This window comes from Labrus mixtus, chromosome 12 (assembly GCF_963584025.1).
Source record: "Labrus mixtus chromosome 12, fLabMix1.1, whole genome shotgun sequence".
Taxonomy (NCBI): Eukaryota; Metazoa; Chordata; class Actinopteri; order Labriformes; family Labridae; genus Labrus; species Labrus mixtus.
This window is the reverse complement of record NC_083623.1, coordinates 9,909,887-9,968,500: the sequence shown is the minus strand read 5'-3', so window position 1 is coordinate 9,968,500 and position 58,614 is coordinate 9,909,887. Positions and strand designations below refer to the sequence as shown.

Here is a 58,614-nt window from a genome sequence, read left to right as displayed (position 1 = left end):
AAAGGGCCAGAAGAAGAAGAAAAGGATTATCTGGCACAAACTTCCCCAACTGACAAGGTGCATGAAGAGTGAACGGCTTAGAAGAGGTCAAAATGCTCCCGCAACACTTGTAGTAAGAAGATCAACTTTATTAGCAATTTAGACCTAAGGTCTTCTTACTACAGACAAGTGTTCATCTTTGACTCAAAAGATAGTAAATACTTTGTTTACTGTAAGTTGGAGATGTTAACTTGGGCTCCAGCACCTGCTCAAAGAACATTCATTTATTACCTAAGGTCTAAATTGCTAATAAAGTTGATCTTCTTACTACAAGTGTTGCTGGAGCATTTCGACCAATTTTAAAGGGCCACAAATTATTTTGCAGTCACACACAAAGTACGTTTTTGTAAACAATCTGTGGTCATAAATTAGAGTCATAGACGCTTTTATTTGGACAAATCGCTAACCATAATAAATACAGCCACCAACAGTTAGGTGACTAAGTTGCTAATACGTTTGGGGCTTACCATTTAAAAAAATTAAAAAATTTAACCATGTTGGCTGATAAATTCTGAACATTTTTGTTCCTCCAAAAATATTAACAATGTCATTTATTTATTTCATTTACGAATCAAAGCCATGTTAGAATAAACAAAATACTTGTCATTTGTGATTTCTGTAGGTGCACCACAGGGCTCCTTCTCTGTCATTCGACTGTAACATCAGAGTTGTGTCAAGAAGCAAAAAGCAGAGGAAAGATTCATTCTTAGAAGTAAAAAAAAACGTTTATTTAAAACACACTGTGAATTGACAGACACAATATTCAGTGGTGGTCCTGGAATTAAATAAAACGTGATGTGCTCAGCATAGGGTAGTTCAGAAAAAGGACTTAAAATCGGATTGATTGCTTGTTACAATTTGGCGGGAGGATAAAAAAATCATTGGAACCCTGAAGCCAGCATTCAGCGGCACGTCCATGGCAGTTATACTTGCCCTAAAAGTGAATATTGACCTGCGGGCTTGGTGTCTTTTGAGGTCTAGAACAGAGGTGCAGACTGTCTGGGGTCATCTGGTAACACGCTGATGGAGTCCTCTGCCTTTCCACACAACATGCAGAGCATCGTGTACTCCTGGACAACACAAAACAGACTTCAGAAACACACCAAAGGACGGACAGCTAAGCATGACTATTGTATGTGTGACAACAAGTTTAGCCCTTTCAAGATTTTTACAGTGTGAAGAGATACCTTACCTGATATTCATCAACAACGCTGAAAGTGTATTCGTGCCTGGCAATGACATGGTCACAGTTTTTACAAACATCTGAAAGGACAAATGAGTGGATTAGTTTTTACGCATGCTGTGGGTGTTTCTTTTTCACCCTCTGGCAAGAAATCAAATGCGCTTTATTGCCAAAACCATGTCCAACATCTTACAGGAACAGACTGTAAACAACTCCTTCTTCTTAGAAGGATATCACAAGATTTAGCGCCTATCTGGAGGTAGCAATACTGACATTTCCCACGGATGTTGGCCAACAAAGCCATGCTGCTAGTTAACCTCCTTTAGGTACTGAATAGGGTTAAAGGTGTACAATGGAGTTTTGGTGGAGACATGTGAAAGTAGGAGAAATGTACAGATTCTGTGGTAAATGTTCATAACTCTATACACAAACCCTCAGGGGAAAATGTGGTCCCTGTAACACTGTTTGAAGGTAGAATGAAACGCAAGAAGTTATGGTGGGCTTTTTTCTTTGAGTAAAGTTTGTGTATTCAGTTCAGAAATAATTATAGCATAGAATTGTTGACCCACCCCTGATCTAGAAATATTCACAACTAAGAACACCAGGCACTTAACCCGGCTGGTGGTCTACTCTACTGTGATCACAAATAAAAGAAACTAACGATCATATGTGACTATCTCCTCTCCATCTTCATCCTCAGTGGTTTTGTTGCTGATCAGCACGAAGTCCCTCTGATGGCATTTGACACAACCCAGGTAGTTCATCAGGTAAGAGCCATTCTCTAGGCAGGTGTTCCCCTTGAGTAGGGAGAAATCACATGTATACATATTTATATATTCACATGCTTAAAACAACACTTTTAGCAAGCTTCTGCAATTTCCGTGCATGCTAGTTGACTTATGGGCGTTTGTGCGTCATAACAAGTTTAGAGGGGTCTCACGGCGGACTCAACTTACCCGATCGGGGTATTCTTTCTGAACACAGCCGTTGCACATTTTATTAAAAATGATTATTTATAAGTCACTTAGCACTACCAGACTGTAAACAACACTAACGAAGGTTTTTTTTTTTGTTGTTGTTGCTAAAACTTCACTTCCGCGCTGAACGGCGGTCCCTGCGTCCCATTAGATCTATAAAACACACTCACAACCAGAAATCGTTTGGAAATGCTCAAATCGCACCTATCCGGTTTTTTGTAGATCGAGGAAACCGCCCACCCCCCCGAGACTTCCGGTGTCATTTTACGCAGCGATTGGCTCACGTAAGCCTTGACGCAAATGACGAGGACAAACATGGCGGCTGAATAGCAGTTGAGCCTTGTTGCCATGTGAAAAAAATCTGGTAAATATAAAATATTTACAATTAACGTAAACTATTCGTGTTCGTGTTGATTCGCTGATAACTTACCTTAATGCAGCGAACTTTAAAAGAGGCTTCAGTACGTTGCAAGGTGAAAGACCATTTGTTTGGTACCGTTCAGAGGACGCTGCTGTCTGACTTTGTAATCACGTTGTTTTCTTGTTACAAGCTTCATCTCGGTGTTGTTGTGTCATATAATTCTTCCTTGTGTCTCAGCATTCACATCTATTTCTGTACAATGGAAATGTCTGTGTCTAGAAGATGCAGCCTTCGTTCAGGACATGATATGATGGTGTTGTGTTATTTGTTTTAAATGCAAAGTGTTTATAAACAATAAGGTGGTCACATTTGCAATACTCTGATACTTTACGATTCCACGTGTAAACGATAAAAGTATACCATTTTAAAGATTAACAATATGTATTGAAGCATTGAAAATACTGCAGGTCTTCAGTCTTAATTGTAAAGCTCCTGCACTCATGTGTAATGGAGACAGTCTGCATCAGACAGTGGTAATTAAAAAAAAAAGAAGTTTCCCAATATTGGGTCGCTAGGACTTCTACTTCTGGTGCTGTGGTAACAAGACCGGCATTGATATTGTTTTATTTTTAATAGTATCATATCCAAGTTTAATTTCTGGTATTGTGACATCCCTAATGAACACTTCATTTGTACTTCTTTCATTTGTCCAGAAATGGAAAAAAAAACAATTCCACTTATAGCAGTGGGGAGAACTCCAACCAACAACAAACGATACAAAGCCAAATCTAACTACTGTATTCTGTGTCGCAGCTTATATCAGAAACATGTAAGTGGCTCTAACGTTACTGAAACACTTGATGAGTTGTATAACTTTGCAATGTTGGCTAACGTTGGATTGTCAACATTCAGCTGTCACAATGATTCTGATTATATGTCTTAACTGCAGGAAGCTCATGAGCATATGCATAGTATGCTGCATCACAGAGAGCTGGAGACAGCGATGGGCAAGTGAGTAATAACTACTTGTTTGGTTGTTTTGATTGGTGCAAAAGTGTTCCAGTTTTTTTGCATACGTACTGCATTTGATAAGAAGATTGGTGTGAGGCATAGTAAGACTTTTTACGTTTGCGTGCACACTAATTGTGTTTAAGCACAAATTCTCTTTCATTTAGGAATAGTGTTTAATTCTTAACACGCATACATCCAAAAGTCATGGGTACTATTTTCTTTACCACTTAACAGGAGTTGCTAGGACTCAAAGCAGGGATACTGGCGTTTGCTCATATGTGACAAAATTTTTGTTTTTTTGTTATGTTCTTCCATAAACAGGGATACATTTCATGACTGTCAGGCGTGCAAGGTATCCGAATTGAGTTTCGATGAGTATGCAAAGCACATATCTACCTCTCAACACAATGCCAAGTTGAAGACCTTGAATTCAAAAAATGTGAGCCCCACTCCTCTGTGGAACACTTTGGGCCCCGCCATACTTCAACAAATCAAGGAGAGAAACAAGTTGCTGAAGTTTCAGGAGTAAGAGTTTTCACTTACTTAGCCCAAAGATTATTATATTAATAAACATATAACATTAGCAATGTTAGATCATGCAATTTATTATTTCCATGATTAAATATGTTGTTTTTTTAATCTCTGGCTTTTAATGTCTTCTTTTTACCACAGGAAGAAAGAAATAAAAAAGAAAAGAAAGAGACAGAAGCAGGAAGCTGGTAGGAAACATGTAGAAATGATGAAGGGAGCCACTGGAAAAAACAAAGGGGTGTCCAAAGTAGCAAAGGCGGAAAAATCCAAACAAGTGAAAAACGCAAGGATACTGAAACAGATGCAGAAAACCCACCAGGGAGGAAGCAACAAGGCATTTTTAAAAAATATAGAGAATAAAGTGTCCAGTCTGCAGAGACCTCCTCACCAGAGACCTCCTCACCAAAAAGAGGCAACCTTGCAGAATCAAAGTGAGAGATCGTCATCTTTGTCAGGAGGTCAAACTTTGCATCAAAATAATGTCCGAGACCAGTTCACCCAATCAATTCAGCAGATGAGCTATGATGTCAACAATCCAAGCAGCAAAGTTAAAATGGAGATCACCCAATCAGATAGACTTTTAAACGGACTAAAAAATACCCAAGGAGGGACTAGTAGTATGCCAGGACAAAAAACATGGCCAGCTAACAGCCAGTGTGGGTATAACTACAAGCAGCTTAGTAGTACATCAGATTGCGACTTCACAAGTGATAACCTCCCTAAGAATGGAGGGCTCATCTTTGATCACTATGAGAGTGATGGATCTAGTCAGGCAGGGCAAGAAGGCTCAAATTCAGCAAAACCTGCTTCAGAAAACAACACGGCTACCATACGGGATGTTGACGTCAGTGCGATGCTGCGGCACATCAGGAGAGCGCTGGGAGTACGGGAGCCGTGTAGGGCAGATCGTGAAGCTCGGAGGCAGAACAGTGAGGCAGACAACCGGCTGGCTGATCTTAGCACTATGCATCAAATTGGTGCTGAAAAGGAGCAGCCAGGTGGTAGATCCAACTCCTCCCAGGTCAACTCCCCTGCCCCACCATCCGGTTCTGGAATTCATACTTACAATACAGCTCAAGCTAAGTCAAAGCAGGAGACACTCGGAGTGACACAAAGAGTGACTCAGCCAGTTGAGAAGAGCTCCGTGGTTGAAGGTGGCTCAAATGGAGCTTTAAGCGGTGGGCCGAGAGAGTCTCAGGTGGCCCTCAAAAGCCAGGCTTTGGTCAACCAACATTCAGGCCAGACCGCTACTTCTGAAACAAACGTAAATATCGCCCCCAAGGTCCGAGTTGCCCGTAAAACAACAAGCAATTTGACGAACTTATCAGACCAGAGTAAGCAGAGCTGGACGGAGATGTATAAAGAGATGAAATGGAAGAAGCTCGAGAGGGTGAAAGGGATGCCTAGGTAAGACTCCTCAAGTAACCTCTTCTTGTGCTTTTTAACATTTGTTTTCCCCACACATAGCCAAGAGTCAATCTGTTGTCATAGATTATACTTTGTTCTCCATTTCGACCCCAATAGGCTACTGCCTAAAATGAGGTGTTGGTCAGTACTCCGGTCAATGCATCATTCTGATACCTGTGTGTCAGACTGTATGTAGGCTAGTTATATTTTTGAAACTTCGCAGCGCTCGTCGATTTCACTTCTCCTTCACCGACCAATCAAAATAAAGAAGGGGCGGGGTTTCAGATATCAACTTTGTCAACAACGATGGCGGAGGAAAAACTACTTCTGGCTTGGGTTTTTTTTTTCGAGAGTACAATTCCTGGGTCTAGACCTGCTGTCTAGGAGGTTTTTAGTTTCCTTTATTTTTCGGAATAAATTCCTGGGATAAAAGCACATATTAAGTCTGCGGAGCAATTTTTATACATACTTTGTTGTCACCACCAAAGGAAGTGGATGTGCCGCGAGACTACTTTCGTAGCCTAGCAACAGCAAGCGCCGATGAGGAGCGCTCTGAATTTGAAGTCGTGTTCCGCTGCGGAGCAAACTAATGTTAAGTAGACAAGACAGGCTCTAATTAAAGTACCAAATAATACTGGTGTCAGGTAAAAGATTGTGTGACAGTAACAAACAACAACTGTGACGCTAGCAGAGAATATAAAGTAAGTCAAATATAGCAAAGTCTTGATAATCTTTCTACAAATTATGTATTTTTTGTTGTTGTACTTGTATCAAAGGGGTACCCGCTATTGGCTGATACTTAAGTTCAGGTATCATATTTATTATTAAAAGGTAAAAAAAAAAGTCACTAATACAAATGTTATCTGTTGTTTTACTGCTGTTCTGTAACAGGTTTGGGATTGAGGTGGTGAATCAGACAGACCGAGAACGCAAGACACAAGCAGAAGACAACGACTTCCCTCTGTCAGAAGGCTTCCACTGGGAATCATTCCCAGACAGTCCTTCAGCTGCACACTGGACTGGACTACCTCCTCCTCCACCCCAGGACAATGTAGCTAATAACTGTCATATAGCAACGCAGTCAAATTTACAAATGCAGGAGCCTCTGGAGCAGCCTGCTGCAGGACAGGACGACAATCAGACGGCTGAAGCTGTCCATGTGAAGGAGGAACCAAACCTAGAAAGAGAAGATGTAGAAAAGAGAAGCAACAGTGTTACTAACAAGAGGAAGCCCAACGTTGTAGTGGTGAGTAATACAGTATCGTTAAGTGTAGGACAAAGCTGAAAGACACAACTTTTTGATACATTCTAACCCTTTTATTATTGTTTATCGTTACAGCATGATGGTGCTTCTGATGAGCAGCCCAGCAGAAAAAGGAAGAAATCAAAGCCCCACAAGGGTAATTCTTATATTTTAGGCTGTGTATTTTAAATAGTAATCTTTATATTATTGCAAGTTTCAAATTATGTTGTTATACATAATACGTAAAACTTATTTGAACATGTGTGAATATTGCGTAATATTACTTAAAGTCTGCTAGTAGGCAAGGGTACAACATTTTTGAAGAGTTATTTTATTAAATTTCCTCAAGTGATGTCACTTGAGTCAGCATCAATGTGAGATGAGGACAAGTTTAAAAATAAATAATTAATAATTTTTATACTTTATTGATCCCGTGAGGGGAAATTCGTTTTTACACCCTGTCTAGTAAACATGCTACAGAAACATAGGCCAAAATACACCCACATGCACAAACTGGATCCTATGGACATGCACTAATGGAGAGGTCTCAGAGTGAGGGGGCTGCCCACAGTGGGCGCTCCTGAGCTGGGGGGGGGGCTCAGAGGCACCTCGGCAGTGCTCAGGAAGTGGACTGGCACCTCTCCAGCTACCGGACCAATTTCCGGACTTGGTCTGTGCCGGGACTTGAACCGGCGACCTTCCGATTCCCAACCCAAGTCCCTACAGACTGAGCTACTGCCGCCCTAACCCTAAATACATAATCTGGTGGTGTAGGTTTACCAGACCACTGTAGCCTGCTCCCCATACTACGTTAAATGCAACTGGCACTACACATCACCTGACTGTAATCTAGTTAAACTGTGGCTGATGTTGGCAGCAAGATTCAAAGGGGTAATATGATGCCAAGAACAAAAAGTAGGATTTCTCTGGCTCTTTTTCATCTGTTTTAAACCTGGAAAAAAAAAGGTCTGGCAATTTTATAGCAGTGCAGTAACATGTGTCAGCTATTCTCCTTATATGCTGAGATTCTACATAGTATTGCCATTTAGAAATGACATTCACCAAACCCTCCTGTGGAGATGTTGGCAATCATTTCAGATTATTATTCACTCATTCTGTTCATGTGTGTTTCCCTCTCACGTGTAGACCAGGACCAGATGGACCAGCTGTTGGCTGTGTCTCTGAGGGAGGAGGAGCTGAGCCACTCGTTACAGGATCTGGACAATTCTCTGGTTCAGGCCCGCAACGCCCTGCAAGCCGCCTACACGGAGGTCCAAAGACTGCTGCTGTTTAGACAGCAGGTACACTCGCTAATGATGAAGCTGTCACAGAAATATGTCGTGTTTCCTGAGCCTTCTTTCGATTTACATAATTCATTCTTCTTCCTGCTGTTATAGTGTACTGCAGAGATCAACAGTCTGAGGGCCAAGCGCATCGAGATCCTGCAGGGGATGCAAGGTAGTGGAGTGGATGTGCTTTATGTGTGCGATAGCTTCACAGGCAATAGATAATCTAATCTTAATCTCTTTTCAGGAGTATACTCAGGAGCATCTAATGCAGCAGAGATAGCCACCACCTCCTCAGCAGGGGCTGTTACTGTCATGCAGCCAAGACCCTCTCCCCTTCCTACCTCTGCTGCTTTCCACACCGCCTCCAACCAGCAACCGCTCCCCACAAACCCAACCTCCACCGTCAGCCAGCCTCATCCAACCCCTCTTGACAGGCAGTTAAAGCAAGAAATGTGCGAAGGACCTACGGTCTCCTGTAACCCTGATAAACCTCAGGTTCCTGTAAACCAACCTGTGCACCTGTTTCCGCCTAATCTCCTTCCTTCACTGCTGCTCACATCACCACACTTAGCCGCTCCTACAGCTGCTTTTAACCCCCTCCCACATCTCAGAGCGGAGAGTTCCACATCAGTCAATACTTCTCCTGAATCATCTTCCAGACTGCAGGGACAGACGGTAAAGGAGGGGTTAAATGACCGCATACAGATGGTGAATTTAGTCGAAGATGAGGAACAGGAAGTCGATCCAGAGGAAGAATATCTACCAACAAAAGAAAATGCATCATCGGCATCTCTGGTTGACAACAAAGGGAATGAGAGTGACGACTCTGTGGAGATGATGGAGCCCTCAGACATGGTGGTCATCGATATCGATGAGTCAGACAACGAGGAGGCCGTCTCAAATGTTCCTGTCCACAAAGATCCTCCTCAGAAGTCTGTCAGTGTGGAGTTCAGCTCTGCAGGCTCACAGACCAATCAGAAAAATAATGCAGAGAGGTGAGGTCACTTTTAAAATATACTACTGGTCAGAATTGTAAATAATAGATCGTTTCTCTGACCGACTTTTCTTTCTTGACCACTCAGAAAAGTTCAGCCTGCAGTTAAACACACAGGTGATCCTCCAGGTGAGTCATGTGTCTCCTGCTATCAATAAATGGAAGTGTCACAGGACTTATTTATATATGGGAAGTAAAAAATAAGATAGATCTTTAAAACTTACTGTTTCTTTCAGAGTCGGTTGAGCTGTGCGATGATGAGAAACTATACTTGGGAACTTTCATGAACCACACCGGCTCCGTCCATGGCCTCCAAATTCACGATGGGCGGCTGTACACATGTTCAGGGGACAACACAGCCCGGGCCTACAGTCTGATGGTATGTTAATCACAGTCCAACATGATATCCACATTTTGCCCCTGTTGTAATCGTAATCTTTCCTGAGACGTAAGGCCATCATAGTAAAACAAAAGCAACCCCACTATATCAAGCAGAACACTTTTTCAACTCCCACTCCAGAAAACAATCACTATATAAACAGGGAGGTTTGTTACGATTTTCTTTTTTGCATTTTTTTGATGCAAGAATTGTGTAAGGGGACCCTCCTTCAAAAACAATGACTCTGTTTCAAGGATTGTCAGTTTGTTGTGCATGAAATTAATACCTTTGACATAATAAGCTATTCATAAAAAATGTTCTTCTGTGTTTCCAGAGCAAGGAGTGCCAAGTGGTATTTGAAGGTCACACAAACAAAGTCAACTGTCTAGTCGTGGCGTCCCTCCCGAACTTGCCTGTACGCCTCTACACCGGATCCAGTGACCAGACGATCCGCTGTTACAGCACAAAGGTAAAAAAAAAAAAAAAAAAAAAGCTTCTGCTGTATCCACATTTTCTCCTTTGATTTATATGTGATATTCAAACCCGTATTGGCCTAAGGATCATTTTTCTGTCCAAGGACTCCTTGTACCTGCTGTTGTTATAAATCGTCCTGTCAGATTTTAAGCAAAAATTTTCATTTTGTTTGTTTAGTAGTCTAAAATATCAGCATCCTTTTGTGTGTTTTACATTTTTCTGCATTATTTGATTGTGTTGAATATTTCTTTCTCCTCTAGACTAATAGGTGTCTGGAGCAGATCACACTATCAGACAGAGTGTTGTGTCTGCACATTGCCTGGAACATTCTGTTCGCTGGACTCGCCAATGGATCAGTGGCCAGCTATGACTTAAAGGTGATTGAAATTATCATTTGAGAGCTAGATATTTGACATTTGATGTAACTTGAGAAAGCCAACCATCATAACTGGGTTTCATCAGGTTATGTCAAGTGCCCTGTTTGACCTGTAATTGGAACACAAAGCTCACTTTTAATTTATGTCTGTCCGAGTCATTTTCTGACATCAGCTGAAAATCTTCATAGATCATTTTTTCATTTTTTCATTTTACCTTTATTTATTCTCAAGAAATCATTGAGGGCAAGCCCTCATTTACAATGACGTTGAGAGTACAATTAAAACGAATAAGAGACAAAAAAGACGAAAAACAACGAAGACAAAATACATAGATTATAAGACCAGAAGAATAAGCAGTAAGCAGGTAACTACAGTTAATAACATTTACACTCATGAGTACAGTGAGCTGTGATCAAGTTTTTAAATTGACCCATAGTAACCATTGTATTGAGTTTGAATGTGTTTTGTATTGTGTTCCAGGTGTGTGCAGCACAATAGGTGAAGGATGTTTTCCCAAAGTTCGTTTTTACATGTGGAACCATTAACATCAGCCAGTCACTTGATCGAGTCTGATACTGATTATCATCAACTCTCCCTCTGTCATTAGACTCTAAAGCAGTTGGATGTGTTTGAGTGTCACGGCCCACGCGGCGTGAGCTGCCTCGGTACAGCACAGGAAGGCGCCCGCCGAGTGCTGCTGGTCGGTTCCTATGACAGCACCATCAGCGTACGAGACGCCAAGAGCGGCCTGCTGCTGCGCTCGCTGGACGGTCACACCAAAACTGTGCTCTGTATGAAGGTGAGGAGATACCGTATGTCAATCTCTGAACACTTCAGGTGTTGGATTTTTGGAAGAAAAAAAAATGCTGTCCAAAAAAGCAGACTTAATATTGATAGATTTTACTTGTGTTATGTTTATGAAAATGTGAAAAGTCAAAACTGAGCCCTTTAACTTAATGCATGTTATAATAATAAGTTAGTTTGTCCAGTTATTCCTCTCCACATGGCCATGTAATTATATTTAAAATGAGTCACTCAATATGATTTACTAGGAGAAAAATGTTTATACCATTGCTGTTTTCAAACTTCTTCAAAATGACTAAATCATTTAAAAGAAACACTCTCTAGCCTGTAAATAGTTAGAGAAATGTTGTCATTTTCAGTGACACTTGGTTTAAAAGCTCAGGCTGTCCTTTTCTTTTAGATGAAATGAACATCATTGTGGAGATGATGGCTTGTATATCACATGTAAAATATTGGACTTTCTCTGTTGTTTTCAGGTGGTGAATGATCTGGTCTTCAGCGGCTCCAGTGACACTTCAGTCCACGCCTACAACATCCATGTAAGTGTGAAAAATTCACAGGAGTTTAAATGATCTCTGACCATCAATCGCTGCCTAATTGAAGACATTTGCAACTTGATCTCTGTTTTGTTATTTACTGAGGTGCAAAAACGTATGAATATTATAAACCAAAATGATCTAAACTTTAAAGCTATTTGACCTTGTAAGTTTTATAAGTTCATCACTGTTTCTGTTCGACTTTTATCTTTGACTTCCGTCTGTATTCATAGACGGGCGAGTTGGTTCGTATCTATAAGGGTCACGGGCACGCTGTCACGTCAATCGTCATCTTGGGGAAAGTGATGGTGACAGCCTCTCTGGATAAACTGGTTCGAGTTTATGAGCTACAGGTAAAATATTTCAGTCTGAACTCTTCCAGTAATATGTGCTTCCAATATAAGAGGACACAACACAATAACAACACTGTTTTCTTAGATTCAAAGGGTCAAATATTTGGTTTTCTTTTTCATTCACTTTATATCATTCACTTTTTGGATAGAAAAAAGCTCAGGTACAATCCAGTGTAAAATAACTTTAACTAGGTGTTCAGATATTAGGTATTCAAGTAAAGCCACTTTTGAAAAGATCTTAAACTTGACTCCTTTAAAACTCCTTCAATGTCGTTTCTTTCAGTCTCATGACCGCTTGCAGGTGTACGGAGGTCACAGCGACATGGTGATGTGCATGGCCGTGCACAAGAGCGTGGTATGTGGACTCAAACAGGCCCAGACATTTGTTTCCATCTGTACATGACAGTGGTTCACTTTGTAACAGGATACTCGTTCACTTATCTTTACACCGTTGTTGCTTCCACTCAGATCTATACGGGCTGCTATGATGGCAGTGTTCAAGCTGTGAAGCTCAACTTAATGAAGAACTACCGCTGCTGGGTAAGGACTCAAACTGAGTGAAACCCAAAAAAATAAAATGTATAGTTTTTAAGTCAGATGATACGATATCAGCTGGATAGACTTGCAAGGAAATATTGACTTTCTACTTCTCAAAGATTGTAAAATATTTGTACTATTTTCTCTTTGTTTTGTGTATTTACATTATGTCTCTGTTTAGTGGCAGAATTGCTCTCTGATCTTTGGCCTGGCAGAGCATCTTGTGCAACACCTAGTCCGAGATCACAGCAACCCAAATCTGCAGACTGTGAAATGTCGCTGGAGGAGCTGCAGCGCTTTCTTTTCCACACAGCAGTCGGTCAGACAGGTAATTAACCAAAGCCATCTCATTTTCATCACCGATATATTCCTATCCCATATTTTATATGATCTTATTTGAGTGAGGATCCCAGAGTGCCTGCACATAGAGTTCTTAACCACATCAGTGCAGGCTGAATGTTACATTAAGATCAGTCTCTCACGGTTGTCTGTATTTTCTCCTGCAGGAGTTGCCTGAACACATGAAGAGCCACGTGGAGAAGGACAGCCGAGTGCAGCCCTGACAGCCACAATGTGGCAGATGAGATCAGGGGTTTTTCAAACATTTACAACACATCAGATCTTTTTTTTTTCTCGTTGGTTCTAAGGTTCTTTTCAGGATAGTGTGTTTTATCTAACACTAATTCTCAGCAGGGAGTAGGAGCATTTTGTCTTGTTTCTCCTCTGTGACCTCGGTGGCAGCGAGTGAAGACAGACCACATGTTGTTGAGCCCTGAAGCGGTTGCTCGGCGAGGTCGAGATGTTGAGTCTTTTAACAGCTCTTATTAACTATCAGTTGAAGTTATCAGTAACTAAACTCTATTTTAAGAGTGACATGAATCCTTACTGTGCGTTTGGATCTATTGGTCAGCATGTTTATACTTCTCACTGTCAATATATGGCATGGCTTTAAACACCACACAGGATGATAAACAGTTTTTACATACACCTCAGTGTATTTTTATGTTGAGAAAGTTCAACTTTGAACTACTTTGAAAATCCTACATATTACACGGTGTGTCTGGATTTGAAGAGGAGGTCATAAACAGTATTCCACCTCTTTCACAGGGATCTAGATCAATTACAGCGGAAAAATCACCTGCCCATTCTTTATCCTCGGATAAGCGCCTACAAACAAAGTGCATCTTGTCAGTTTTGGCATTCACTGTGTTGTGCTTTGCTGGTCGCAGATAATGTCGCTATGGGCTTCAAGGTGAGATTCAGAGTGAAATACAGAGGTCTGATAAGCCTCACTTTTTTCATTTCACTCATGGAACATGTTTGCACATGTGCAGTAAATATGCTACTTTATTCTCCCTCATCCTTTAAAGAGACTGATGTGTCGTATTTTGGTAGATAACTTTTACAGGTGATGTACATCCTCAAAACAGGCAGCAATCGGATTTTATACCTTATCCTAAGACATCAGCTGTTATTGGTCATTTGAGGAATGATAAGGGCCTTCTCTCTTTGCAATCAGAGGGTGTTTCAAGATGTCGGTAGGATTTTTAACCCTTCTTAAGGTTTTCTGAAACTTTAAAGTCAGAAATGGATGACAGGTCGATTGACTAAATAAACAGATTTTACTTGATTGTAATTTGCATTGATAAAAAAGGGTGAAATTTGGGAAAAAAATCTGAATTTTAAACGTACAAGCTAATTTTTAGCAACCTGCACCTTCTTTAAAAGTTGCACAATTTGTAAGTCTGCTTTCGATCTCCGCTATCAATTCCAGATTTGAGGTGTTTCATCATGCACTGACATGACTCGTTCGTTTGCTTGATATCACAGCGTAGAGTTAATTTATCCTTAAATCTTCGTGACCCAGACTATGGTCTCCTGTCAGACATGAGAACCTTATTCCTACATCTTTCAACATATCAGCCGTTTATTTATCATAACTTCAACCTTCTCCCGAGCATTGCTGGTGGCAATGCCCTTATTGCTTATATGTTTAGACATTCATCCATCTTTTCCTGCAGTGAAAGAAAGTCGTTTAGAATCTGTTAAAACATCAACTTGAAGAATGAGGCCTTATTTTTTGTAAGTCATATTGTACAGTGTATGTTTGAATGTGTTTCATACCTACTGAACGTGTACAGCAATAAAAAAAAAACAAATATACTTTTCAGTTTGCACCTCTGCTTTATTTGAAAACATACAGCTTGTTTAGTTTTTATCTAAAGAATTGTCTGCCATAATGTTCACTCACACTCTCTAGCTTTGTAGTAGTGAACACATATTACATCACTGACGTCAGCCGCCTTAAAAAAAAGCTAAAAACCAAACTGTCTTTAAATCTCAACCATCAAAGCCTGAGTGATGACAGAAATGTAAACATCACATAAAACTGCATAAAACATGAAATCTGTAATTGGTGCTTCAAGACTTGGATTTCGTTGTCGTCGTAAAATCAGTGCAAAAATTCTTGAAAAGAAAAAAGTTAAGCAGCCGTCCAGAAGTTGAGTCGGTAGCGTGAGCACCAACTTTCTGCAGCTCCATCAGTGTTCAAGAGGGCGGCTCAAGAATACATGGTCAGCTGAAGCCACTGGAGGGAGAGAAAAACAACAACAATATAAGACACTTTACATTCAAATTAATTGAAATGTTTCTTTTACAAATTCAAATTTTTGCAAAACTACCTGTTAAAGGGGGGATGTTTTACTGTTTTTACAGTTTTGTGATCATTTTCTATATATAGAAATTAGGTTGTGTAAATATTAGAAACACCTACCGTTATTATTACAAATAACCTTTTAGAAGTCATTAAATAAAAATGAGAAAGGTTGCAAATGCTTGAAATGAATCACACTTCTCCGTTTTGAGCTAACATGATTCAGGTCAAAGAGAGAAGTTTCTGATTCCAGTTTTGTAAACATAAATATTTTCTTGTTATCATCTCTCCTCTGTGACGGTGAACTACAACATTTCTGTTGCAGATTAAAATAAAATAAGAGGATGTTTTTTGTGTGTGTCACAGATCAAATTTTATTTTTATAGACTCTTCTTAAATTCTTCCCTCAGGGATTCTTGAATTCTTAAATTATACACAGATTGGGGGGCACCAGCCGGAGTAGTGGTTAGGTCGCACTTGGGCTGGAGGCTTTAGTTATTTCCTACTCTATCCCCTAAACTTGTAATTATAATCCTTCATATATATATTTAAAAATGGCATAAGAAAAATATCATCTTGCGAAATAAGCCAAAACTTGCTCACCTCAAGAACATTGAGTTTGATTATTCCATCTCCGTCTTTGTCAAAGGCATTGAAAGCTCCTGCAAAAGAAACGACATATCAACCTTAAGTTACTCAGCTGGATGAGACTACAATTAGTGGGAGGTAAAAACTACATTTGTCACTGCAAAGATTCATACAAGGTGGAGAATATTCTGTATTGTTATCAGGTAAAAAATACTTAAAACATCAGGTAATCACTTAGCCTGTAGCTCCTACATGTATTAAATGTATCAGTTTCCTAAACATTAGTGAGATGAATGCCTGCACCGGTACTGTCTGTTTTGATCTGTACTTACTGAACATTCCCTCTAGCCTCACAAAACAGCAGATGTAACTGTCAAAATCAATGTTGAGGTGCTCGTCTGCATAGCGCATAGCTATGATGTCGTATAACTGGTTGTTAAGGTGAAACCCTGTAAGAGGAGAAATAAAAACAGAGATCAGGTTGATGGTTGAACTTGCAGGTTTAAAAAAACAAGCGGCCGGACGATACATGGTGTGATTTCTAGAAAGGGTTCGGACAAAGCTGGAGGAAAAAACAGTAAACATTTTTAAGAAGAAGATATCATTTTTTAATCCCGTGATGAAACATGCCTTGCTCAAGAGCACATGGGCAGTGCTAAAACAGTGAACTGGCACCTCTCCTGCTAACAGACCAATTGTCAGACTTGGTCTGCTCCAGGACTTGAACCGGCAACCTTCCAGTTTCCAACCCAAGTCCATTTAAACTGAGGTTCTACTTATTATACTATTAGATGCTATTGTGAGCTGCAAAATGTGCATGCTACTAAGAATAATTAGAATTTGAATTATAATGATTATCAATGGGAAGTGATTCAATCGATAATCAGAAATGCATATAAAAACATCTTTTAGTATTTCATCATATCAGTATTCGTCCATCCGCTGCTCACCTGCTTCATTAACAGCATTCCTCATCTCAAAACTACTGATGGAGCAGGACTTATTTTTATCATAACGTTTGAAGATCAGCTGCAAACACACAGAGAGTGACAGTCACACGAAAACTTGTAGATTCATTTAACAAGAGCAGAAAATGTTTCAGGATTGTTATCGCTGTCTTACCTGCCATGCTTTGATCTTTTTCCACAAGTGTTTGAACTCCTGCAGGTTCAGCTTTCCCGTCCCATCAGTCTGAGAAAAGGGGTCAGTTATGGAAAATCCAACACAGCCAGTGTAAAGCTGCAGCTGATTAGTAAGTTCCTTTTTTTTTATCAGCCATTTGTTTTAGTAGCAGTTGAATATAGGTACAAATTTAAGACACTTTGACTTGACTTAACATGGGATATATTTAATTTTTTCCTCTACTTTACTTATTGGTCAATTTAATTTACAAGTTATTTTACACATTTGTATTTTTGTTTTAGATACTCAATAATAAATAGTTTCTTAAATCATGAAGCTTGTACAATATAGTGATTTTTTAAAAATTAATTAAACTATATTGCCCAAATGATTCAATTAATTTTCAAAAAATGTGTGCTCAAACAGGCCATTTTGAGATTTTCCCTTCTTGACATCACAAAGGGCAGTAACCCCGCCCCTAGATTCATGATGCTCCCACAGTTAGGTGTTTGCTCTGAGTCTGCCTTCACACTGTTAATAATAGAATGGAGCAAAAAAGTCACATCTCCTTCCAGAGAGGGGGCGTGGTCATACACAGCTCATTTGCATTTAAAGCTACAGACACAGAAACAGCCTGTTCTGATCAGGGCAGAAATAGAGGGGTTTATAGGCATGATCAAATACAGGATCAGAGTGGATTTCTGGCAAGAAGCTTCACTGACATGTGTTGGGGAGCTCTGAGACTTATTTACACTTGTTTAAAATGAGAATAATATGTGACCTTTAAACTCTTCATGTCCTCTTTATCTAACAATAAAACTATAATAACCATCAGATGAAAGGATACATCCATCAGGGCGATCATACTGCGACATGTTTCAAGGCTGAAACCCTCACTCTTTATTTCATTATCTGTAGAAGAGGACACCTCTGCATGAATGATCAGCAAATGACAAACACTGTATACTGATAACTTCATGTTTCCAGTCTGCTCACGTTTGGAGAGTACGTTCTTCATGACTGTCTTGAGTTCATTGGCACAGATCTGCATGTCCTAAAGGAGGGAGCAACAATTTGAAGCAGATTAGCTTAAATGTTACACTCATACTCCCATAAAATCTTGTTATCTTAGTTTTCTCTCTCAAACTTTCCTCTGTGTTTACTCACCTCACCAGCAATCTTTTGGTAAATGGCCCTGAACTGTTTTTCCTCCTCCGTCTCCTCCTCAGGCTCAAGAAGTTTTCGCTGAGCAGCAGATAAAAAAGAAGGCCGTTGTTTGACATGATTAGGACAGTCTGTACCAAAAACAAAATCTGTTCAACAGCTACATGTTTTAAAACCTTCACGGTGTTAAGGAGAATCTTCCTATGTTTGGACATTTGATAGTTTTGACAGTGTAAAGGCCACGTTAGCTTGGCTGGTTAGCTTTAGCTTTCATTATTTGCAAAACTCAAATATCTGGTGTCTTTTTTTCCCGCTCCATTATCATTACTTTCTTTTACTGCCCTATTCCGGCAAATGTAAAAACGTGCAAACTGAAACAATAGAGAATCAAAATACATTTTTCAACACAGGAAACAAGTTTGAAGTTGTCAAAGTAGCTTTAGCTAATGATAGCTAAGATTCAATCAAAATAATTCAGAGTTGTGGGGCTTCTTAGAGTGTGCGACTGTTATAATCAAGCTCTAAAACCTCAATATTATGTCCCTTGAGGGATTTTCCTTTTGTTCTTTGACAATGAATGTCTTTAATTAGCTGAAAAAAATGTGGGCTTTTACCGTTCTCTTGATTTATTGATATTTATATGTCAAAAAAAAGAAAAATATTCTGTAGGCCTATGAGGTAAAGCATATGGCAAAAAGAACTTCTGACAAATCTTCTGGTTTCATAAATCCTACATCAAAATCTTCTCAGCTTTTGAAGTAGCTCAAGAACAGATTATTGATTTGCACAAATGAGAGTTTTTAGCTTCCTTTCCATTGTGTTACAGTACAATCATAAAACAGAACTCAGGCAGCAAAAAAACAACAACAGCTTTTGCCTGTTCTGAAGATTAGACAAAAAACTAAAATCAGGGATTGATTAGCCCCAGACGCATTTCATTATAGAACCCGAGGAGGGCAGCACATTAGAAATGAACCTGCTGGCCTGTATACTCTGAAGCCCTTCACGGAAACAGGTGCAGCAGAGACACTTGAGATCAGTTGGCTTCAAACACAGTTGCTTTATGCCCTGCAATGTAAGTTGGCAGGGTCGACTGCACTCCAGAGCCGTCAGCCTCAATTTGTTGAGTCATGCAACAGTCACTATGAGCTCTTTTTCTGCATGGTTTCGATGTTTTTATTTTTGCAGTCTATGATTATCACTGTGCTCCTGCAACAAAATTACCTTTGGTTTCTTCTTCTTTTCCCCCTGAATGCCGTCATGCTCAATTTCTTTGTTGGCTCGTGCTCTGTCTGACACAAATACAATAGGCTGGCATGTGGGTAATGGCAGTGAGAGCAGGGTTATAGAAGAGAAACAGAACAGAAAAGAGAGTTAATTTAAAGTTATGTCAAAGTGAATTCATCCTTGTGAAAAAAAATAGAGCTAATTTAAGCACACCCGTTATGAATCATTCGTTAGATGGGGAGAAGCAGCTGAGAAAGCAAAGTTAATTTAAAGTGGTATTGGCACATGCATGAATGCATTACCTTATCCTTCTTTGTCTTGTCTTGCTGGTGGTCAATAAGACAAGGAGGACAGAAGGATGAAATGAAATGAGATGAAAAAAGGAGGGAAGCATTCCATTTTCAAGTCTGTTAGTTAAAGTTGTGGGGGAAATCATGAACACAGAATGAATTGGGAAGACAGACAGAAGAACAAGGCCTATTTAATATGACGGTTACATATTTGTGATTTACAATATGGGAAATTCAAACTGATACCGCAGGGCGAACGTGTGATGCAGAGCACATAGGTTATAAGCCTCTTTGAGACTAAGTTTGAAGAGAGCGATTCATTGTTGTATAATAAGGTCTAATGGTCATTTGTATTTAAGGCCTTTGTGAAAGTGAAACATCCTGAGCAGCGTCATGGCAACAAGAAAAAAAACTATTGCCAAATCCTGGCTATAGAAAAAAAAAACACAGCATCTTGTCCTTAACATAAAACGATGGTTAAAAACAAGTAAAACATGACCCAAAAATGTTTTCATCTTAAATATTCTTGCTATATTTCCCTTTTTTGTTCTGAAGAGTGGCGGGCAACAACATTTGATTTCCAGCATAATATACATAGACTGTATAAAACATGGACTTAGTCCCAGCGATGTAACCCATTGGTTTCTGAAGAAGCTTTTTGAAGCCCAACTATGGTGGTCCCCATATTGGAAATGCTCAAACCAACTTTAATCAGTCAATAAACCGACAAAGAAGTGAAGTGGAGACTTGGCAAAAGTCTACAACCAACACCTGTCAGTCAAATCATACATGTCCTTATGCAAATTAATGCATGACTCTTAGCCTATCAATAAAACGAACGAGTTGTAAAAAATTATCCCGCTGTACAGCTTTTTATCCAAATAGAAATGCTATCTAGACCAAAACTTTTTTGTACCAGGCTGTGAACATGTTTATTTCTGCCATACAAATGGACATTTTAATATCGGATCTGAAGGGGTTTCCTTGATTTTTGAAACAGACAGTTTTTGGCACCATCAATGTGCACTTAAAATGGATTTACGCCACATAGGTTATAGTCCTCTATGCAGTGGCCATGGGCTCAAATCTGACCTCAGCCCTTTGCTGCATGTCGTCCCCCACTCTCTCCTCCCAGCATTTCCTGTCTCTCTTCAGCTGTCCTATCCCATAAAGGCAAAAAAAAATGCCCAAAAATGCCTTTTGAAAAAGTGATTTAAAGCTTGTAAAAAGACAATTGTATAGATTTCAGTATTAAGCATATTCTTAATTTCACCTCTGCAATATTAGTAAGAATTATAAAGAAGCATTTTAACCCCACAACTTCTTCAGTTACATCGCAAACCTGAATTTGGTCTGATCCAATCATGTCTCCCTCTCTCTCCCTGTGAGGAGAAACAGACATATTAGGATTCATACTAATCCCTGTGGGATTCATAATATTTCAGAATTAATCTGTCAACAGTCACCCCCTAAATAACATCAGCTGCTCCACCATACTGTAGCCCCTCTGTCAATGATCCTTACTCAGACGTGCTATGCTTCTCAGAGAAGACCCGGAGGATGAACTCTCCCTCTTGATGCTGCTGAAAGGTTGTCGGGATGATGACATACTCCCCTGGAGGCAGACGGAAACGCTCCGTAACCTCCCGGAGATTAATGTAGGTTTTGCATTTAGCTTTGGAGGCTGTGTACAGAAAGAAGTCCTTCTGTAGGTGTTGATTCTGTCCACACATCTGTGAATAGACAGAAATCAGAAGAAGTGTGGAAATCAGTTGGTGGTATGACAGCGAGCGCTTTATATGGAGAAATGAATAAGTACTTGTAGAGTTGTGTCAACCGGCTCATGTCATTCCATAAGCTAACCAGCCTATTCCTCAACAGGTGTAACTTTTACCTTAATACTTTAACTCATTAGAGGCAGGAGCCTAAACATGTTAGAGCTGCTGCGTTTCCCTGAAGGTAAATAAAGTCTCTGAAACGATTAATTGTTAATGGATCATTAGATGTTTCTTGCCAAAAAATTGGGATTTACCTTTAATTTCTGGTTTATGTTGTAAGGTGTACATAGAGGCCTACACAAGTCTGAGCAACTAATGTTACAATTCATACTATACTACACTACTAGCACTTACTTCTAAATCAAACACACACAAACAAAGCTCCATGGAGACACAGGTCTATGCTGACTTGAAGAAAAAAAAATTGCTCTCCGAGTCGTGCATACCTCTTTTGGCACCTGCAAAGACAAAGAAGTAGTTCAAGAAGAGGTTCAGTTAATGTGCACAATACCATTCAGTAAAGGAGGATTTTTTTTTTGTTATTTAGGTTAGTCTAGTACCTCGTAGATTGAAAATCCAATAGTGAGGAATTTGGCCCCTTGATGGCGCTGCATCCTTCGACCTTTCTGCATCAGAGCCACGACGAAAGTGCAGACAACCTGCCCTTCCTCTGGGTCATCATCCTCCTCAAACAGCTGCAGCCGATACTGAGGGTTGGTCCAGAATGTTTCTGTAAATAACGAAAGACACGAGTCATACAGGACTCACAGAATTTGTTGGTTTTTTTTGGCTTCAATAGGAATAAAATGCCAACCTGGGAAGTTCCTGCAGCCGCCGGCAGAGCTTCCTCTCACCCAGCGACCCTCATTGACTGACACTGTCCAGGTGTGTCTCTCATCACCCTGCAGTATGTCGGGGGTCAGGTTACACATCTCCAGCTTCGTAAAGTTCTTCTTGAAATCATCAAAACACATCCTGGAGGAGAACATGAAGGAAAAACCTTCTTGAGTGAAGATTCCTATTTTGTTGTTTTTCCTTCAACTTTGGGAATTAAAGAGTGGCTGCCTAAGAAGCCTGATATGTTTGAGGGAGGAATAATGTATTTTTTCCACAGTTTTATCTACAGACCGAATATACTATCCAACAAGTGTGTTTTGACAACCTCATAGCAGACAGAAAGTCATGCCCCCCTGAGATCTTTGGTGCCCTCCACTAGGGGAGCCCGGACACCACGGTGGGAACCAATGATATAAAGCACATGTTGGATGGCAACTGAGTTTCACAACTTATAGTATATTAGTGATGATTTCCCACAAGACTAAAAAAGATATGTCACATTGGTTTAACTCACCAGAACTCACTGGTCTCAACAGTTTGTTTCTTTAGATTGTCCCTGTCTGCGATGGAAAGAGTCGACCATTCCTTTGAACTATAGACAGACAGAATCATATTAAAACACAATCAATAAAAACGAAAAGAAAGCCTTAGCAGACCTGGGTCATACAGTGTTTACAAAGATGCTTCTGTAGCTCTTCATCAGGAAAATAGAAATACTACCAATTTCATATTGATAATACACTGATAATACAAATTAAAGATTTTTAAAAAATCTGGAATCAGTTCTTACTTTGGACTCCATGGTCCCTTCCACAGCACCCAACCCCAGGGGTTACGTAGGCGGATCAGGCGGATTTTTGTCTCCTTTCCAACCTCGTCACACTAGAGAAAACAGCCAGCCATTGTAGCATAGTTTTTAAAGGCCTTTTCTTAAAAAAATGTGCATTAACATTGAGTGGACAATGTACTGTACCTCCGCCAGGCCTATGATGGAGTAAGCATGTCCTCTGACCAGCCCTTGTTCAGTCCGACTCTCCATTTCACTGGCTGAAAGAATCTTACAGACATAATATATGACATTAAGTGACAGACTGGATTCTAAGACCTTTTGTCTTACTTAAACAATTTTAATTCTTTCATTCTTTCTGTTTTACTAAAACCAAGTCCATGGACAAACTACCACATATCACCACTTCAAGCATGTCATAACATTTTTTAATCTTAATTTAAGACATGTCTTTCATGCCAGTGTCTACTCCACCACGTTTCTTAAGGAAATGTTTTTCTTTTTACTGCATTTTTTATATTTGGCAGCGTGAATTATTTTATGAATGAGGATTTCTGCATGTGCCCTTATAAAACATGATGTGTCACCATAAATGAAACTACCTTACAAGACTAATACAAGTTCAGCTAAAACCATCAGTTGTATAATCAAAAACTTGATCAGCTGTCAGAAGGTATGGAAAGTATCTTCAGTTGTGGATAGAGTTTTTTTTTTGGTCCTTGTACATTTTTTTCTTTCTGCACATTTATTTTAATACTTCTACCACAACTCACATCTATGGAGCAGCCCATCAGTGAGCCTCTCTCCAGGGCCTTCGTCATAATTTTGTAGAGCTCTTCGGGTGACTCGGATAGCTCAAAGAACTCAGTCACTCCTCCTGTGAAATCCTCCATGGCTTCCAAAGTGTTTCCACCTTTCAGTGCTTCATATGACCCGTGCAGCCTGAATGAGCGAGAGGTCAATCATTCTGGTGAATGTGCCAGCTTTTTGGACACTGTTTTTTGTGAAACATGAAGACACACGAGGTGTCAATGTCACCACATTGCAAAAATATACCCCCTCAGAAGTTATGAATCAAATAGGATCCTAAAGCTGTATTCACTTGAATTAAGTTCACAAACTACTATGCTAGTGAGGTAGGAGGTCATTTGCTAGTTTGTCAGTAAAACAAGTGGTCTGTTCAATGCAAGTCTTGAGAACTGTTTATTCAAACGGCTTCACTCCACGAGAGTATTTCTGAGGACCAAAGGAAGTGCGTATGAGCCTTAATTGTCTTAAACAAATTTCTTGAGTCTGCAGATCAAGATGAAGTGTTCCACAATGCCCAGCTTATTTGCAGAACATCTCTGGACCAAAGCTGGAAAGTTTTCTTACAGGACGACAACTTAAGATTGCTTACTTGGCATAAGCCTTCTCCAGAAGAGCACTCCAGAACTCGTTCTTCCTAAAGGATTTGGTGAAAACCAGCTGGTTGTTGCTGGTTGGGATGCGGTCGTCCACAACCACATCGATCCACTCTCCATAACGCCAAAACTGAGTATCAAGGAGATAGAACGGATGGCAAACCGTACATCAATGATGGGACAAAGGAGAAGCATTGTCACTATAGAAAGAAAAACTCACTCAAACCAATGTATGTTAGATTATACTTGTTAACAGCATTATTGTTCAAACAGAATTCAACAAATACAAGTACAAATACTGACTGTTCCAGGGATATTTTAGAGTTCATGAAAATCTGATGACAACATTTTGGCTTTATATAAAGGAATAGTTTGACATTTGGGGGAAAAGTTAAGCTGACTGACATTTGGTTAAGACTCATTGTAACAAAATAAACATCGCACAAAAAGTAAGTACTCTTGTTTGGTGTCATTTAGTGGATTGTGGTTCTTCCACACGCAACTGAGGCTCCTGTTTGTTAAATGAATGAATTGTTAAATTGCCAATATGTCTTGTTTCTTCAGACTTCAATCATCCAATCCACTAAATGACACCAAACAAGAGTCAACCACAGAATAAGCTGTTTGGCATTGGCAGAGAAGATTTGGCAAGTTTTTCAAGGGCACAACTCACATACTCAGCTCTGCTGCTTATCCCACAAATGCATGTTCCTTACAAATGTGCCGCCGTTTAAAAGGGAAATAAACAGGCTTTCCAATGGTATAAGATTTATTGCCAAGAAGCATTGTTACAACAAAAAAAATATTCTACCAAACACAAATTTCCTTACTTTTTGTGCAATGTTTAATTTGTTCTTGTGAATTATATCTGTTTTTAAACCTGAAAGTGAAAGATGCCGGCGTAATTCTCCGTGAAGCTCTGATCCGGGGGTATTACTCTATACAGCAGCTTCTCGTTCACTGTCAGACAGGCGATGGCAGCCAGCAGCCAGCAGTCACCTGTCGACAGCAGATTCATGAAGTATGAAATCACTTTATCCAAGCATACCGCTTCACAAAGCAACAGAGGTGTCACAGATTAAAGTCACATCCCTGCAAGTATCAGCCGTCAACATCAGTAGGTGACTATAATTTAAGGCTCATTCTCATGGTCAGTGCATCGGTTAAGTATAATCCTCCCTCTATTTTTAACACTCATATCTTGGCTGTACTCTATGTTGTTATATACAGTATGTGTTGTTTCCATTTAAAGGAATGCTCCTTCTTGTACATAGGATACAGAAGAGTCAAAGATTTGACTTTTTCAGCATTCAAATATAGGGATCACAATGAGTTGATAAAGAGGCCTATAAAAGGGACAGTTTGATCATGTTGTAAATACCAAAGCTTACTGTGACAGTCAGGCATATAATCATGAGCAACATGATTTATTTGACTGCTTTAGACCAACTTGTTGGAAAGCAGAAATAGTTAAAAAGTTACCCAATTCTCCTTGACAGATGTCTGTCCTGTTGGCTCCATCTACGATGAACTGAGGGTTTTCACATATTTCCTGTCAGGGACAAAAAAAAAAGAGTATTAGGTGTTTTTTCTGCTAATGCTGTGAAATAAAACTGCAGTTAAAAACGGCTTTCTCATTATGAAATAACATGTAAAAAATGAATAACAGAAGGATAATATGTTTAATCCTAAATTTGAAATATATGGATACAGTTCATATACTGAGGAGAATATTATTTATTATACGCCTCAATGTTCAAGTTCTCATTTGGATGTCCTCCAAGATCAAAAATTACTTTCGGTTTAAGTGTGGCTGAGACAAAATGGCTGAAAAAGACACATTTTAGACTTTATTATTTAATTATTATTTTATAACTTTGTTATTTTGGCATAGTTCCTTAATGACTTTTTTTGTGGACACCGTTAGAAAACTTGGGCTTCTTTGTTAAAATAAATATTGAGCAAAGGACAAAGTCATATTTCTCGAGGTAATGTATTGTTTCGCTATTGACAAGTAAAACAAATGTTCATATCGTCACTTCACATGATTGACAACTTGAGAACATGACCTTTAAACTGAGAGCGAGTTGTAGACATTTCTGGCTGAGTCCGACCTGCAGGGACTTTGAAACCTTATTCTACATTCGCTGCATATTTAAGAGAAAGCAGCTGTTGGAAGTCTCCTGGTCATGACCCTTTAGTCACCTAAACAAGTGATAATGTTGTGATGAATGCCGAGAAGCCCTCACCCCATACCGAATCTCTGACATGGAAAGTGAGTGACTGTGTGGTTCAGCTGAAAATGATCAACTTATAGTCCATCATAGTTAATACGCTCAATAGTGATTTTATACCTTATATTTCTGTTATAAATGCATTTATTTATGCTATACTGTTACTGGAAAAAAGGAGCATACAAAAATATAATTAAGATGTCACACATATTTTTAATCCAATGAATGCACAGCAGTGATTCTGATAGACTATAACGTAAGCTGTAAAAAGGCAGCATCATGTTCCCAATTTAGCACAAGCTCCTCTGCTGACCCCTGGACGGGATTCATGTATCACTTATCTCAGCTGCATGTGCTAAGTTACTTTTACCATCAGTCATTAAACAGCAACCAAGCTTCATGTAACACTGGATTTTTGCCAAAAAAAAAAAAAAAAAAAGGTTTCTCTGACTATTTCTATTGGCATTTATTTGCAGGACTTTTACAAAATCATTCTGACCTCATTTATATTAATGTAGCCTACACAGAGAAATAAGTCTGAAAATACTTATTCCTATTAAGCTTGATTTTGAGATACATGTCTACTCAAATCTTGTAAAATAGACAGAGATGAACTGTCTTGTTAAAACTGGTCTTGTAGAACAAATGCACTTAAGATCAATTCAAGGTAGCCTATTGTTCTTTGCTTTAACATTAAATGCAACCCAAACAAACTCTCTACAGAATATTAGGCAACATGCTCATTCCCTGTACATTAATTAATAGTTAAATTAAAGGAATTAAAAAGGATATTGATATCCCTCTAATGACTGCAAGGTAAGTATGAAGCTAAAGCTGGTAGACAGTTAGCTTAGCCTACAATACAGACTGTAAGGGAGAGCGGGAACAAATTACAACTATTAGCACTTCTTTATCATTATTTCACTAAGAATTATTTCATTAGTTAAATCTTTGGGCCAGGTGTCTCCTCTTGCTACCATACACATCTGCTAAGCTAACCAGCTACAAGCATCAACTGAATATTTCAGGAATAGATACAGTAGGTCTACTAGTAGTTTTTACTCATCCCTCATTTATGACATCTTTACAATCCTTACAAAACTTAAAACTTTACAAAGATAAGAAAAATGTTGTTAAAAATATGATTAATTTCGAAATTGTGTAAAGTATGCCTAGTAGAATAGTTTCACTACACTGCAGCAGTTTTGTATCCATTAGTCTGATATCACTTATTGGGGTCTTCATGACCTATACAGCCTGTAGCCATGTAGCCTACAGCCTAGCATTTGGGCTAGCTATTTCCCCCTTCTACCACTCTTTGGATAACCAGCAGAATTACCTAAATATACCTGGAGAAATACTGCACAATCCATTACACTGTAGAGGATTTTTATTTTTTTAATTTAGGAAAAACTATTTTAAAAAGATGATGAAATGTAAACAATATTTTAAATAGGCTATGCTAAGTGAATAAACCTTGACAAAACAACAATTTTACACAATTATTAGTATCTGATAATGTATGTACAGAACATTATGTCTTAAAAATAACTTTTACTTTGTACACCTTAAGTGTATTTGCTTTGAGAACGTTCATTTATGAATTTATTTACTCGAAATAGACAGCATATATATTCAGATATAAGGAGCTACAAAACCTTTTTATGTTAAAGGCGGAGTATTGGAAGAGTTCAAAAGTCTCTGAAAGTCTTTGTCAGACAAAAATAAAACTTTGCAGCCAAAGCTGACTTGCCTAAATGTTTCCCAGCTCTGGGAGGGGATGTCCTGAGTGTCAGCTGTCTGTGACTGAAGAAGGTGACAACCCAAAGCTATGCATCCACAAACATGTAGCCGTATCAATTTGACACCCTACCCATGTGTTGTGGTAGAAGTGGTGAGAGATTTTAAAGTAGAGCCACTTTTGTATGAAGAGTAAGTTTACTTGAAAGATATAAAGGCAGATGATTTGCACTCACCGAGGGACGTTTCCACTCAATCTTCATGGAGGACTTGTGACTATAGAAGAGTGAGGAGTCATTTGCAGGGAACAGAGGATCTTCAAACACCACTTTTTTCTTCACATATTTGTCCCGCAGTTCCAAAAAAGTCTTAAGACGCTTGGCATCCTTGACGGCCTCATTTCTGCTCAAAATCGCAGAGTAGATAGAGTTGGTCCCAGGGTAATCGGCTTTGTCATCAGGCCCGAGTGATGCCTCGGTTTCAAAGAGCAATTTCACCTTTGTGTCTTCAACAAGAGGCACTAAACCTTTGTGTGTCTCATCCCCCATTTTATCAGAGACCACTCAGCCTTTTGTATTTCTGCTTCCAAGTCAGTTAATAAAGTGCATAAAGGAATCCGGACCTCCTTCCTGATTTGCAGAAGCAGCGTGAACTTGCAAAACAGCCCTGAAAAACTTCCTGTGTCCTCCCTGACTCCACTTTTAGTTCCCTTATTTGCTCGAAAATACTGACAGTGCTCATGGGCAGTCAGAAAACCAACAGCCTCTCAGAACAGGTCTCACACAGTCACTGACTGGACCTAAATATAGGCCTCTTTAAAGAAGGGGAGGAGGCTTCTCGAAAAGAGACCCTGACCATGTCACAACATTTTCAGGCCACAGTGTGCTGTTTAAGGGGGATATACAAAAATCTGTATACCTAGATAAAGATAGACATGGATTGGTGAAATGTAATTGCAAAGATAAAATATATAGCTACGGGTCAGGTGATGTAGAGTGCAGTAAGTCTTAACATTTAGTCATGTGAGTTAACTATGAGGCCTATAAAGCCTGGTGCTTATTATTGCCCCAAATCTAAAATTAACTCTTACTTACTCTTATCTGCTTAATGCTGCTAATTCAATGCCCAAAATATGCATCACCATATGAATAACTGGATTATAGTAATGACTCAAAATCTGTGTTTGAAATTCAGACTAACTAGCTATATTGACACCTAGTGGTCAAACTAATGCTTTGAAGTTAATTTTATTTTCAATCGTTTGTTGTGGCTTACCTTACCACAATAATTCAGTATGCTGTTGGTCTAAATGTCTGTCAATCTTTCAATATCAAATAAAAACAGAGAGTTCGTTGAGTTTGGGGTTGCCAGGTTTGTGGGATTACAAGCACTTGTGTTTAGGTAGCCTATCAGTCCAAATGAATGGACTACTGGACATAAGCATCAGATTTCATTTTTTTTTAAATTCGATAGACAGTCAAATTGGGATTTTTTTTAGAGAAAATATATGACAAAATGATTAAAATGTATGACTTCTTGTCTTAAAACTATGAAATGGTCCGATTAATCAATGACTTTTAGCACAAGTATGATCAACATTTCTACTCATAGGCTCTAGGGGATTTTTCTTGCTGAAATTGGCTTAGCCTACATAAAACTGCAATGGATCCAAGTTATTTTCCAACATCTACCCCAATGATGCTGTGCTCTTATAATGAAAAAATGTAACCTACATTTACATTTCTGATAATCAACTTCACAATCTGTGACTTTATTTTAAGGTCAAGGTAAACTTTATTATCTCCGAGGGGCAAGTTGCTTTACAGCCAGCAGTGAGTCTGAAATACACACAACAATAAATTACACACACCAAAGGGGGGGGGGGGGGTTACATTATATTGTTGAGGAGAACAATGGTACCAGGGACAAATGAGTTTTTAAGTCTGTTAGTCCTGCATCTGGGCACAGTATATCTGCGACCAGATGGCAGCAGCTTGTACTCGGTGTTAAGGGGGTGGGTGCAGTCCCCAAGGATAGCCTGTGCTCTTTTTGTTGCTCTGACTCTGTATAAGAGGGAGAGATCATCAAAACTAGAGCCAGCAATTTTACTGCACAGTCTCACAATTTGCTCCAACCTCTTCCTATTTTTCAGATTGACAGACCCAAACCAACAAATAAAAGAGAAGGTTAAAACAGACTCAATAAAACAGGAATAAAACATTCTCATAAAAACACGATCAACATTAAAATTCCTCAGTTTTCGCTAAAAGTACATACGCTGATGTGCCTTTGCACAAGTCTCAGATGCTGCAATCATGACCTAACCAAACTTTGGGTTAATGCTTGTGTAATGCTTTCTCCTTACAGAGTGTAAATTGTATGTCCACAGTGCACACCATTAAAACTTAAATAACTAATTTTTAATCTCTTGGATACAGCAAATGAAATATTACAATTACAAATATTTACAAATTACAAATATTACAAAAATCAATTTGCACATTGTAAATCGTTGTTCTCTCTTAACTTATTGTTTGTAAACTGTCTCTTTATCATGTAATGCTTTTTATGACGTGTGCTGCTGCCTTCTTGGCCAGAGCCAGAGATCCTGATCTCAATGGGTTATTTATCTGGTTAAATAAAAAATAAAATAAAAATTTTGTTCCGTCAACATTTACAATTCTTGTATTTTTCTGGAAAGCCCCATAATATATTTATTTTGTTAGCTGAAATAAGGGGTAAAACATTATTCTGACACATTAAAAAAATTAAAATGTATAGATCTGTCTTATCGTCCTGGTGAATTTCCTCCACAAGTTTACAATGGACCGACCCAAACAAATAAAAGACATATAACTCTGTCCTACTAAGAATCCTACTTATCTCTACACATCAGTACTGTCTTCTGCTTATTTACTGTGCACTGATAATACAATGAAATAAATACCACAACAAAGAAAATGATTCGACGATTTTTAAGGGGGATGAGAGAAACTGGATCTGGCAACCATACTCTGCTGTGACGCGCAGTGTGCATCTGGAAGTTGTCGCCATCATATCAGGCTAAATGTGGAGCTAGCTCTAAGTCTGTCAGTCGTTGTGTTCGAGGATATAAAGTTGATCATATTATAAATCTTTTCTTTGTTTCTTTTTGATCTGCTGTGATGTTATTAGTCAGTAAACGCGTCCAGCTCGGTCGCAGCACTTTGTAGTTTTCTCATTTTAGTGCTGGTTTGTTTGCAGAGCAGAGCAGGAGTCTTCTTGAGGAGCAGCAAGGGGCGGCGGGCTGCTAATGCTCCCGCTAGCAAGTCAGCTGGCCAGCAAGCGAATCATCCAGAGAATATTGAAGGTTAAAGGTGAATAAAGCCGCGTCTGTGGACGTCGTTGCTGCATGCTCGCACGGTAGTTTTCTGCGGCTATCTCCCGTTAAAGAGTCGGAACTGTCCGCAGCCAAGGAGCTAGATTAGCAGCGTCACAGAGCTAGCTGGGAAACCAAGAAGATCTACAGCTAACAAAGCTAACTCAATAACAACAAACCGGGATTGATCAGCGGCGCTGGAGGAGCTGGCATCGTCACATTTCCTGTCTTTAACACGTATGTGCAACAGTATGTGTGCTACTTCTTATATTTTAACGCTGTGGTGTTGTTATAATGGCCTCATTTAAAGTCTTAATGTTTATTCTTCTGCAGCATCTGTGTTGGTCTTTTACTTTCTCAGCAGTTTTTAAGGCAGTGTAATGGACTTGGGTGTGTTTTTGGTTTCACAGTCGGCTGACAACTTGGAGGATGTCTGAGGGGGACAACAAACAGGCCCAGGACAATATCCAGGACATGAAGCAAGAGTCCATGGCCCCTGCTCCTCTGGGTCAAGCTGTGTCATCGGTGTCGCCTCCGGTCTCCATGGTGACCCAGCCTCCAGCTACAGCCGCCACTGAGGACGAGGAAGAGGAGAGCGAGGATGAGTCAGAGATTCTGGAGGAAAGCCCGTGTGGACGCTGGCAGAAACGCAGAGAAGAGGTACAGTAAAAAAGGTTTATGAGTCAAGTTTTTTCCCCCCTTCACCGAGACAAAGATGCGGTCTGACGCTTTGTTTGTTGTGCTTCCTGAAGGTGAATCAGCGAAACGTTCCCGGGATTGATAATGCTTACTTGGCCATGGACACGGAGGAAGGAGTTGAAGTTGTGTGGAATGAGGTCATGTTCTCAGAAAGGAAGAATTTCAAACTGCAGGAGGTGAGTGGAGGGTCATTAGGTGTGTCTGATGCAGTTATATGTTCTACAATATCTACAGAACACGTCTAATAATGCTGATTTTTTTTTTAACTGCAGGAGGATTAGTTTTGTTTCTGTGTTTTGTTGCTTCTTTTGTTGTGATCTCACAAACAATGTAAAAGCCTTTCCGGGTTTTCCTGGCTTCCTTTTGTTTATAAGCTCCTTAAGCAAGTGGTCAGGGGAGAAAGTAAGCAAGCAGGAGGAGAGGTATTTAAAGCCCTCTGTTGCCTGTACCTCTTGACATTACCGGCATCTAAGCGTGATGGTTTTTGCATTTCTCCTTTTTTTCAACTCCATGTACCGGTACTTAAAAGTTGGGACGTTGTGTTAAATGTAAATACAAACAATGATGATTTGCTGAAAGCTGAACCCCCATATCTGATTGAAAATAACAGAGAATGTTGAGATTGGGAATTGTAGTTGTTTTTTTTTCGCTTTGTAGTTGAATTTGATGAAAGCAGTGCGTTTAAAAAAAAATAAAAAATAAAAAAGTTGGGACAGTGGAAAATAATTGAATAATATTTTGTATGCAGCGGACTAGTCCAACAAAACATATTTGCTTGTCATGATCTTCGGGCCCTCAGTTGGCTCTGCATTAAAAAAACGACACTATTCAAGAGGAGCACATAAATCATGGTCGTTAACACTTCATCGCTTCATCAATGCAAAGAGGAAACAGCGTAGCATAAGTAACCTGCACGATTGTGAAGGCATCATTAATTCTGAACCAAATATATGATGTCCAGTAGTCAACTTCTGTATCAGGGAAGGTGTTCCTTACTTCATCAAAACAATAACAAACCACAATCTGGACGTATTACAACAACATGGCTTGGTAGTAAAGGAGTCCATGTGATAAACTTTCAACATCTAATTAGATGTTATCTTTGTGCTGTTTAAATGTCAAATGTGGGGTTTTAGTGTTTTGTAAAGCATCACATTCTGTTTTTATTTACATTTTACTCAAGATCCCAACTTTAAAGGGGATAGGGCTTTTAGTTGAAGAAGTGTGAGTCAGTCTTTTCACAAATGAAAACATGACAATGAGATGTTAGTTGTGATTTAAAAAGCCACTGACTGACTTTGACCACGGCTTGTACCTGCAGCTTCATCAGTTTGAGATGCTTGGTTGATTAAAGACGGTAGAAAAAGATTTTCTGTTTTGTATGTGTAGCAATATTAACAGAGCTTTATATGTATTTGTTAAGACATGTCATGGTTCATTTAATGGTTTTCAATCAATATTAAAGTCCCAGAATGACTTTTGATGATCTCTTATTTGAAGTCTGTGGAATAAGCATTTGTCCGTCTTCCTCTTCCGAGGCGTTCTGTCTGACAGCTCGTGTTAACTGCTGCTAAGAGAAGTCCAGGTTTTAAGATTCAAGGATCACTTGAGTTGAATCTTTTGCAATACGTGAACAGTTAATTCTTGAATTCATTAACACTGAGAGAGCTTCAGCATCTAAAGCACTTTTCTTAATACCTGTGTTATGCTACCATTAAAGTATTTGACACTCTGTATTAACTGTTTGGTTTTCTCATCTTCGGCTCAGGAAAAAGTCAAAGCAGTTTTTGACAACTTGATCCAGCTCGAGCATCTGAACATCGTGAAGTTCCACAAGTACTGGGCAGATGTGAAAGAGAACAGAGCCAGGGTAGGACACCAACAAACACTTCCTTTTCAATCATATGATAGGAGTTGAGTGAGATATTTTGTTAACGCTGTTGTGCTTTCTGTTCTGTCTGCAGGTGATTTTCATCACTGAATACATGTCATCAGGGAGTCTCAAACAGTTCCTGAAAAAGACAAAGAAAAACCACAAGACCATGAATGAGAAGGTGTGAAAGCTCTGCTGTAACTCGACTACAGGTTTAGATTTAGATGTCGCTAAGAAATCTACAGCCGTTCATTAAAAACCCTGTTCAGTCTTTTTATTTTTCCACATGTTGAACTATGTTTCAGTAACCTGTTTGTTGTCTGACAGGCCTGGAAGCGCTGGTGCACACAAATACTGTCCGCTCTCAGGTAAGTCAAACGACAAGGTTAACTGCTGTAAGCTACTTAGCGTGAAAGAAGTTTGATGCATTTAACCAATTGACTCTGCAAATGTTAAGATACACTCACGACAAGCCGTCAGCTGTGAACAGGTTTACAGAAACCTGTTCAATTTGAAACTTCTCCAAAGTGGACTGCCACAGTTGACAACATTTATTTGTATCTTTTTTCTTTTGACTGACTTTCCCCTCGTTCTTTGACCTCCAGTTACCTGCACTCCTGTGAACCTCCCATCATCCATGGCAACCTCACCTGTGACACCATCTTCATCCAGCACAACGGCCTCATCAAGATAGGCTCAGGTAAGAGATCACTTAAAGCAAGAGAGAGCTTTCAGAAAGTAGCATCAGGACAGTCCAAAGCAAGATGTTTGTTCTCTATGCAGCTCGTGCTGCCATCATTTTTGAAACCACATGTCCCCTTTCAGTTGCTCCAGACACCATCAATAACCACGTGAAAACCTGTCGGGAAGAGCAGAAGAGCCTTCACTTCTTTGCTCCTGAATATGGAGGTACGATCCGGTCATTTTTGGGACACACCATCACAGTGTGCTGAAGTGTTTCTGTGATATTGATCAGCGTCTTTCTGCTTTCAGCTGTTGCCAATGTTACCACAGCCGTGGATATCTATTCCTTTGGAATGTGCGCCTTAGAGGTGAGGGGACACCTTGATCTGCTTCAACTGTTGGTTGAATACTAAAACAAAACAACTATTTTTAATGTGAAATATCCTTGATTGTACTAATTATAAAACCGAGACAGAAAACATGATGCAAGATCTCTGTCTTTGTGCAAGACAGAAAATGTTGACGAGCTGGACACGATCATGTCTGCAGTTATGTAACCTGAGAGTGGCTGCTGTTGGCTTACGTTCTGTGATCTAATGAATGAATCACATCTAATGAAATTGTTCTCCGTCCATTCTCGTTCTCAGATGGCCGTGTTGGAAATCCAGAGTAATGGAGATTCGTCTTATGTATCCCAAGAAGCCATAAACAGTGCCATTCAGTCCCTCGAGGACCCATTGCAACGGGTGAGTGAGGGGGAAGAAATAAATTCAAGTGTGAATGTTAGGAAGATATTTCCTCAGCCTGAAGTATATGTTTATATATTTATATATTTTTGTGTTGATGTGTTTTTTAGGAGTTTATCCAGAAGTGTCTGGAAGTGGACCCCAGTAAGCGACCCACAGCGAGGGAGCTGCTGTTTCATCAGGCCTTGTTCGAGGTGCCCTTACTCAAGCTGCTGGCTGCACACTGCATCGTCAGCCACCAGCGTGAGTTAAAAAAAAAAACACGCCCACACAGACACAGGTTCAAAGGTTAAAGGTTCATTTTGAGGCTCAGTGTGAAAACGAAAGTTTCAAAAGCAGTTTTCCTGCATCAAACTCACAAATATAATATATATGCCGAATATAAAAGTTCAGTTTTGCATCATCTATGACTGGAACAGCTTTTAATAGCTATGAATCATGACTTTTAATTAAAAGAACAACAACAAGACCAAACATGGAGATTGTGACATGAAGTCATCACTGAGTAACTTTCTGAGCTTCCTCCTCTCTGTCTTCATGTAGATATGATTCCAGAAAATGCTTTAGAAGAGATGACCAAGAACATGGATCCTAACTTGGTGATTGTTGAGGCCAAGGACGGAGTTCAGATGAAGTAAGTCTGAGAAACACAAAGCGACATTCCACTGAAGTATAGAGATATGTTAGGGAAGGAAGTCTTTGTAAATGTTTCAGTTTTTTTTATGTACTTTTTTTTTTTTTTACCTTATTCTATATAAGGTAAATATTATTATTATTATTATTATTATATATTATTATATATTACTATATATTAGTATGGCTTTTGTGTTGTATGAATTACCTGACAGTTTTAAGATGATTATGAAATAAAAGTATCTTATTTTTATAGTAACGAGATATTTTTAATAATAATTGGACAGCTTCACTTGCTCATATATGAGTTTTTGCAGTGCACTCGGGTGCTTCAGTTTGTATAACAGATTTTTCCTCTTGTGTCAGGCTCTCCCAGTTTCCTGCTCTTGAGCTGGACAAGTTCTTGGAAGATGTCAGGTAAGAGACCAGTTGTGCTGCGGACAGGAACACACTTTGAAACCAAATTTGCTGCTGATTTGCCTGTGATTGAACGATTCTGACACACCTTAGCTTCACAGATGAACTCCAGTATTTAGGGGAAAACTTCACACTATAAGATCAGTTGCGGTCGTCCTGAGGCTTCCCTCTTTTTTTGTCTGTGATTTTTCAGGAATGGGATTTATCCTCTGACGGCGTTTGGGATACCGTGTCCACAGCAACCCCAGCAGGAGACGGTCAAGTCGCCCATAGTGCCCCCCTCTGTGAAAACCCCGACTCCTGAACCTGCAGAGCTCGAGACCAGGAAGGTGAGAACCGACATGGAGGAAAAATCCCATCATGCTCTGGTCTCGCAATTAACTTAAAATGCCAAAATCTCTCATATCTACGCAGCTATGTGAAATAAAATAATCAGATGGTGCAGGTGAATCAGACTTCTGTGTTTTAATCAACCTGAAGAATAGAGGAGAGAAAGTGAACTATACTGTTTTCAGGTTTCATTTTCAGCTCTTCAGCTCTAAGTCACAATAAGCTTTCTGCCTTCCTTCTTCATTTGCATATTGCACTTCTTCCTCTTTCATTTGCATGTGATTGTGTATCAGACATTCTGTATATTGAGATGTTCCCCTCTTGCTTCACAGGTCCTTCAGATGCAGTGTAACATTGAGCCTGTTGATGAGGGCACCAAGCATCATGTGAGTTTCACTTCCGTCCATCTGATAAGAGATGAGGCCTTTCTCAAACCGGTTCCTCCACACTCACACTCGGTCACAGAGTGAACTCTGTCAGACATCTGAGTGAAGTGAACCCTTTGTTAAGATGGAGAGTATAAATACAGCAGCAAGCTTTGGGACGAACTCCCCTCACTCCCACGGATAAAGTCCATATATTCTTGTAAACATTGAACCTCCCACAGTTAAACACATGCACTGTTTTCAAGTTTACATCATATCCAAGAGTATGTCCTTGATATAATGCTTTTCATTTTTAAAGGTCCCATATTGTGCTTTTTCTGGTTTTATATGCTCTTTAGTGTGTTTTCCAAGTGTCCTGTGCATGTTTAGGCACATCTATGTGCAAAAATTCAAAGTCCGCGGAAACGCGGCTTCTCCTACCTCCTCCTGTTAGCTGTAGCATTAGCTGCATGTAACGCTCGGTTCTAGCCACCCTCGATAAAAATTTGTCAGTCCGACGTCATTGTCAGTGTGAGATCACTGATCTAAGCCCATTGGCTCGTTGCCCTGCAGCTCATGTTGCACGCCCGTTAACTTCTGTAGCACGCCCGCGATATGCCGTAGCCAGCGGTAGCACAGTAGTGCTAAGGTGCTAATGTTCATGCTCCCCTCGGACGGAGCCAGTGGCTGCATTCCCAATATGGTAAAAGAGGCGGGACATTTCCGGGAACCGTGCTGACCAATAACGACAGAGCGGATCGGCAGACCAATCAGAGCAGACTTGGTCCACGTGGGGTCTAACAGTGAGGGCTCAGCAGAGCGTAGCTGACGGACTCAGAGCGTAGAGGGAGCAAGGAGGAGCAGTACATGAAAACAGACACTTTTTTCAGACTTTAGCTATTGTGAACGTACAAAAGTAGGAATATAGATTAAATATACGAACCCCAAAAAGGGCATAATATGGGCTCTTTAAATCTGTATGATACTGCTCTTTTGTATCTTATTTAGAGGTGTTTTAGTCTGTGCAAGTGATAACAGTGAACACAGTATGTACTGAGTCACCTCTCTGTCTTCTGCTGCTGCTAGGGATGTAACGATTCACTCAACTCACGATATGGTTCATGATTTATTTAACAAAATGAGACTGTAGACAAATAGTGACAGAAAAAGATTCCTTTAGAGGCTTCATACCCACTTCAGTGTGTTTTGGCCTTTTTAATGTTTTTTTTCTCACAACAAGGGGAGGTGATTGGCGCTTCTCATCGTGGTGTGGATTAAATGCTGCATCATGTTGGTTGTGCTATTTGTCTAGTTCCCTGTCTTCTTGCAATATTCTCACACAGTTTTTGTCTCGTCTGTTATCTTCGCTGCAAACCGCCTCTGCTCTACAGCTGCTGACGCTCACGGTTTTATTGCGATTGATTTTTCAGAGTACCGATGTGAATCTTGACACCTTTGAATCGATTTATCATGCATCTTTACATCCCTAGCTGCTGCTGATCGTTTGTCCCATGGCAAACAATGAAAGGCACTACACATGTTTTAGTAAGTCAGCTCCGGTGCTGAGAAATTCTGAAGACTCCCCTCTGAGGTTTTTGGACGGTGCTCAATGTTGTGGACGTTCCATGTGAGCGTGCAAAAGAAGTGGAAGTGTGTAGGGAGAGTGTGCAGGAAGGGGTTTAAGAAAGGCCCGTAGTGCCATGTCTCTTCCTCTTGGTGTTGTGTCTGTCATATATGTTTTACTTGACTTTTAATAAGGTCTATCTTTTTGTCTTTCAGCTGACTCTGCTGCTGAAGCTTGAGGATAAACTAAACAGGCACCTAAGCTGCGATTTGTTACCGAGTGAGTATCTTCTTTTTTTTTTCCTGATCATAGCTGAGTTGTTGTCAGTAATCTTCGACTATGACCCTCAGGGTTTATAATCTTTTAATATGGCATATTACATCCTGTATGTGATGGTTAAAATGAGAGAAACTATGATGTAGAGAGAAGAGGAATAAAATGCAACAAAGGCCTAAAGCTAAACGCAGATCGAGGGTTTTATGGTTCATGGTTACATTAAAACTTGAGGCCAACATGGCACCCTCAGTTTTACTGACTGGCATCTTTAAAAACTTTAATAGTTGTTTGAGTAAAGAGTTTGCAGCCCAACATTAAGGTTAAAAAAAACAGCATACAAAAATGTTTCCAAAGTCATGAATACGATACAGAAATCAAATCAATACAGTCATACTCACTGCAAAGAAAACATCAATGTGATCACAAATACACACACCACACACACACACACACACACACACACACACTTCTCCTCTTGAGAGAATAGATAGGTTTCAAGTATTTCTTTAAAAGTAGAGACAGTAGTGATGGACTTCAGGTCGGAAGAAAGTTTGTTCCAGATAGAAGGACCGCCATAACTGAAGGCCACCACTCCGGACTTTAATCTAATTCTGGGTACGGCTAAAAGACCTCCACCTGACGACCCGAGGGTCCGGGTTGGGTTGTATTCTTAGAGGTCAGAGGCTGAACCATGAAGTAACTATTGTTCTTATCATTGATTCATCGACTTTAACTGTATGTTCTTTTTAACATAAAAAAAAAAACAGTAATAGGATTTTCAAAAGGCAAAAGTGATTCATAGAATATATTCCATTGTAAGACAGGAATACAGGGATTGTCCCCTCACTGGAGGGGCTGGAATCGTAGCCTAACAAATAATTATGTAACTATCCAAATATTAGCTACACATAACAGCCACTAAGGTTTCTGTCCATTGAGTGATTGATTGGTTGACTGAATCGTTCAGCTCTAAACGATTGGTTGTGTATTTATCACTCAGTGTTTGTTCCCCTAATGTCTCAGCACATGGTGGATGTGTTGTCTGTTTACAAAAAAGCTCCTCAGATGTTTTTCATGTCCAACACAAGTTTGTAATCCTCCTGTACTGTGTGTATGTTGAAGTGCTGCTTTTACTGTGCATTAGCACTCAGCCGCCTGCTGATGATTGTTGATCTCTGCTTCTGACTTGCATTCATGTTCAAGCTGGTGTGTTTAATGTGGATGCTGGAAAAGCACAACAGTTCACACAGTATGAGAAACTCCACAGTGCATCCCTTAATACCTTCAGTAACAAGAATGAATACTGTTACACATGGAACCTGATTGTTTGTGATACTTCGAGCAAATGTATCTTTGCACATCATCAACCTGCCCCCTTGTTGTTTTTAACGGCAGATGAGAACGTGCATGAGCTGGCTGTGGAGCTCGTTCAGCTGGGCTTCATCAGTGAGGTAAGCACAGTTCTTCTTTGTAGCTTGATTACTTGTAGACGGGGAAACTCTTTTGAACCCGTCTCTCTTTTTCAGGGCGATCAGCCTCGGCTTGCGTCCGTTCTTGAAGAGGCCTTCTCAAAGTTCTACAGCCGGAACGGTTCTCTCAATCCGGTGACTGTTTCCTCATAGCAGAGGACTTGCTCAGCCTTCTTTCAGCCCTCCTCGTCCTCTACATCAGGACTAGCTTTTTGCTCCACCTCTGAGTTGCAAGGGAAGCTTTGTGAGGACGGAGGAGGGAAGCCTTGGTCTGACTGCAGATCCTGCAGCCTGTCGTCGTATCTTCCGGTGGGAAAAGCCGCCACTAAGTGGTTGTCGCTTTCTAGCTTCTTTTTTTTTTCTCTCCCTCCCACCCAATGCAGCCATCTGCTTCTCTTGTGAAAGAGGAAACCTAGTCGCAACTTACAGGAAAATGCAAGATGTTTTCACTTTTTGGCTTCTTTCTGTCATTTCAGAAATAGTGATGAAATGATGGTGGTAAGCCAAATGAAACTGGATAGCATTATGTTTTCCTTAAGTCAGTATTAAAACTGTATTTTAAACATTTTTACTTCAAACTGTTAAATAGTTGTCTGTATAAAAAAAGATCTTTTCCCGGCACACTGAAGTGTATGTGTTATGGTGTTGTAAGGTTAAGTCTGGTTGTCTGGTCCTTTAAAACTTTGTTTTTGAACAGCGAGTGAGGCATCTTCCTACCTTGAGACTCTCAAATTCATCCAGTGTGTAATGCAACAGATGTAATGTCACTTTTTACTTTTTGAATTCTGTAATTAAACAACATTCAGCTGCAACACATTCTGAGAAAGTACAGCTAAAATATATATAAAAAAGTGAACTATTTATTTGTGTATCTTCTCTTGAGTGTGTACTGTACCTCACTTCCAGCACTAAAAGGCCAGTGGTTGTTTGAATGTTTGCTTTAGTTGCTCCTTTGTTTTATTTTTGAAACCGAGCTATTGTTTTCTATAAAAAAGGGGGCGTCTTCACTCAATTGTGGTCCAACTAATACTGCACTTATTTTAAAGGCTTAACCAGTCCAACATGTGTCTTTATTTGACGTTTAACACAGGGCAAGCTGAAGGTCAAAGGTGAAAATGATTTGAAGTTGAAGTACATGATCTGATAAACGTTTGTCAACAGGTTTGGTGAATGCATGCCTTTCTGTGTTTTAAGGGGAAAACGATGCACGCAAAAAGCCTGGTTCTGATCTCTGTTTGGTTTTATTTGATGATGGTGACGAGGAATTTGTCATGCAGAGGATGTTTGGTCAGTTGAGGCCTGTTGATATTAAGAGTACCAGGCTCAGACCAGAGCTAAAACTTGCTCTTCCACATAGTTATTCAGTTTGTTGCTTTGACCCTCCTTCTGTGTTGACTTGTTTGGGAATCTCTCGGCTAGTTTGCACTGCTGTACACTTTTAAATGCTCTTTGAAATGTCCCGTGGCCTCTGGCTCCTTCACTCCCAAAAAGGAAACTTTTAGATGAATTGGAAATGGTGTCAAAAATTGAGTCTGTGCTCCAGTGTTGTCTACTCTATGCTGTGACTATCTTCTGACAGGGTCTGTAGATACTGCGTGAATCAAGTGTGGGACTGCCTGGCATGCTTGTAACCATCTTGTACACTGTATGCTGGACACTGCTCTGTTTCAGCTGCTCATTTACCCCCTTTTTTCACTTCCTGAAATAAAAAAATACACTATCAGAATCTCAGGTCCATTTTTTTTTTGTGTCTTATTGGGTTCTTATCATTAATGGCAGGGATGTGAGGAAATTACCAACAACAGAATGAACTTTCTTTTGGACTCAAAAGGTTCAATTGATCACTATGATCTGAGAAAGGTAGCGAGACAAAACAAAAAGGAAATGGCTGATGAAATAAATGTAGAAAAAATGTGTTTATCTACAACAAAAATCACACTTTTGGAGTAGTTTTCTCTTAAAGAATAGAATTGTTATTTTGGCTCTTCAGTTTAAAAAGAAAAGTAAACAGATGTACACAAATGACACCAATTTCAATTGTTAAAATTATTTATAGAAAAAAACCATCAGGAGCATGAACTCACTCAGAGCATCACTGTTTGAATTATTTGTTCCAAAATCCTAAGAAACTGTAGCCCTTGTACAAGTCATAGTCATGTACATACTTATGTGTCACGATGTGTGCTCAATGAACATTTCAATAAAACACATTTCATGCTGACAAACACGTCGCCGTACAAAATTACAGCAGTATAATAAAAGTACAGCAAGACTAAAAAATATTTTGGATATAAAACACCCTAGAAACACACTCTAAATAAAAATCTACCAACATGGCAACATCCAGTTCATGTGTGTTTTTCAGCTGTGTGGGCATTTTCAATTCTGTACAATATGAGTTAAAAAAAAAAAGAGAAAAGAAAGAAAAGAACTACAAAAACAGTACATAGCACTTCATTTCAAACACATTACTCTTTCACATTAAATTTGTGTTTTACTTCCCGATTTGAAAGTAATGTATATAGGCACAGTAATTATATTCATGAGCCAGTTTGGTCCTCGTCATTTCCTGTTGTAATCAACGCCACGTTAACTGACGGACTGAGTCGAACTCAAACAATCTGACAACCAATCAGTCTAGACTTTCTCTGATTCCCAGGAGAGCTGCCAAAAATTGAACTGCTGCCTTTAACTGTCAGTTCATATAAAGACACATAAACTGCGTCCCCTCGACTTAAAAAAAGACACCCGTTAAATTGAAATCTTTGTTCTGTAAGAATCTTTAAAAAGATAAAAGTGTCAATTTGGTGAACTCGTTACTTTCATATGAAATTCGGCACATTTCAAATCATCTAAAACTGCTATTTACAGGCACATACAATAGCACCTTGATGCATACATTCCTTGCAATTTCAGATTATGACTTGCTGTTGGTTTATCATTGTATTGATGCTTTTAAGAGAATTGTACACAGAACATCTGTTTGTAGTCTAATAATTTGTAGTTTTATTAAAAAAAAGGTCATCCATAATAGAAACTGACCGGATCTTGGACAGAAGTCTGCATAATCATCTCTCTATGAACATACAGACAGCTGATCTATGATGTATAATCTGAGGCTCTGACCAGAGAGAGACAAGCACAGGTATTAATAATCATAAAACCCACAATGGCTGAATCCCATTAAGCTGCTTCAGTTTCAAGGTCCTGGTTTTGTTTCCTACTATGTCAAGTCAAACAGTCTGCTGTTTAAAGGCTCATGAGATCCTTCATACTCGTATAAACTCAAAGTCATTAGACTTCAAGCGACAGGATTTTATGTATTTTAACAGCATCAGTTTGAATATTTCACTAAAAATTCCTTCAGATCTGTGAAAACCAAGTTCACTAAAGTCTGTGAAATCTTACACTTCTGTAAGTCTCAAACATTTGATGACATGAAATCATTTGTTACAGTGAGTAACACGAGTTATAGTGTCTTACAATGTTTCCTTTCAGTAACTCGTGAGAGGGTCAGTAAGGTAGCAAGAGGAGTCTTTTTGTTAAGTATGAAAATGTCAAAACAAATTCATTTATACTGATCTGAGATGTCCGACTATCGTTAGGAAAAGATGATGTCATAGTTTTGTCCTTTGCGTAGAAACGTCTGAACTACACTCCAGACTACATTTGAGACAAATCTCCAGGGTCTGAATTGAAGAGAGTTGTGCTTTTCTCGAAGCTGTAAGGACCCGTGTGTCTTATAAAATCGTGCCTACAGCAGCTCTGCATATCTGATATCTGTTAGTTGAGTGAAACTCTTCACCCCTTGGTGTGAGAGGAGTCAAAAAATATAAATTATAATGTCAAGTTAGCACCATCAGTGCAGCAAAAGGCATTTGGCTTGTGGAGGCTCATTCTGCACCCCCCCCCCCCCCCCCCCTCCTCCCCCTCCTCCACCCCCCTTGTTGGAAGAAGATGACTTCATGATGTCAGTTAGCTCTGTAATAAAAATCCTCCCCCCATAAAGGAGGGGTCTGTCAAAGAGGTCTGAGGATCTGAACGGATACAATCCTTTCTCATTTCTTCAGGCACTGGTACATGAGTGCCCGTGGATTCAGCATGTAGCGCTCCGAGGTGAGTAACTTGGTGAGATACTGCGGCACCGGAGGCCGAGGAGCCATGTAGGACACGCCGGGACTGACGGCCATCACCTCTGCTATCTTCTGCTTCATCTCCCGGATCTCCCGGTCCTGCTTCATGACTTTATCTGCAGAAATCAAACAAACGCGTTACCTGAGGGAAACGGACACTACAAGATCAGCGATTCATAATAATACATTTAAAGTAGAAGGAAACTCTTGAGCTTCAGCCGGTCTCAGAGAAGGATGTACAAAAATGAATTCAGTGGATACCTTCTTCAAGACAGGAACCAAAGAAAATACTGGAGCACACGAATCACTCGAGGCAAATTTAATAAAAGTGCAAAGGACTAACGTTGCAACAAACTGTTTCTTCTTCAGAGTCAAAACGCAGTATCGCTCAAGCTGAAATAAGATGTTCTGTGTAGTACCTTCTAAAGGCTAAATGCCATTTATCATAGCATAATGTCAATCCAGCTTCAAATGGATAATGCATTCAGGAGTTATTGAAGTTTTGTAATAAAGGCCAGAGGTCACACTAACAAGACTCCCACAACCAGTTAGAAAAATCCCTGTATATAAATTGGTCATCTAAATACATTGAGATGATTTCAGAGAATCTACAGATGAAATGTGTGATTGGTAAAAAAAAAAGCTTTAAAAACAAAATGTATGCAGCTTAATCTTTCACATAATTTATAACAAAGCACTTGTGAGGGAACATTTCGCAGATTGCCCGGTGATGGTGTTTTATGGCCACATGGTGGTGCTGTTGGATTGAAATTTCAAACATAAACTCATCACTCGCTCCCTTGTTCATGTTCCACCTTCCCTCCCAATGCATTTCTACTTTGATGTAAATTTTGAGAAGTCTACAGACAAATAAAATCAGAACACAGTGAGCATTTCACTAGAGTAGGAAATCGAAATAGTTGAAAAAACAAGCACTCAGAAATCACAAGAATCTTAAAGTTAAGCCAAAAGGGGGGAAAAACCTTGAGCGATTTCCAGCTGTCTGCGGGCGTCTCCCAGAGCGGAGAACAGGTCCAGCTTGATGCGAGTCTCAGCGCTCAGGTTGTACTCCAGATGTTGAGCTTTCTCTTGCATGGCTGACAGAGTGGACAGCAGCATGTCCGTCTCTTTCTCCACACAGCGGTACTTTCCCAAGGTCTGCAATCCAGAGAGAAAAAAAAAGGTTTGAAATGTGACTCAAGGTGTGTGGTGACATGAGAGAAAAAGGTGTTTTGGTTTCCTGAGTATTTTGACCTTTTTTATTTTTTTAAATGTCAGTGATATCATTTTTTGCCTTCTAAAACGTCTGTTAAGGATCGTATACTTAAGGGAACCAAAGCACCAGAGGAAAAACAACGTGGACACACTGTTGATGAATTGATGGTGAAATTGCCAGCCATCTAAAAACACAAAGAAGCATCACATCATTACACAGTTGTGTTCTGTGTTTATATAAGCTCGAGGGAAGGACCGGTTTCTTTTTTTTTTTTATTATAAAAGCAGTGCAATGTTTTTATTCAAGACCCGGCTTCAGCATGCGTCATGGAAAGTAAAGCACCAAAATGAAACAAAAAAAAAACCACAAAGTTCAAACAATGTGCACACCTGATGTCCAAACCACCACACATAACTACGTACTGATGAGATGACAAGAGTGCAAAAGTACGTCATGTATCCAAAGAAAAACTGAAAATGTACAAACACAAACATCCATCAACATAAAATCTCTGAACACTAAAAAAAACAACAACTATGTGACCAAACTGAGGACTCGACCACTTCACTCACAGACACTTCAACTCACAAGTTCATTCCCAAATAGTGTATAAAAAAAAACAAGATACCTCAACATCACTCTCTAGATCTACCAATCGACTCTCTTTCACTTGATATTCCAGCTGTAGTTGTTTGTACTCTGTGTCTAGATCTTTTACTCTCTTTCTTAACATTTGGGTTTCACAGTGTTCCTGCCTGGTGTAGGAGACGGAGAAAATCACAGTTTTGAGTGGTGGGAAAAGAAGGGATCATCTGAAGATGAGAACTCATTCACACAGAAAGAGACATGACATTTCATTTGGATTTTTACACTGTTTTGTTCTTCAAATGTTCAAATCTAAAATGCCAAAGTACAAGAAATATATAACTATGTTAAAAAAAAAAAAAAAAAGTGTGCATTATGACCCGGTTGTTACAGATGGCCGAGCGTAGCACAGAAGCATGAAACAGCTAGCCTGGTTTTCTCCAAAGGGAACCATATCAGCCTGCTGAGGGCCAAAAAGCTCACTGACTAACTCTCAGTTTAAGTGAAATCCTTTAAGTTAGCATACAAAAACTGATAAGTACAGTATGGTTTAGGGGGGTCACATGCATAACTCCTCTAAAAAACAGAATTTGTATTATTAGAGATCTTCAGAGGTGCTGTAGAGAGTTATTCTTAACCCAGCCAGGCTAGCTGCTTCCTATCTTTATGCTAAGCTAAGCTTTCTGGTTGCAGCTTCATACTATGACATCACATGAGAGTTGCATCTTTTATCTTAATCTTAGCAAGAAAAATAAAGAAGCATGATTCAAACTATTTCTTACATTGCAGCCTTTGAATCCACGGCAACATATTTATTCTACACAGCAGCAAACAAATACAGATCAGGCATGTCTTTCCAGGCACAGAGCCCCCTGAGTAACATGGCATTTACAGGTTTGTTCCGTCTGATCTTTTACCTGTTAGTTAGACTCCGCGCTGCGCTGGCTGCTTCCTCCAGTTTGTGAGCCTGAAGCTCAGCCAACTGTTTCTCCAGAGAGAGTCTGGCCTCCGTCTCCGCTCTGGTCTTCTTCTCCAGCATGGCACTGCTCTGTTTGTCCCTCTGCTTGGTTTTAGTCAAACACATAATCCTGAAGGAGGAAAACAAAAAAAAGGGTTTAAATGTCTGTGTAAAATAAGTGTGTCAGTGCGACATTCAAGTTGTGTTCGATTAAGATCAGAGCATGCAGAGGATGCTGAATGTCTGTCTCATCTTCTTTGTAGCTGGGAGCGCACCATGCTTATAAAACTGGAGCACGTCATATTAAAACTGTGCACAACATGCTGAAATCAGAAAAAAGGATTTTAAAGTTTTGGCTGGTGGTTGTGGATTTCATGTGGTTGATTTGTTAGCTGTTTGACTGTGATTGGATGGAATAAATAAAAGGCACATTTCTTTGTCAACACGTTGTCCCTGTTCCTTTTGGATCAAATACAATACATGGAACAACACAAGAATAACCAGAAACACCGTGAATCATGGATTCATTATTAGTGTTGCTTTCATCTCGCCCAATCTCGCCTCTGAAACATGGATTTTCATGAGGGTCACGTTCTTGTATTTTAACAGTAAATTGAATAAATGTGTTTTTGGAGACAATTTAAGACAATCTAATCCTTCCATTTCTGAATTCGTTGCTAAGCGTCTTTATCACTTTTTTTTAACTGACCCAACATTTATGTAATCAGTGCATTTATGACAGTAAACTTATCACAGAATAATCAACTACTAAAACATGTTTGTTTTCAGCCCTTATTTAAAGACCAAAAAAAATGACTTTACAAAAAACGTTTGACATAATAACAACGAAGAACACACAGAGCAGGTGCTACAGTTATGATAACCTCAATCTTACATATCTACTGAATATGAAGTGTTTGGCGAGACCCAAACTCCAATTCTCACAATGCTCTCACACTCATGAAGTGTCAGATGGTGTTACAGGAGTGCCAAACTATTAAAAATAGATTAATTAAATGAAAAAAATATTTCTTATAATCCCCCGTTTAGTGACAAATTCAATTTTATTTGAGGAGACTTGAGTGCCTCAGTTCCTCAGAATAAAATATGATTTTATATGATATTAATTATATTGTGGCTTTAACGCTGATCTAATGGTCCGTCTGAGGAATAAAAAAGATAACCCTTGTTCTACCAGCTTGTCCTGATTCCTCTCTGTTTTTTTATTAATAGCCTGATGTTATGTGTGCATCAGCCCACAGAAGGAGCCAATGACTGACAATCAGCAATGGATTCGACTCACTTGCTCTGCAGCAGCATGTTGGACTGTCTGAGCAGAGACACCTCCGGCCTCAGGCTCCTCTCGCTGTTGGTCAGGTTGCAGATGTGACTTCGCAGCTCCTGCTCGCTCTGCCTGCTCGTCTGCAGCTCGCCCTTTAGCCTCCTCAGCTCCTGCTCCAGCCTGAAAGAGACCACATTGCAGTGTTAAGGAGGAATGAAAGAGATTTTTTTTTTCACTCACTCTACCTTCAGAAGTAGTATTGAAAATGAAGATAAAGTGGCATACTTGGTCATCTGATCAGCGTGGTGATTGTGAGCTGGAGTGGTGCTCTTGTCCATTAAGTCCCGGTTGGGGCTGATTGTTTTGGAGCTGTATCTCTGTTTCTTCTCCGTCCTCCCTGCAGGAGGCGAAGGAGTGTTTGTGGTGCCTCTGCGGGCTTTTGGCGAGAAACTTTTTGCCGCCGTTCGCGTGGCTTTGCTTCCTTGCTCTTCATGAGGTAGATTTTCTGGAGTTGTGGAGGACTCTGGTCCTCCTGCTCCACCTTGGTGCAGATCCTTTGACTCGCCGGCTCTGACCGATGATGGCCGCCGGTTTGATTCTGCCGACTTCGCGTCCTGGGTTCCCCTTTCTGCTGCCCTCTCCTCGCTGCGGATCTGGAGGCAGTCAGTAATGTGACCCTCATCGTGGGACACTACAGCACCGTTTTGGCACAGGTACTGAGTGTTCTCAGGCTTCGCCCTCCATTTTGAGCCTGCAAAGAACAATTAGGTCTTTACACTTGTCAATTATGGCCTCTATGTGGCGTCTTCTGTATAAACAACAGTTTACAAAGATGTTGCGTTTATATATCATTACAACTTGCTGCAGTCAAAACGATTCTTTCTTTTGAAAATGAATAAATGTTGTTTTCCACAACCATAATTGTTGTTCCTTAGAATCAGTTTTCTGATGATTTCTTCACACTTTCCATGTTGAATGAACATCATAATAGACGAGAAGTATCTTTTAGAAAACAACACATAAACAAATGAGTGCGTGGTGCAAACAGCCTGCTCATTCTTATAGCATTGGGCACACAACTTAAGTGAAAGACACAATAAATAAATAAAAACACCCTGCAGACTTCAACAGGGGTAGATGAAACGATACATATGGAAGGTGTGGTTACTCACTGCTGCTGCCATCTGTGCCAGACTTGGGGTAAACCTGCAGGCCCGGAGGAAGAGAGTGCTGCAGGAGGTGCATGTGGAAGTCGTTCTCACTCTGCACAGCTTTCTGAATGCGCAGTTTGAAGATGTTGGTGAAATAGCAGGTGGCATAAAACCCCAGATACACTACAGGATACCCGATGCTGAATATAAGGAGAAGAGACAGAGTTCGAATATGAGTGTCACATTAAGAAGACGTAATCATATACATCTATATTATTTAAAGCCAGCCTTTTCATTGATTTTACACATTTTTAATGTTTCATTTAATACTTGATTGGTCATTAGCAAGAAGAATCAAGGTCGATTTTCTGCGAAAATATGTGATGCACAATCATCAGAGGATAACTAAAACGTTGATACCCGCTCCCTTTGTTTACTTTTAACAATGACAGGCTCAATACTGATCGTTCTGTTGCAGGCTGAAAGGGTGATTCACATAAAATCAAAGTACCAGTGCGCAGCAAAAAGATGAGATAGGTTGGCATGCGAGGTTTTAAGGTCTTTGAGTCGAAGTGAAGCCTCGGTGTACACGAGCAGAATCCACAGGGATGCGGTCGATATACAGATGCCTTTTTCTGCAGAAGCATACGGACATCAAACATCTCATTTTATAAAAATACTATATGACAAAGAGTTTTGCTTACGTATGTTGGGCAAAACAAAGTGAAACAATAACAACAATAACCCACGTACCTGTGTGCCAAATGTAGTTGAATAATACGTAAGTGCTCGCCACAAAGAAAAGCCAATGCAAAGGAACAAAAATTAAACAAAAGATGTCCAGGGTGAAGGCGGCACAAACAAAAACAACACAAATCACCTGCAAACAGAGAATAACAGAAATTAGAGTCCAAACGCATGGGCTCCAAGGGCTTGTTTTTGTCGTGGTCATCAGGCTGAAATAAAATCAAGCTGCAGTGGTACTCACCAGTCCATGGCAGTGGAAAGTGGTGTAAACGCTGCCAAAGAAGAGCCAGCATGGCCATAGGTACTCCAGTCTGAATTCAAGGATGAAATCTGCCAGCAGTACCAACGTCCACATCATCATAAACTTCAGGATCGTGTAAGCACTGCAAACAGACAAATCATCATAATAATAATAATAATAATAAAAACAGCAGCGGAGGGGGTGTGATCAGTTTGGATACTTCAGACACACATTTGTGTTCTAGCTTCTGATTCTAGTAAAGAAAGACATTTCATTAGAAGGACACTGCTTAACCTATCATTAGAGCAGCGCTGCTTCTTAACAACAACAAAAAAACAACAACAACAGTCATTTTGAGTCGAGAACAAAGACTTCTCCCTCCTTGGTTTTATGTGCGACCACGAGACAAACAGGGGCCGTGGTTTGCTCCTTTGTTCTGCTCTTCCATAGGCTGCTACCACATCAGCCCCTCTTTGTTTGGTAACCATGGCAATATTTAATCCGGAGGAGAGAGAGAGAGCGAGCGCCACAGCATCCTATTGCACATGGTTCAAAATTCCTGTTTGAAAATCAACTCCATCCAATTCAAATAACTTGGATGAATCTGAACTGACCTTGACTCTTTAGCAGAACAGATATCAAACATGTAAGAATGCATCTCTAGAAATGAGCAGTGAGGGATATAACAGACAACAGCCAATTAAAAACCACAAAAAGGGTCCAATATATCTGTAAATGCACCAAATGAGAGTATACATTTTTATAACGTACATGGTTTTTATATTTGCAGAATATAATTTTCACAATACAAAAGAAAGACCTGTGCAATTAAATGTCTAGCAATTGCATGACAATAAAAACAAGACATTGTTTTTTTTTTTTTTTAAATAGATTGAATTGATCTAATTTCCTGTATTGATGTGAAACAAATCAATTCAAGTAGGCTAGTTTGTTTCTCCTCCACTCTTCTGTCGTACAGTACATGGTCTAGACGAAATAATTATTTTATTTACAAAATATAAGCTGCTCTCTCTGAGCCTCAATTGACAGATATTCAGTATGAGAAGCATAATGTAACTGATAATGGGGGTATTAAATAATGGGGGTATTAAATAATGGGGGTGTTAAATTCGAGGATGTGGATATATGGCGGTGTGAAAAGCAGATGAAACATCCCGAGGAGAAGCAGGCCGATGTTAACTTGCTCAGCGGCTGATTTCAGTCGTTCTGTAAACAATATCGGCTGAAGTAACTCACACTACATTTCTACGCTTCTCCCTCCTGAAATTAGCCGTAAAGGAGTCTATTTAAGCGTTACACTGGTTTGTATTTCACGTTGAGACATGGACAATGTGATGGTGCGCGAGGCAGACAGGTGAGCAGGATGACGACGACTGGATTTTACACAAAGACGAGCACCACAACAAAAGCAGCCTCCGCCAGGCCGGCGACAGCTACCTTTCAGACAGCCTCTCCGTTATTTTCATTTTTTTCATTTTCCGACCCCTGTTCGCGTCCACATAACGTTTCTTCATCTTATGGCTTCTCCTCCCTCCGTGCTGTTTCTTTTTTTACACCGCAGTCGCAGTGTCAGCGAAGGTAAAAAAAAAAAAATTAATAATAATTAGAAGCGGTCCCTCTTTGTGGAAAAGGATGTTCAGCTCAACCTGTGATGATGTCTGGGAATAAATGTAGGCTGCCGCGGTTCTGCGCATGCTCAGTATATGTTGTACCTACAAGTGTTCATCGCAGGAGGGGAGCAGATCAACACGCTACGCATTGTACATGTTGTACCAAATGTATTACCGGTAATTAAAAATACATCACGACAATTAGCCTTCATAAATTTTTTTTTTTTTTTTAAATTAGCTAGAAGTGGTCCTCCAATAATAACAACAACAACAAAACCAACTTTTAAACATACACAAGCACATTCATTAATTCCCTTAGGTCTATTTAAAAACGCAACTTCAGGACACACAATAACAGCTGCAACATCAGTAGTTTACACTTTTAAACACAAACATTAGAAATTATAACAAAGAGCTATTCTGTAAGATTTCAGCAACTTAAAAGAAAATTCAAACTAAAAAGAAAAGAGATTAGGTTATTTATGTACTTTATTGTAGGCCTATATCCAACACTAGTATGCAAATACAATGCATTTTACATCGGCCTACACTCTTTTCAAATTATTGCTTTTAGTGCAGTCTTTTTCAATTACATTTTATTCTGACTATTTCCACTGTGTGTTAAGATTTTCTTGAAGACCTGTCTGGGCTTACGTACTTACAATGTACATATTTACCTTAATAATAAATATCAGAGTCACTTTAGTTGGCCAACAATGCATTTGACACATTTTCCTCCTTCCCTTTCAAAAAACTGACATACAGTACCGAAATCCATTTTCTGGGAAAAAGGGAAACTGCTAAAAACAAGCAAATAATAGTGAACAAGGATCACTTATAATAAATAATAAACTTGACGCTCTGATATACACACAAGACTGTGAAAAAGCAGATCTAAATGAAAATGTGATTAAGCCCTAACACATACAATTGATCATTCAAGTCAAGCTGTTGACTTGAAGTGACTTTCCACAACATTTGAGAGTATGTAAAGTGAGAGTAGTGCAATAACATGCAGCTCATGGGTGCCTGAGGATTTCTTTGCGGACATAAATTAGAGAGAAGTCGAGAAGTCCTAAATCTGCCCAGAAGGCTAAAAACAACGAATAGAACTCTGGGAGAAATTGGCTCTCAAGAATAATCTGTTGTCAGACGGCCTAACTTGTGTTTCCATTGCTTTAAATGTATTTACACAGGATGAGAGACAACCAGAAAACAACACGGGTAACAAAGCTGAACAAATAGAGGGTAGACATAATTATTGTGTACACAAAAGTGAGAAAAGAAAGGTGTGTCCACAAATATAGCCTACTTTATAAGCACCAATGACATACCAGATAAAATATGTCATTGCGTAAGGTAAGTAATTGTGTAATTAGTAAATAATGAAATGAGTCTAAGGAAAATCAATGAACTGAACATTGGTATGTGAAGTTTACTTTTAAGCCTATTTAAATGTATTTGAACAGTTTAGACAAAGGGCATGATTTAAATTAATGGAGGATACATATATCTACACGTAAAAAAATATAGCAGTTACGCCTTCTTGGTCAAGGACTTGAGTCAACACCAATGTGTACAGCATATAAAAGTAAAATTATAACCCCTTTTACATTGCCAGTTCATGGCAGGACTTATAAAGGTCCACTATTTAAGTTACTGAATTGACGGTCAACGGTGCAGCAGCCAGTTTGTCCTCCTTCTTGGTATTGATCCGGTGCAGAATGGTTTGTTTGTGTTTTGACCAGAGAAGGGATGTGGTTTTACAGCTACCCTGGCACTGCTGTTTTGCCCTTCGGTTTGCCAGGCAAACGGCATACCATCAGGTGTTGCATCAATGGAAGCTGGCAAGTGAACTGGTTCAGATATGACTGATTGTACCCGACCTAAAAAGCCTCTGAATTTTTCTAATAAGCTCCATGACCAGAAACGTGGTAAAACCAGGATAAATATTGGAGAATAAAAGATAAATAAGGTGAAGTGAAGCTTCAGTGTCTGCCACATGACAACCTGCGTGAATAACAACACTATAGGGAGTAGGGCTGCGGGGTAGGCCAGCTCTCTTCAATGTTTTGAATTTGGACTGCAGTACCCATTTTAAACGCTACGTGTCAGAGTTTACATATTGGTTCTTTAAGTCCCTGCTACACCTCACTGCCAATGTAAATGTCACAGAGGTATACCATACCGATGAAGCAACGTCATTCTGCTACTGTGCCTGCATGAGAGGTAGTAACAGAGGTGTAAGAGGGACCAAGTGGCGTCACAGCGAAACGTCAAGAGTTGGCAGGGCGGAACAATGCTGAGTGTCAGGGTATGTGTTGAGCCTCTTGCGCCTCCACAGCCATGTGATGTAATGTTTAATTACACACTGGGAGACCTATATTACACCTTTGCGGATTCAAAGGAAAAAGTAGTGACGGGGGAGCTCGATCAAGGCACTGCTGCAGACTTTGCAATGAAACCCATTAAATACAGGATGTTTTCGTGACACTAACGTTTAAGTGGCTCCAAGTTACCTCTGTAGGTCTCGTCATCATTGTGTGTCTTTGTCATCTGCAAACATAATAATATAATCAGATACATATTGGTGGAGGAGTTGTGAGTGATGTCGGTAAAGTGGGCTGAGAACAAGTTTGGTATTAACTTCAGAAGTATTGAATCAAAAACAGACTTTTAGATTAATTAAGTAGAGACAGAAAGGTAAAAAAAAAATTGGGAATTGAATAAACGCAAGCAAGAATTAAAAAAATCTAATTTTTATAACCATAAAATCTAATATATAAAATAACCAGATATAAAAATAAACAATAAATAGACAATAAACAAATATTGTCACAACACTTGGAGTGAAGATATTGCCACTGGTGACCATTTTTATAGACAAACTGACACAGAAACAGGAGCAGACTGGAACTCATGAACAGCATTCTCACCTAGGTGTTTTTTTGTAATCCAGGTTTGACAGGGCTGGGTGAAACAGGAGACATGAAGCTCAGCGTAATTTAAAGTAGAAAGACCATTCCATTTTTTTTATTCATTAAGTCGTCATTCCTTCATATTGCTCCCTCTCTCTCTCTATCACTATCTCTCTCTATCTCTTCCTGCGCCTGTGTTTCGGATGATAATGGGCGTGAACGCAAGTTCACACACGCACATATACATTCTTCATGCATCTATGTAAAAAAAGGAAAGAGACCATGAGTGGTTATTTTTTTTCCATCATGACTCAAAGCATTTCATACATTTGTTGCCAAATTCAAAGCGGTTCCCCTTTCTGTCATTGCAACCCTCCTCAGCCCCAGTCACCTCCAATCATCTCACTAGTCGTCCAGGTACAGCTCCTCATAAATCTTCTCCGCATCACACACTGCTTCCTTCTTTCACCACCACCAGTGTCTAGACTCCATCAAGGGAGTATCCTATCCTGCTCTGAATACAGTACATGAAGACATCATGATGGGGTTTAATCGCTTAAGACATTTCACATTTCTCATCCTTTCTAGTTTGAAAAACTAACTTGAAAAATGAAGTCTCCCCTTGATTAAATTAGTATTGTCTGTTGGAGAGAGCAGCATATCAAATCCTACCAATAGAGACTTGATGTGATGTCACCTATGACTGGATTCTTAGGGCCCCTTATTGTGATTGGTGTAAAGTCTTGATGCTTGAAGGGTCAACGGCCTTGCACAGTCAGTGCAGTTCAATCAGGAGAGAGAAGTAAACTAATCCAAGCTCAATATTTATTTTACATAGATTATGTGGAAATGAATTAAAGGATTGAAGGATGTCTATCACCCGGGGAAGTAGGTGTTGGCAGTTAGTGTAGTCTGAGGCTGTTGAAGATGATGAAACTGTGGGACTGGTGAAGTGTGTTGGGTGGTGATGGGTAGGTGTAGGGTTGCATGTAACAATGTCATGAATGAACTGGGGGAAGAGAACGATATATTCAAAAAGACAGCAGCAATATACTAGGCCTACAAGGAGGGAGAGGAGCAGTGAAATTGGATAGATAGTAACCAGGTGATCAGATCATCTGATGACTATGGGAAAATATGAGTTAGCATGGGTACTGTGCAACATAGAATGGGAATTAAAAATTTAACCAGCAAGCATTATACACTGAATTTAGCTAACAAAATGACAGCGGACCCCCTTTGTTTGGAGTTTGAACTCTTGACAACTGGGTGCAGGTACAGAATGTCCAGGATGAGGACTAAAAAAGGCATTACATCCTTTGTACCATGCAGTATTCAGCTGCTTAATAAGCTCTGATCATACAGTATGAACTTGGCACTCTGCACTTTATTTAACGTGCTACTAAAATCCCTCATTTAATCATGTAATGCTTTAATGATGTATTTTAATTAGATTTTATAATGGTTTTGTTTTTATGTGCTGTGCTGGATATGTTTGTTGGTATTGTGTTTTTATGCTCTCAGTGCAAGGCAAATTCCCCGAGTGGCAATAAAGGTTTCATTCATTTCAGAGTTTCATTAAGTCAGTACACAAAGCTTACTACACTTTCAGGGACATTTTTAGATCACTCATAGTGTAGACAGAGAAATACCTGATGGTTTTGGAGGGTATCTTCCTGATGTGGCTCCTGTAGTGCACAGAAGTCATTGAGTGCTTCCAAGGAGAGATCTGTCACTGTCACAGACATTTGGCACAGACTCATAGTCACTGATGGCTGCAGGCCCACACACACACCGCCCGCCTGAGTCAACACTAAGTTTTAGGATCATATGTGTGCTTTGTTATAAAGATAGCATGGTAAAGGTTAGCCCTGCATATCTGAGGTCTCTTTTTCTGCAAACATGAAACAGATAGCTAAACATGTGTACTGAGAAGCTGTCGTAACCTGTCATGATAGCAAATTAAGTGATGATAGTGTCTTGTGAGTCTTGTGGGTCGGTAGTTTTCAGTCGGTTGCACAGATGTGCCTGGCACATTTTCCTTTTCTGTAAGGTCCATAAAGTACTTTTCAAATGTGTTAGTTATGTTCCATCTCTTTGTTCAGTTACGTTATGTACTGTTTGGGGTTCAAACTCTACTCATTTTCTTGAAATAAATCTGATTGGTTGAAAGATATTGGACATTTAGTTTGAGATTTCTCCTTAGGAGTTGGTGTTTCCTGAGACTAGAGTAAATGTAAATGTAGGTTGTGCTACAGAAAGGAACAAATAGAGGAATGGAAGTTTGTCTCTACAGGATATGGTAAAGTTAAAGTGGTCAGACTGGTACTTGTGCCAGTAAAGTGAGTTATGTCATCACCTGATTAACAAGGTATAGCATGTGACATACAGCTTGTGTGTGTGAATCAATCAATCAATCAACTTTTATTTGTATAGCGTCAACTCATAACAAGTGTTATCTCGAGACACTTTACAAAAAGCAGGTAAAAAACCTTACTCATTGTCTGTTAACATTACAAAAGAGCAGGTAAAAAGACCTTACTCATTGTTATGTTACAAAAAGCAGGTAAAAGACCTTACTTATTGCTATGTTACAAAGATCCGGCCTATCCATCATGAGCACTTTAGCAAAGCAGCAAAAGTTACAGTGGTAAGAAAAAACTGCCTTATTAAAAGGCAGAAATCTTCGGCCGGATCCCCGGCTCATGACGAAACAGCCTTCACAGGCCTAGACTGCGCCGGGCTTGGAAAGGGATAGGGGGAGAGATGGGATAAGATGCAGGAAGAGGGATAGAGAGCAAGGGGGTGGGGGGAGGTAGACCGTCCATCAGCAATCCGTGTGTATGTGTTTGGTTGGTATTAGGCTTTAATTATTCTTAATATGTTTTATGAATTTGACTATATTGCGATAGTAATATATCACATTTTTTTACGTGTTTTATCTGATCCCACTTTTCCGGCAATTCATTACGTGTAGTTTATAGTACAGTAAATAGAGAAACAAAATAGTGTCAGTACTG

General features: G+C 39.6%; 5 protein-coding genes across 5 annotated transcripts; 2 read left to right on the top strand and 3 right to left on the bottom strand.

Moving 5' to 3' along the window:
- Positions 1-738: 738 nt before the first annotated feature.
- On the bottom strand, positions 739-2,309 carry churc1 (churchill domain containing 1). The gene is made up of 4 exons (XM_061051900.1): positions 2,179-2,309; positions 1,884-2,019; positions 1,232-1,302; positions 739-1,109 (listed from the first exon to the last, which is right to left on the bottom strand). Exons 1-4 carry the CDS (start codon positions 2,215-2,217, stop codon positions 1,017-1,019), a joined length of 339 nt encoding a protein of 112 aa, XP_060907883.1. The 5' UTR covers positions 2,218-2,309; the 3' UTR covers positions 739-1,016.
- A 956-nt stretch (positions 2,310-3,265) lies between these two features.
- On the top strand, positions 3,266-14,656 carry znf106b (zinc finger protein 106b). The gene is made up of 20 exons (XM_061051877.1): positions 3,266-3,389; positions 3,510-3,571; positions 3,893-4,096; positions 4,244-5,509; positions 6,401-6,755; positions 6,849-6,909; positions 7,899-8,053; positions 8,150-8,210; positions 8,286-9,036; positions 9,124-9,164; positions 9,272-9,414; positions 9,749-9,883; positions 10,149-10,265; positions 10,873-11,064; positions 11,546-11,608; positions 11,839-11,958; positions 12,242-12,313; positions 12,427-12,498; positions 12,677-12,823; positions 13,002-14,656. Exons 1-20 carry the CDS (start codon positions 3,276-3,278, stop codon positions 13,056-13,058), a joined length of 4,188 nt encoding a protein of 1,395 aa, XP_060907860.1. The 5' UTR covers positions 3,266-3,275; the 3' UTR covers positions 13,059-14,656.
- A 3-nt stretch (positions 14,657-14,659) lies between these two features.
- capn3b (calpain 3b) lies at positions 14,660-29,104 on the bottom strand. Its single transcript, XM_061051879.1, has 23 exons — positions 28,555-29,104; positions 25,827-25,896; positions 25,225-25,343; positions 24,341-24,474; positions 23,715-23,883; positions 23,128-23,211; positions 22,945-23,036; positions 22,669-22,746; positions 22,132-22,292; positions 21,878-22,047; positions 21,764-21,775; positions 21,064-21,272; positions 20,882-20,921; positions 19,552-19,575; positions 19,247-19,333; positions 18,026-18,103; positions 17,855-17,912; positions 17,706-17,770; positions 16,859-16,927; positions 16,687-16,765; positions 16,069-16,185; positions 15,752-15,810; positions 14,660-15,082 (listed from the first exon to the last, which is right to left on the bottom strand). Exons 1-23 carry the CDS (start codon positions 28,864-28,866, stop codon positions 15,056-15,058), a joined length of 2,313 nt encoding a protein of 770 aa, XP_060907862.1. The 5' UTR covers positions 28,867-29,104; the 3' UTR covers positions 14,660-15,055.
- Positions 29,105-31,360: 2,256 nt separating this feature from the next.
- nrbp1 (nuclear receptor binding protein 1) lies at positions 31,361-42,458 on the top strand. Its single transcript, XM_061051878.1, has 18 exons — positions 31,361-31,913; positions 32,087-32,336; positions 32,429-32,551; positions 34,144-34,245; positions 34,340-34,429; positions 34,576-34,616; positions 34,854-34,948; positions 35,074-35,157; positions 35,242-35,300; positions 35,580-35,678; positions 35,789-35,921; positions 36,222-36,312; positions 36,678-36,728; positions 36,922-37,057; positions 37,391-37,444; positions 39,203-39,266; positions 40,659-40,714; positions 40,790-42,458. Exons 2-18 carry the CDS (start codon positions 32,106-32,108, stop codon positions 40,883-40,885), a joined length of 1,605 nt encoding a protein of 534 aa, XP_060907861.1. The 5' UTR covers positions 31,361-31,913; positions 32,087-32,105; the 3' UTR covers positions 40,886-42,458.
- Positions 42,459-44,294: 1,836 nt separating this feature from the next.
- si:dkey-12h9.6 (macoilin-1) lies at positions 44,295-52,612 on the bottom strand. Its single transcript, XM_061051876.1, has 11 exons — positions 52,504-52,612; positions 51,046-51,187; positions 50,811-50,937; positions 50,569-50,692; positions 50,079-50,257; positions 49,192-49,657; positions 48,928-49,086; positions 47,584-47,754; positions 46,710-46,836; positions 45,849-46,023; positions 44,295-44,981 (listed from the first exon to the last, which is right to left on the bottom strand). Exons 1-11 carry the CDS (start codon positions 52,578-52,580, stop codon positions 44,791-44,793), a joined length of 1,938 nt encoding a protein of 645 aa, XP_060907859.1. The 5' UTR covers positions 52,581-52,612; the 3' UTR covers positions 44,295-44,790.
- Between the last annotated feature and the right edge of the window lie 6,002 nt (positions 52,613-58,614).

What these genes read in the sequence shown, in the direction of transcription:
- churc1 (XM_061051900.1), bottom strand. Translation starts at nt 2,217, where the DNA reads ATGTGCAACGGCTGTGTTCAGAAAGAATACCCCGATCGG. An exon ending in AGAAAGAATACCCCGATCGG is followed by an intron (nt 2,020 to 2,178) that starts GTAAGTTGAGTC and finishes TCCCTACTCAAG; the next exon opens with GGGAACACCTGCCTAGAGAA. An exon ending in GCGTTGTTGATGAATATCAG is followed by an intron (nt 1,110 to 1,231) that starts GTAAGGTATCTC and finishes TGTGTTGTCCAG; the next exon opens with GAGTACACGATGCTCTGCAT.
- znf106b (XM_061051877.1), top strand. Translation starts at nt 3,276, where the DNA reads ATGGAAAAAAAAACAATTCCACTTATAGCAGTGGGGAGAACTCCAACC. An exon ending in GATCCTGCAGGGGATGCAAG is followed by an intron (nt 8,211 to 8,285) that starts GTAGTGGAGTGG and finishes ATCTCTTTTCAG; the next exon opens with GAGTATACTCAGGAGCATCT. An exon ending in ACACACAGGTGATCCTCCAG is followed by an intron (nt 9,165 to 9,271) that starts GTGAGTCATGTG and finishes TGTTTCTTTCAG; the next exon opens with AGTCGGTTGAGCTGTGCGAT.
- capn3b (XM_061051879.1), bottom strand. Translation starts at nt 28,866, where the DNA reads ATGGGGGATGAGACACACAAAGGTTTAGTGCCTCTTGTTGAAGACACA. An exon ending in TTGAGTGGAAACGTCCCTCG is followed by an intron (nt 25,897 to 28,554) that starts GTGAGTGCAAAT and finishes TGTCCCTGACAG; the next exon opens with GAAATATGTGAAAACCCTCA. An exon ending in CATCTGTCAAGGAGAATTGG is followed by an intron (nt 25,344 to 25,826) that starts GTAACTTTTTAA and finishes TGCTGTCGACAG; the next exon opens with GTGACTGCTGGCTGCTGGCT.
- nrbp1 (XM_061051878.1), top strand. Translation starts at nt 32,106, where the DNA reads ATGTCTGAGGGGGACAACAAACAGGCCCAGGACAATATCCAGGACATG. An exon ending in TGAAAGAGAACAGAGCCAGG is followed by an intron (nt 34,246 to 34,339) that starts GTAGGACACCAA and finishes TTCTGTCTGCAG; the next exon opens with GTGATTTTCATCACTGAATA. An exon ending in CCTCATCAAGATAGGCTCAG is followed by an intron (nt 34,949 to 35,073) that starts GTAAGAGATCAC and finishes GTCCCCTTTCAG; the next exon opens with TTGCTCCAGACACCATCAAT.
- si:dkey-12h9.6 (XM_061051876.1), bottom strand. Translation starts at nt 52,580, where the DNA reads ATGAAGAAACGTTATGTGGACGCGAACAGGGGTCGGAAAATGAAAAAA. An exon ending in ACGGAGAGGCTGTCTGAAAG is followed by an intron (nt 51,188 to 52,503) that starts GTAGCTGTCGCC and finishes GTCTGTTTGCAG; the next exon opens with TGCTTACACGATCCTGAAGT. An exon ending in CAACTACATTTGGCACACAG is followed by an intron (nt 50,693 to 50,810) that starts GTACGTGGGTTA and finishes ATGCTTCTGCAG; the next exon opens with AAAAAGGCATCTGTATATCG.